The sequence below is a fragment of the Anas acuta genome, chromosome 1 (assembly GCF_963932015.1).
Source record: "Anas acuta chromosome 1, bAnaAcu1.1, whole genome shotgun sequence".
Classification (NCBI taxonomy): Eukaryota; Metazoa; Chordata; class Aves; order Anseriformes; family Anatidae; genus Anas; species Anas acuta.
In genome coordinates this window covers 138694250-138766338 of record NC_088979.1, presented here as the reverse complement: position 1 = coordinate 138766338, position 72089 = coordinate 138694250, and the positions used below count along the sequence as shown (strand labels likewise).

The 72089-nt window shown below is 37.3% G+C and overlaps 1 protein-coding gene and 1 non-coding gene across 4 annotated transcripts; both read right to left on the bottom strand.

The window, feature by feature from the left end:
- Nucleotides 1-22112: 22112 nt before the first annotated feature.
- Nucleotides 22113-56084, bottom strand: SLC15A5 (solute carrier family 15 member 5). Of its 3 annotated transcripts, none has more exons than XM_068659773.1 (11): nucleotides 55928-56084; nucleotides 55562-55611; nucleotides 53713-54218; nucleotides 51656-51881; nucleotides 47936-48105; nucleotides 44401-44621; nucleotides 41714-41900; nucleotides 37475-37663; nucleotides 33174-33305; nucleotides 24558-24666; nucleotides 22113-22589 (listed from the first exon to the last, which is right to left on the bottom strand). In XM_068659773.1, exons 3-11 carry the CDS (start codon nucleotides 54080-54082, stop codon nucleotides 22445-22447), a joined length of 1749 nt encoding a protein of 582 aa, XP_068515874.1. In that variant the 5' UTR covers nucleotides 54083-54218; nucleotides 55562-55611; nucleotides 55928-56084; the 3' UTR covers nucleotides 22113-22444. The 3 variants fall into 3 exon arrangements, with proteins under 3 accessions (XP_068515874.1, XP_068515881.1, XP_068515891.1); XM_068659780.1 differs by having other exon boundaries at nucleotides 53713-54149; XM_068659790.1 differs by lacking the exons at nucleotides 55562-55611; nucleotides 55928-56084 and adding an exon at nucleotides 55253-55274.
- A 10906-nt stretch (nucleotides 56085-66990) lies between these two features.
- TRNAH-GUG (transfer RNA histidin (anticodon GUG)) lies at nucleotides 66991-67062 on the bottom strand. The gene has a single exon. It is a non-coding gene; the product is annotated as a tRNA-His (tRNA).
- Between the last annotated feature and the right edge of the window lie 5027 nt (nucleotides 67063-72089).

Genomic DNA, 72089 nt, shown 5'->3' with positions numbered 1-72089 from the left:
GGGAAAGGTCAGACCACATGTCCTTCTTGCAAAGGATACTCTGGAAAAGTGACCCCTTCCTCGCTCCCTGCCACACAAAGGGGACTCAAAGCACAGAACCTGGAGGGGACAGCAAGACGGAGCCATGGGTAGCACCATGCCTTCAGCTGCAGTGCCTGGCAGAACCATAGGTTGGGCTGGGCTGGGCTACCCCATGGCTCCGCTCTGAAGGACCACACTGAGGTGGTTGATTGCTGCAGAGTAGAGCCATGAAGCTTGTGAAGGGACTAGAAAACAAGACATAAGGAGTGACTGAGGGAATGGGGGTTGTTTAGTCTGGAGAAAAGGAGGCTGAGGGGAGACCTTGTCACTCTCTACATTTACCTGAAAGGAGCCTGTAAAAAGGTGAATGTCTGTCTTTTTTCTCAAGTGACAAGTGATAGGAGGTGAGAAAATGGCCTCAAGTAGTGCCAGGGGAGGTTTAGATTGGACATCAGGAAGAATTTCACAGAGAGGGTGGTCAAACATTGCAACAGGCTGCCCATGGAAGTGGTGGAGTTCCCATCCCTATTTAAGAGATGTGGTGTTAGGGACATGGTTTAATGATGGGACTCGGTAGGTCAGGTTGATGATTGGACCTGATGATCTTGAAGGTCATTTCCAACCTAGATGAGTCTGTGGTGTCACTGCTGGAGGCAGAGGCAAGCAGCATGGTGCATAATGGTTGGCTCTACAGTGAAAAGATGGCCTTCTCCAGCAGCTAAGTGCATTGGAAGGACTCTCTTTTCAGCTCTTATGCAGATGTCATAAGAGGCTTAAGAAAAAAAAATAGAGGGGGGGGGGGGGAAGCTGCAGATTCTTAGCAAAAAGACAATTTTAAAAATTTGTGAGGGAAAAAAAAATGTGCATCGCAGCAAAAACTTGGAGCTTAGGATGTTCGCATGGGAAACAGGAGATCCCAGTTCATGTCCATGTAGTGCCCGAACCGAGCAGGTGAGCTCACCACTGAGCTACACAGACTCCAAGTTTTGTGGGTGGTCACTTCCACGGGTGAGACAGCTCCAACAGGAGACCTCGCACAGTAACGGAGGAAGGTCTATGCTCATTTCTCTACTAGAACGGAAATTCTCTCTTTAAATTCTGTTCCACACATAGGGAAGACTTTGTGCCAGGAGTTTCACCAAAGCATATGCTTCTGCAAAAGAGCTTTAATGAATCAATGTTTTCTGACAAAAAGTAGTTTTTGCCAGAAATCCTGTCCAGCTCCACCATTCAGTTATCTCTAAAGACCACAGTCCTCCATCTGCAAAACAAGGATAAGAAATTTACCTGCATTTTATGAAGCAAATTAGGATTGAGGGGAGAAGAGTTCACAGAAAAGGAGTTATCAAAACTGCTTCTTTTGCAAACTGATCTGACATCTACCACACTAATACTGCACAATAATATTCAACTGGGCCATAATTTTAGCATTAAAAGACTGGTGTTTTATTATTTTAAGAAATACATTCATTCCTATGGAACTGGAGCACAATGATGATGCTAAAAGCTTGGGGAAAAGCTGCAGGTGGGAGGAGGGTGTATTTCTTTCATACGTGCATTACTTTTTAATAGCTATTGGGCTATCTGTTAAACTGAACAGCAATATTTGGACCAGAAATGGTTATTGCAGTAACAACAGCATTATAAAACTGATCAGCCCCGTCCCTCAGAAACGGGCTGTGTCTCTGTTTGTTTTCTGTTGAGGAGGGAAGTGTCCCCAAGGGTCTCCCTTTGGGAACCCCTGTCTCAGCATGAAACAAGTAACATGATTTATGTAGACACTGCCAGCTTCTCTCCTTTCTCAGACAGAAAATGGCTTTATCTAGTCAGGTAATGTCACAATAAAGTAGTACAGTAGAAATTTCATCACTGAATGGTCTAAAAGAGACAGATCATCCAATCTATATTTTCAATGTTTTTAAATAATGTGCTGTGCTCAAATGGCAGCAAGCACTACAACGAGAGGAAAAAAAAAAAAAAAAAACAAAACAACAACAAAAAAAAACAAACAAAAAAACAACAACAACAAAAAAAAAAAAAAAAAAAAAAAACCAAAAAAAACAAAAAAAACCTGAGGGCTACACCACAGATTTTAAGCAAAATATTTTCATGAGGAATTGATGATAACATTATCAAAGTTGTATAAACAGGGAGCAGACGGTGCAATGCACTGATCAAATTTAGTGAACCTATTATATTTGCTTTTGGTGAGCTTTTTCAAAACAATTCTTGATTTACCCTCTCTGTATTACTGGGGGTGGAGGACAGGCTCTGACAAGGCTGACAACCCCCTGCTAACCATGCTCAGGATGATGCTCACGCCTCCACATCACACCTGCACCTGCACTACTTCTCCTCTTCCTCTCAAGTCAGACTGGGGCCGTGCCCCACTCTGTGTTCACACATGCACAGACAAGGATTGTCAGTGGGTAATTTTTAAAGAAAGGGGAAAATGCAGTGACCTGAAGGCACTTGCAACTTTTTTTTTTATTATTTTTTTTTTTCTGCTACATTATTTAGGCTTACCACTCTAGTCATGGCTGTCCCTAAAGAGATGCTGGTGGTGAGTACTAGCTCTGCCCCAAGTACAGCAGGGCAAGCGATGGTTGTGCTTCACTGTGGCTTACAAATGGGGTTAGCACACCTGGCATGAACACAGGCAAAAGCTGTGTTTCATGTACCCTCTTCACATTTCTGTTTTCATTTAAAAGAAAAAATGGTGTGTGGGTGTGTTAGGAAATGCCACAGGAAGTTTCTTAGGGAAATTTGGGATAAAAATTAGGTGGATTGGGAGGATGCTTTGAGTCTCTAACTCAGAACAATCAACAGTGTCATGCACCACTTGCATCTAACCTGACACAACTCTGCTGGCTGTGTGACTAAATACAAGACTACTATGTCATCTTGATGTTTCGGCTTTTAGATACTTGAATACAAAGCCTTAAAAAACAACCAACAACCACATAAGGTACATGATGCTACTGGCACATTTGTGTCCAGAAGCTCCAGTCATGGTTTCAGCAATAACAAGGTTTTTCAATCTACAAAAAGCCTCAGTACTGTGTTTTGCTTTTTTTTTTTTTTTTTTTTTTAGAAAAAAACACACTCAATTTCAAGAAAACGAACACCAAGTACTATGCAGTTAACTTGAGCCACTTTTGCTCTGTCAAGAAAGGACCAATTAGTGTCTCAGAAAAAAAGTTCCTTCAGAAAAAATAAAAAAAATCCCGTCTTTTCTTCCAGATCATATTGGTACCTCTATACCACATTGTCAGAGTCAAAGAGGGACGGGAACACAGGAATCAGTGATGGGATTTAGTAAGCTAAGAGAAAAAGGTGTGTCACCACCTGCAGAGATTTTTACTTATTTTCAAAAGAGTGAGTGTTTACAAGCTCCCTTCCCACAAAAGTAAAAGCACATCTAAAACAAAACTGTGTAAGTCACTACTGTCTCAACTGATTTAGGATGCTGTTGTTGCTGGTGGTATCTTTGCTTCTCGACATTCATGAATAAATTCCTTCATCTTAAACCTTATAAACATATAAGTTCATGAAAGAACCCACATGACTCCTTTTATTTTTAGGAGATTGAATAAAATATTTATGTCCCTCTGTGCCCCAAATATCAATTACTTCCTTCACTGAAAAAGTACATTTGCAATAGGATTAAAAATTTACCCTAATACAAAACATTATACAATTAACTCATACATTTCCAGCTGTCTTTGTTAGACATACACTTTATACATACATATCCATCCCTTTTGAACCATGCATACTGTCAATACCTCCTCTCAAATTTGACAGGCAAGTCAAAAATACAACTATTATCAGACAACTCATCCGCGTGATCTCATGACAGCTACAAGTACACACAGCAGTTACCGCTGGGAGAAGTCAGCATTTACTAGTGGGTGTCAGGTAGCAACTTAGTTTTCCTAGATTATAAAATTCCTAAATTAGGTTGGCCTCAGAATTAATTTTTAGAGAAATTTAGACAAATGCAGATTCTGATCATTTTGAAGATAACCTACAAATTTTACTTTTAATCTTTTAAATAGATTTATATACATTCATATTTGCAACTATTTCCGTCTTCCTCAGGCCAACTTCCACCTCCTCCAAAAATAGGAAAAAGAAACATAAAACATTATTGCAGTAATGCTTTCACATTTTTCTCTTCTTCTGTCATAGAGAACATGAAATCCAATAGCAACCTTTGTTTTCATCACTGTCTTCCACAGGGAGAATTTAAATTTTATTTAGAATTAAATAACAGTTTTCAAATACATAGAGAAATACATTCTTCTGATTAGTCTTTCACATAACCATGATAACCAGTGGCATTAACAAAATGCATGATAAATTGGCTACTAAAAACAAAACAAACACATTAACACCCCCCACCCCCAAAAAAATAAAAATAAATCCAACCAGGAAATCAATGCTCAAAACAGAAAGGGCAACATAAAGGTGTTTGGTTTTGGTTTTGTTGTTTTTAAACTCCACATTATTCTCAAGACTTGTTTATTTTTAGAAAAGCTCCAGAATCTCTAAAAATTAACTCTAGTGATATGTTAGCATTCAGGCCACAGGAGCAGAGAAAGACTGTGAAAACAATACGTGAGTTATGAAGCCAAATGCTATTTATTAATACTAGATCCTTTAGCAGATTACAAGTAACCAAAATTTGCCAGTACGGAAAGTTAAGGGGTGTTTTGCAACTATTTTTTTTTTAATGAAATAGCTATGATACAATAAACCATAAATTGGTCATTGTTAAATTGTCATAAACTATTTTAGATTTTCCTCCAATGTGGAAAAAAAATCTATACTGACAGAAGTTACCTTTATATCTATGAGAAAAGCTACCCTACTACATTAATAAGAGAGATACTGAAAGACCTACATATTTTGTATTCAAAAACATCTTCAAGTTAACAAAAGTAAAGGTTCTCAGGTACTTAGTGACATGACCAAGGAAAGTGGTGCCTTCAGGAAAGCATCCATATTTCTTCTGTTGGTTCTGCCACTTACTCAGATTTCATTTTTGCAATTAGTAAGCACTCAGATCAACCTAACAGGAAGCACATGGTTCTCACACAGAGGGAATCGGAAAGAATGAGGTGAAAGTTGGAAATGTACTTCAGAGAATGTAATTCTCCCCAGATCTGCCTACCTGCATTTCTGTAACCATGAATATAAACAATTTGTCTCATTTTGCAGTTGAGGACCTGAAGCGTCCCATTTCCAAGATGAGAAGGGAATTGCCCCACCTGTGGTAGACTGCTCTATAATGGAGAAAATTAGCTTAAAAACTTGTGTGAATCAGGAAGAAGGCTCACAGTATCATGACTATATTGATAGCTGAGCTCCTACTGAAGCCAGGAGGGAGTAAAATTCCTTCTGAAGTCTCTGTGTGAGGCTGATCATGTGCTTCATATTTTCACATTTGGGAGATCTTAGGCTTGTCCCCATTTTCCTATTTCTGGCTTCCTACAGCCTCTGCTAATACAAAATAGAAAGACTTCCCATCTGGATGGGTCTTCTGACAAGCAATAACAACATATGACTCAGTGATTTCCAGCAGGAGTCCAGAAGAATGCACAGTGGAAAAATGTATCTCAGAATTCATAATTTTTGAACTTTTTTCATTCTCATTCTATGAAAAATTCATTTATGCTATTAAAAACCATGGTGGCGGAAACCCAAAAATCCAAGCCAATTTCATAATCGAAGGCAATTAAGTTGATTGCTAAATGATAAATACCACATCTTTTCTTAATGGGGATACTGTTCTTGAGTAAGCAAACTGTTTCTCTGTTCATGAATTTAAAAGAATGCATCAAAAATCTCTCTCACAAAAGTTCAATGGAAAGCAAACATTTTACTACAGAGGAGTTCTTGAAAATCTCAACCATCTAAATAGCTTGTATACCAATAATGACAGCAGAAAAAGCAACCCGACTCTTCTTATGCAAAAACATTGATCATTATTATCTGCTAGGAATAGAAAAACTACCTTTATAATTCCTGATCTGTATTTTTGCTTTCAACCTGTCTATTAATTTCCAGGATTGAACACCTTCCTTGGGAATCTGGAGCTTGATTTGAGAATTGAATAAGAATCACTACAAAAAAAAAAAAAAAGACATTTATTGCTCTACATATAGCTAAATGACAAAGTTTATTTCTCAAGTAGGACAAGAAAAAAAATAAGGAACAGAAGCAGTTTGATTTATTCCCTTGGTCCAGGCTACATGCACTATATAGGTTAACACTGATCCTTTATTCAAAAAAAAAAACAGAACAAAAAAGTAACACAAGTGAAAATTCATTTCAACATTCATATGCAACAAAGAATTTTACTGCTAGACAAACTTTAAAAAGCCTTTAAGTAAGAGAAAAATACATGGTTAAACTCACAATAGAGATCAGCTTTGAAAATAAAGTCAGGTAAGAGTCTGAGGCTATAATTACAATTTCAAGCTTAAGAATATTTCTGCAGCAGTGAAGTCATGAGTGACAAAATGCTATCCTTAATATGGTATGATAATAAGAATCTAAATGTAATTATTATGTTCTGTAAACTATATATGTTAATGATAAAATTTAGGAAATGTAAAAAAATAAATAATAAGAAGAAGAACCCCCACCCTCCTACACCTCCCATGCACCCCTTTTAGGACTCCATGATTAAAAAAAGTCACACGGGTCACAGTACACTCATACAAACTGTACTGGACATGTCAGATCCCCTCTGCTAAATCAGGCAGCAAAATGAAACCAGGTATTAAAGCTGAAGCAGGAGTCCATCACAGTCATGATTCTCATGATACATGAGTAACTGATATCACTTAACAAGCAATACAAAACTGAAAGGACATGAAATGATGTTATCAAAAGATATTAACTGAATAAAAATATGAATTGCTTGGATTATGTGGTCTTTCTAGTTTCTCAGTATTCTTTTCTTTGTTTTAAAATGCACCAGCAATTTTCTTCTCTGGGGTTAGCAAACCTCCATGTGTGGTATTTGAATAACACACAGAAGTGAACCCTGAATGTAATCGGAATCTTTGCATACATTAAGGAAATTAACAACAATACTAAAATAATTAAAAAAAAAAAAAGAAAGTAAATTTCCACAGCAAGCTGCTCCTCCCTTCCACTCTCTTAAAACTGGCCAGGCTAATATTCGACTAAAGATAATACAGAATTAAAAGAAATAAAGTATGTTTACCATGGGAAAAGCTAATATTTTTGATGCTTTGTGGTGAAAGAGGCAGAAACAACTCGTCAAACTATGCCTTAGAAAGGTTAAATATTTTAGAAAGCTATAAATATGGAATGGATGTGTGTAAAATAGAGAACAGTGCAAACTACAGTAGTCACCATTAGAAAGGCTATAACGTGAGGCAATTTTGGTGATTAGGCACAACAGAATAGTAGGAATGTACTCCAGCTCAGGAAACCAGAGTCAATGTGATGTGATGCAACCATTTTTCTTACCAAGCAATCTTAAGATGTTCCGCAGAAAATGCTGGCTTGTTGTTTGCTAACAAATGGGAGCTGGGTGCTTGAGGTGATGCTTCATCCAAACTTGATTTTTATAGGGTGCTCATGACTCGTGTAGGTAGCACCTCTTAAAAAGTGTTCAAAATGTGCATTTTAAGTGGAAGGTATCACCAGAATTGTAGAAGTGACCCAAGGCCTGTCCTTCTCTTTGCTTCCTTAATCTTCTGCCTGCAAGGCAACAGAGGAAGATCAACACCTTCGGCACTTCTGCTCACAGCTCAGTCTCCGAGAACACCCATACCAGAAACAGGCTATGATTTTATTTACGATAACCAGCTACAATCCCTTCCAAACTGCAGTTCTCTCACAGGCTTCTGTTTGAGCATATACTAGGTTAAACTCTGGGAATCTCTTAAAGACATGTACACTGAAGGATAATAATAAAAAAAATTATTTAATGTGGCTGCCTGATATGATTCAGCAGTCAAATATTTTCATTCAGAGATATTTAGCATTAAAATTCAAATAGATGCAGGTGTCATTAGCTATTTATGAGGGAAAGATTCTCTATTAAGTATTCTTGATTTGTTAACAATTCAAGCTACAATGGAGCTTTTATTTCCTTTTAATTGTAAGCAAACAATATTATTAGTTCTCAAGGCAGACAAAACAGCAGTATTATCACTATTCATTTACCATTATTGCTAAAAAGTAGGAAAAAAAAAAAAAAGAAAGCAACAGAACCCCCCAACCTCAATCTCTTCCTCCACCTCTCAAGATATCCTTTCTAATCCTATAAAAGCATCTGTCTTTGATTTCAAGTGGAGTACCTGCTGTGCAGGATGCAATGCCAATCCAATTTATGTGCAACAAAACCAAATGGGTTGAAATGAACTCTGCATTTTGAAGATGTTTTTGTTTAATCATTACCGTCACTTCTCTTTAATGAATGCATTAATCAAGCAAAACTTCAAGCAAAAACGGAAAGGCTCATCTCAAGAAATGAAAAAACAAACAAAAACCCTTCCTATCTTCACAATATCTGCTACTGTCAAATGCTGTTACATTTTCCTTTGGCAGAACTTCAAATGCATATTACCGTAGGTTGTTTGGAGATGTTAAGTATAAGCAGCAGCTCCCTCCAGAAAGAAGCGGAGGAGGAAACATGTAAGCTGCCTCATAGTCTTAAACTCTGCTTCTGAACCGATTTATAGCCAAATACACAAGTTGGGTAGCCCTGAAATTTCCTGACTATCCCCTCAAATGTCCTACTATGCCATTTTATTTTAAAGAAATAGTGAGAATGGTCAACATTGCATTGTCAGTGACGTGTAAAAAAAAATACGTACATAAAATTTATTCTGCTCTTAGAAACAAATTCTTTCAAAGCCTGGTGTCAGTAGGAATAATATCCGCAAGATTTCCATCAGACAATAAAAGATGCAGGACTTTTCTTCATCTCAGAGGAGGAACTTGGTTTTAGGAATTCAGGTAGGTATACAAACGCATATTTCTAACAAATTCAGTCATGCCTATCATTTACTTTATGATGTTTGTCCAAATATTTGAAGCAGAGATTGAAGATGAATTTGCATGAGAGAATATGGGCAGAAATAGAACAGAAGATGAGAGAACAATACAACTTTTTCAGTCTGACGTTCCCACCATCTTCATTACGCAAGTAGAATTAAGATCTGTTGAAATTTGACCGTCATGATACACTGGCAGAAGCCAACTACCATTTCACAAATTAAGTGGACATAATTTAATGCAGCTTGCTCAGATGATATGCATTTCATATAAATGCTTTTTCCTTAAAAGAACTTTACTCATTATTTAAATGAGTAAATCAAAATCTTTTGTCAATATGTTTTAAATCCATTACCTTTCCCTTGCTTCATTTGTGCATTTTATTTTGGCAAATATTTAAGACATCTTTACTGGTCACTGCCACCTAGGTACCTTATGCAAATCTAGGAAGAAGTTGTTGAGAGTGGTACCAAAAGTTACAATGCTCCTTCACAAAGGTTTATTACAGAGCTAGATCCTTTCCAGGAGGAATTACCCAACAGTACTCCATTAAAGGACCATAAAAATTTTAAAAGACATTTTATGATTCAGCCAGTGGCCTCTACAATAATTTCTCCCATAGCTTCCACAAATTTTATCTTAACATAAAAACAAGAAACTGCAGAGGAGCAATCAGATTTTATTTAAATTAATTTTCAGTTTGAAAACAACAAAAAACAGTGCTTCCAGAATCAAGTGGGCTAAGAGGATTATAGTAATATTATGTAAAATTATCTTTTTTTCTAATGAAAAAAAATGAATGAAATTAGATTTTCTTGTGTTCTCTAAAATTGGGGTGGGGTGTGTTGGTGATATTCTTTTTTTCATATATCTGAACAAAACTAGATAGCATCAAATTTGGCTACACCGATGCACAGCAGATAGACATTTTCTTGTTCTGATGCTTCTTCTACTATCTAGAAGATTAGTAGCTCCAGAAATGGCACTAAGGGACTGAATATGATCACCACCACATTCAGAAGAGGGAATGAGACAGCTCCTCTGTCTCATTACAAACTAGAGGATGAACCAGTGTATGCATGAATTTTATATGAGGTAAATTGAAAAAGCTTCATAAAAAGTTTGAGTAATGATTACTTCTCGCCAAAACTTTTTTTTTTTTTTTTTTATGCCTATCCCCTCTAGCAATAACACATTTTCTCATTATTCCAGTGTTATGCATTCAGGACAGTAGCTAATATTTCACTTACTCTTTCTCCTAAATTCTCCATTTGAAACACAATTAAAAGATATTTCAATTTTCTTCTAAGAAAAGACACAATTTCCTGATTTCAGTTGTTGATAGATATGAAACATCATCACACGGGGCGGGGGGGGGGGGGAGAAAAAGACAAGAGAAGTAAGTCATCCCAACCTTCTGTCAGGCGGCAGTTTTCCGCATAATGAGCTATGATGAAAAACAAGTCAAACACAGAGAAAACAAGAAAGCTTGGAAATCTGATCTTGCTGACAGGATCTGGAGTAATTAATTTTAACCCATGTGACCACTGGATGTCCCCACTGTTCCTCAAATGCAGTAGAGGCATCATCTAGCTGGCAGATAGAAAAAAAAACAAACAGCAGATTTGACAAAGAGCGGGGAATGTGCAAGGACACAGATAGTGATGATTCCCACCGTAGCCCAATCCCCAATGTGCACAGACAAAAACACACACACCTGTGTGTACAGAAGAAAACTGGAGAGCAGGGGAACAGCAGACCACAGGTTCCAAAAGAGAAACACTCTTTGAATACAGTTTCTACCAAGTTCGCTTGGCATCTGCTGCGTGCTTAATAATGCAGTGAGGAGCAAGGCTGGGTGACAGATCCTCGGAGGGAGACAGGAAAGCAGAATTGCTTCTGATGAGATGTGCAGAATGGCTGGATTGGAGCAGGGCGTGCAACAGGGCAAATAGAAAAGACCCTTGTGCCATAACAGGTGAGAGGACAGGCAAGCAGGAACAGGGATGCCAGCACAAGACCTCTGAGCAGCTGCCAGTCAAAAGCATCCAAAGGAACCAAAATAACAAGAGAATATCTGTAATGCCATGGGATGCTCTTCATATCAAAGGTTTGAGGGCACTGGTGGGATGAAAGCTGAACAAGGCAAGGGAAGACAAAACAAGAAATACTCTAGGAAGTCTACTTCTACATGTCCTATTTTGAGGTCAGGTCATATGAGAGATTTAGGTTCACATGAAGTTGTAGGAAGCTGAGACGTTAGCATCAACTCATCTCTATTTATTCTGTCATATGACAAAAGGTCAGACCCAATTCTGCCATCGAAAAAGAAGTGCCTTGCTTACTACAACAAAAAGAATGAGATCAAGTTATATTTTCTTGGAAGGGATTCCCTACTAATAGATTTAAAAGCAAATTTCAGATCACTTTATTTATTTTTTTTCAGACTTTTAGAGCTCAAGCTCTGACAGCACATGACTTATTTAATGCTTTCAGTGAGAGGTTACACTAGGAGAAGCCCCAAGCCCCTCCTCTGTCCCCAACTCCTTTTGTTAGTTGATGTTAGGCATCGAAGTACGAAGCCATGGGAAGGGTTATCCATACAAAAATTGTCCATACGAAGTAGTATTTGCTGAGTAAATGTAAGTGATCTATGCACTTACTGCCTCTTCTTCACCCTTTTTGCACTTCTTACCACTTTTAAAAGCCTGGGCCATCACTGACTTCAAAACCAAGGCATAGAAACCTGCAAGAGCACAGGTAGCTAGCAGAGAGATACCGAAACCAAACTGCAAACAAGTATCTTAAATAACACATTTCACTAGAACACTGTAAACTGGCAATTTGTATGATGTTTAATTCATAATAGTATCAAGATTAGTTACATAAACTACTGGGATGACCAGAAACACAGAATTTAGGATGACTCTTTCAGCCTGAGTGCCTGGCAAGGCATAACAAGAAGGGTGTCAAGTTCTCCTCCATGTATTTCCCTCACACGCAGTTAGATCACAGGTCTGACACTGTGGCTATTCTTTTGTTCACGTTTCAGATGTTCACAAAACTGAAATGCACTGAAAAGGCTTTTTTTTTTTTTTTTTAAAAAAAAAAGGGGGAAAGCCCTGGGGAAGGGAAGTGCATGAATATATTTGAATAATAAATTAATTTGAGAATTTCATGGTTTGCAATTAAATTAATTAGGTACTCTGAATTACTGACCAGTGATTCAAAGCATACTTCTAGCTTGTTCTACTTGGTCTGAAGTGATATATATATCTAAATAAGCCAAAAAAACTTATATAGCTTTTGTTCTCTCCTTTGGATCTCATCTGTACTTTCAGATCAGCAACTGACCATAACATACATGCTTCGTATGAAAAACAAAATGGCTGAAGTTATTTGCTGAAAGTTAACAATAATAATAAAAAAAAAGATACCTGTTACGCTGACTTGTAGTCAATACTCTCTTCTGAAACATGTTGTCTGACAGAGAGAATTCATTGTGTATGTTTCAGCATTCCAAAAATAAGAGTTACTATCATGACTCTTCATCCAAAGATCTGAGATTATTTAAAAATGTCAGGGATGCTTTATGACAGCTGTTCATATTCTGAGCAGTTTCTTTATAGCTTTTGGCTCTAAAGGAGCATAAGTAACATATCTAATCCCCAAACCTGATTACTTTTCCAGTTTTAAAATGGAGACTGCACACTCATTTTCAGACTGTCTGCTGGAAAGGTAACTGGCACCTCCTCTACTCTCAAGGAGTTAGATTTCTATTTAAACCCAAGCTTAAGTCAAGTAAGCATGCTTTGCGCTCTCCAGCATTCAGCCTTTCTGTTCTTAATCAGGTGCTACAATTAGAAGGTAAACATTATTAAGGCCTATGCAAGTTTAGAAAAAGAAAAAAAAATAAGGAGTTGAAGACCAATGAGTCAAATACTTTGGGGCTCAAAAGTTCAAGACCCTCTGAAGAGCCCAGAGAAGGAAGAGTTTATATATTAGTCTTACGGCTGTGATATTAGTAACCTTCAGAACCTCCCTGATTCCTCAAATTCCTCAAATTTTAATTTTGAAACATTAATTTTAATTCTGAAAATTTTAATTCTGAAACGTTGTAAGGCACACTCTCGAGTAATTTACATAAAACCCTTAGTCATTAGGGATACAAATAATCTCAGAGAAATTATATTTATGACAACAAAACTAAGTAAGAACCAAGCCATTGCTAGGCTTCTTTGCAGTACCTCCACAAAAAATATATTGTACCATACAAGTTGGAAGACAAATGAATACAGTAGTATTAAAAGATGTCCACAAAAGAAGAAAAAAAGACTTAGGCCAAGTTTGCTCAAATGCTGTGGCATTTGTTCCTTACCTACTGTTAATTTAGCAGGGAAGAATTTGGCCCAGAGTTGCTAGAGCTAAACTCTGATTAAAGCAGTTTTAGCTAATCTTACATGGTAGAAAAAGTGTAAATGAAATCATGGTGTAGTGCAGCCAGCAGTACTTGTAATGCCCTGACAGAGCCCTGTAAGCATGATAAACTAGAACAAGACTACACAGCAAAACCCGTCTTGCACTAGTCTCACAAATTCAGATTTAATTTTTATAAACAGATTGCTTCTTGGGTTGTTATTATTAGTGTGAGCTGGACAGCTTGAATTAGAGAATAATTTATTCCCTGTGCATTTCTAATTACAGAAAAGAGGTTCGCTCACTGACACACTTGTCCGTCTTGTTCTTTCCTGTCTTTCAGGCATGGCTGATTGCAGTTAAATAGACAGACCAGCACAAACTGCATAAGAAACACAACTCTGTCAAAAAAGGACTGAAGTGTTACCATTAATTATTCTGGACCATGTGCTCATTTGCAACAGATCTAACATGAGAAATATTCTCAGAGGTGTCAAACAGCCTCAGTTTCATAGGTGCATGGGGGTAGCACTGACTAAACGTTTGAGTGACTGGTAGGATGTGACCTGCCAGAGATCCTTGAAGCTTGGGGATTTCATGTACAATTTGTGTTTGAGCATTCAATAGATAATTTAAATTGGACCACTCTGATCATTTTTGAAGGATCTACATGCCTGAGCTTGTTTCGGAACTGCACTAATGTCTCAAAAAAAATTGAGTATCTGCAGAAGTGATTATTTAAAACTCACTGCATCTTAAAAACGGCTTGATGAAAGTGAAAATTGTTTTCTAAAGAATGTTGAAAGGTAGGCGTAACAATCACTACTGCATGGGAAGACTGCTTGAACAAGCTAACTAGGAGAAGGAACCAAAACAGTCACTGTGATGTAGTTAACTATATTTAAAACAGGAACTGCTGTAAATACTGAGCAGAGAACAGTTCACCTAAGCTATTAATCAGATGAACAAACTTTGTTCATCAGTCACAGAATCACAGATTGGTTTGGGTTGGAAGGGATCTTAAAGATCAAGGGACCTAGTTCCAACCCCCCTGTCATGGGCATGGACACTTCCCACCAGACCAGGATGCTCAAAACCCCATCCAGCCTGGCCTTGAGCACCTCCAGGGATGGAGCATCCACTGCTTCTCTGGGCAGCCTGTGCCAGTGCCTCACCACCCTCTGAGTGAAGAATTTTCTCCTAACTGATAATTCACATTGGAACCATAGGAAAAATTTAAAATAAATAGATACAACTTTTTTTTATTTGTTTGTTTTTTAATTAAGGTATACCCTACAACTATTTCAGGCAACACTACAAAACTATCCTTCTTAAGTTCATGTAGAAGAAATATATATTTTGTGTTCCCTCACTGCCACTGTATTTACTCTTAAAAATAATAAAATCTGTATGTTGTAACCTTCATTCACTCTCACGTACTCTGATAAAAATGAATCTCTTATTCCAAACAGCACCGAAAGCTCTTCCATAATGAAGCAACATCATTTGTGAATCAGTAATAACCCTCTTCTTCTTGTTAGTACAGTATGCTGCTATTGCTGAAGGTATTTGCTTATTTTACAAAACCTGCATAATTTCTGTATTTGGATCTCTTCTGTAAAGTGTCTCCCTTAAAGTGATGAATGTTCCTTTACCTCTTTTTCACAGAATATACATGCAGAACTTCATGGTGTTTAAGGTTTTATACAGTAAACCCAACACTAAAGTTTAAAGATTTGAAGCTTAAGAAGAGTTTCCATTAAGTGACAACTCTTTATAAACAGTGACAAAGCTTGTTGAAGGGGTTATCATCTCTCAGCAAGTTATTAAATTATCTCAGGCTTCTACATTTAACTGATATACTGAACATTTTAAAAGGAACAATTTTAAGACAACAGGAAAATACCATGAGCCAATGTAAAGAAATTCAGAATTGCAGGTAATACTGGATTAGCTTTCAAGCAACACCCTCTGGCAACCTTTGCTGTTCTGTTCAAGATTTGCTTTGAATTTATGATTTCATTTGATATGAAAGGTTCCTTCTTTCTGCCAGCTAGCTAAATAGACAGTATCTTCATCTTGCATTCATTGACCATCTCAAAAGCAAAGCTGAGAGATCTTGCTGTGCTTTTTTACTTTATTTTTCTGCAGACTAAAGTGCACCTATAACTACCATCCCCAACCTTATCAGAGGTCTTGCTTCTGAAGTTCACATGACATGACAATGAAAGTATTCAGGATCTGTTTTCAAAAGATGCTTTTTCACAGACTATAAAAGCAGGTAGGACAAGTGTTGACTGCTTAGTGTTTTTCTTTCTTTGTTTCCTGGTCACTGCTTTTTTGTTTGTTTCAGATTTCAAAATATTTCTTCTGAGTTGAACAACGGAAAAATAATTTTATTTCTCATTAAATAAAAGAGTAGTCTCAGAACATATACACACCCACATTTGATCTTCATCCAACTGGTATAAGACTCAGTTTCCAACCACTGTTCTAATCTATACTGTACCAGATGTGGTAGAGCAAGAACTCTAACAGGAGTTTCAGGAGTAACAGGAAAGGATGCTAGTTCCCAAGCTGTAAACTTAATAACTGAAATACTTTGTAGAGATGTGTTCTTCCCTCAGAAGGGTATTAGATGGTTGAACTGAACATACATGTATATTGGCTCTACACAAAAATCCTGGTGTTTGGAAAGAGGGTAAACTACTCTCCAGTCAAACTGTAGGTATACTTTTTTGTTTGTTTGTTTTAACCTTGAAAAAATAGGAATATTGTAAGAATTTTTTTTTTTGCACCTAAGAACATTTAAGTCACTTTAAGAACATTTTTGCTTTTCTTTTTGAGTGCATGCACACTCCCAACAAAAGCATGGCTCGTATTTACAATTTGCTTCTCTTTGTGTGCATTCTCCAGAACTCTGCAGAGATGAAGCATCCCCAAAACACAGAAGAACCATTATCAGATAAATTAATGGCTCCCATTAATTCAGCTCCCACTGTTTACAAGTACTGATTAGCTAACTTTTTAAATCCAGCACCAGTACTGGCAGACTACAAAAAGTTCAGATGTCAACTTTCTCTGAATTAAGAAAATCTATACTTAGGAAAGTATAGGAAAGACCAAAGCTGGAATAATTTGAAGTACTAAAGCAATAAAATATTACTTCTGTAGTAAGACTTCACAGACACCAAGTAGGAATAAAGCAAGAGGTAATTTTTTACTCTGTTAAGAATAGAGATGTGGTGAGGAGATTTGAGGACCTATTTTTATTTTTAAAGATTAAATACAAGCAGTGTTTTAAAATACCCTCTGGAAATTATGTTTGTTCCCACCAAGGTACACTTAGTATATGTTGAAGCAAACAGACACCAAGCTGAAGCCTAAAAGACTTACTTCTGCTCTGCAGCTCTGCTTTGGCGACATGAGTAAGGCTGCATCTTTCAAACTCTGATTTCCCACAGATGCTGAACAAGACTGATATTCGTATCAGGTGGGTTGTATACCTCTCTTTGCTGAAATTGGCAAAAAGCGAGCAATTCTAGAGAAGTTACACAACCTTTCCAGAAGCAATATTAGCTCCATCTAAAAGAATGGAAAAGAAATCCAGCACAGACCCACAGAGCTCAATTTAATGCTGTAAAATTACTTGCAAGTTATTTTAATCAGACACAGGGGTCTTTACAAAAAAAGTTCCAAATGTTATTCTTCCTTTCACAAACAGGGAACCCAAATCAGATTAAATAATTTGCACAAGGATGCTTGTGAAGTCTATGTAATGTCTGATCTGGGTTCTATCTTCTGACTAATACTGCTGAGTCTTAACAGCTCCCTCTTCCCTCCGCAAAGCTGCAGGCTTCAGCAAACAAAGCATTCCTTATAGCTAATTGGTATTACATGGAAACTCAACTGCTCTTATTTACAAAACTACAGATTTATGTCAAGCAAAGCCAATTATGCTTAATGTTTAAACTATTGCAGGTGCTCAATGACATTGTTGCTAGGCAGTAGAAGTGAAATTGCTCTTTTAATGCATCTTGTTCCAACTGGGAGCATGTGTTTTATCATCAATGCAAACTTAACAGATGGAGATCTTAATTCTCACCAGAAAGCTTTCTTCACCCTCCCGTACTCAAAATTGTGTCCCATACATTTAGACTTAGCTGGGGTGCTCAGTGAACTGTCTGGGACTTTTTTTGTTTCTTATGTGCATACATGAATACAGAATAAAACACACATTTAGCTCTTAAAAAAAAAAAAAAACAAAAACAGCTATGCCAGTAATCAGCAATGCAAATGGCTATTCAATATTAGTAATGACCTCTGAGCACAGCACCTTGTTATATAACTATACGGAATATAACTACTCCAATAGTTATAACCAGAGATGGTAGACAGTACAGAGGCAGCTTCTTTCAAGGTCAAGACTACAGAGTCCTTTATACTAATTTGTGTGTTGAGGCAAGATTGGGAAAACTTAGGTAGTACTCAAACTACAAAACTGAACTGGGATGTTTCTGTTCACTCACAGCCTGTGAGTCTCCCTTCAGAGGTAACTTCTTCCACACTATTTCAAAACTACAGTCCTTGATAAGGATTAAAACACGTATCTGCCTTTACTTTGTACAATTCATCATGAACAGGTGATCTCAAGCACAGACAATGAAATCTGAATGTTTTTCTCTCGTAAAAATTTTCAAAACTGTCACAGATCAATAAGACTGAATAAAAGGCTATTTCAACATTTTGCAGCTGTTTATTACATTATTTCATACGCATATACACTACCTTATTTATTCTCTCCTCCTGTGTTTTTTTTTTTCCTCTAATGTATTAACCCAGATGTAAAAAGCAGCTTCTTTCAAAGTCAAGATTGAATCTACAGATTCCTTTACATTAATTTTTCTGTGTGCTGGGACAAAATTTATAAGATTTAGGCAATGCTCTGAAAGTACAAAGAATTCCATTAGGTTTGTATACAGTGCCAAATGCTCCAGTTCAACAAGCATCCCTGTCTGTTGGGGTATAACTGCTAAATTGCTCTGTCATAATAGTGAGCATGATTGATAGACTTTTTCATACTTCTTCCTCTGCACCACCAGCTGAAATTAGTCAATATCCAGCAATCAGTAGCCCTTTCCAACCACCCAAAAGGCCAAATACTTAACTAAGTCTGATAGAAAAAGTTTTCCTCCAGTCCATATGAAAAAGGCAGTTTTCAGTTGTCAAATATTCATCCCAAAGCCCATTCTAATCCATACAACTCTAATACATCTTTATGAAGGCTGCCCTTTCTGTTTTTTCTCCATTGCTGAAAGCTTTTTTACATGGCTGCATTCTAGGGAGGTCCTTCTTTACAGGGAGTTACTTTTTTTTTTTTTTTTTAAAAAAAAACTTTCAGAATGACAGATCTTCATCAGACAATTAAACTTTTTATGTTCTGTGCTGTGATCTGTATTCATATTTTGATTTCTGAGAAAAAGCAGTCTTAGGAAGTTCGAGGCCATTCAGCCTAAGCATGATCAGAAGAAATGCAGATATTCAGAATATGGAACTGAACACAGGATCGCCAGACCACAGGTTTCTACAAGTTGATCTTATCACCACAGGAGCTAAGTAAGTTTTGCCTCCACTGATTAGTTGGACAGAAAGCATTAAGCTAACACATTAAGAAGGCCATGCCCGCACCCCTAACATGCAGATTCTACGCTTAATCTTCAAGAACAGATGAGCGCAAAAACTGAATTTCACAGACCAGGTCCCAGAGACCTAAAAAGATTATCTTCTGTGTTGGAAAGCTCTCTCTCCTTGGAGAAACCTGATCAAAACAATGACAAAGTGGAGTAGCCCAACTAAGACTCCTAGCTTTATAATATAAAATGCTAAGTTAATTAATGAGATTGTGTGAAATTCACCAACTAGGAACCTGACTTGATGACCCAGGAAAGCCTTCTGCTGTTAGGTCTCAGAAGGAGATATGACCAAGTTTTAGAGTTTAATTCTGTATTGAGTTTCATTTCAAAAAAAACCAAAACAAACAAACAAACACAAACAAAACAAAAAAAAAAAACACCACCTTTTTCCTAAATCCATACTATGCAAATTCAGCATTCTCATCCTACGCCATTCAAAAATGTGAGTCAAATTCCATTTCACACAGTTGACCAGAGAAAAATATAAAACTCAGAAGAAAACTTATTCATCCTGTTTATCTTAGACCCAACAGTATTTGTGCCTTCAGCTTTCTTACCATCAAACGTTTTTCCTAGGAAGTTCAAAGACTGTAAAGAGGAGAAGTACTAACCAGTGATATGCCAGTCTCACACTCCAGGGACAAAGGGACATGCAGGTCATTTGAGAGCATACCCACATGTGCTCAGCACAGCTGTGTGGCATCTAAAAGCCTAAGAAAGAACCTTCTTTGCCAGAGGCAAGTACACCAAACAAGTCTCCAATAACAGTAATTTCAACTTCTGTCTTAAAAGCAAGTTAGTTTTCTTGTTCTTCTATTCTTGATGTAAAATGTTATTTTTGTAGTTTTAAAAAAATTAGTACCATTAGGTATTAAAAGCATCTCCAGGCCCATTTTACACACTGGCTCAGATCTTAGATTTTATCCATTTGTTACATAGTCCTCCTCCTGTTGTGTACAACCCTAAAATACATTGACAGGGACCACATACCTCTCTCCAGCAAACTACAGTCAACATTTCTGCAACTTTTCTCTGCCCAGTCAGAGATCAAGCCAAGGATTCAGGAGTTTCCTGCTTTATCTTTACAGCAAGAAGCTTGGAGTGTCTGTGGCTTAAAGGTGGGTTCATTGCAATGCAAATACTATTTAGCAAACTATATGCTACAAGCAAGTAACTACCAAGTAGGATGTACAGATTTACTTGTGTATGAAAATTAGCCTACTTCCCCAGTTTCTACTCTCCTTGGAGACTAGTTCTTTTAGCCTTACTATCCTTGTTGGCCAAATGCTCCCTAGGTTGTGCAAACTCCAAGGTCTCTTCTAGGACCCCTGGAGTCTCCTCCTCTTCTACGCTGAAAGCTTGGCTTCAACCAGAGCACCACTCCCCACCCACTGCCCACAGTTCATGTGCCAGCCCAACTTATGCAGACACTTTTGGGGATAGAGACTGTCTCTTGCTAGGCTAGCAGGACAGGAGTCAGGACAAGGGAAGCAGGCAGCCTTTCTCAGCTCTGTTATCAAGTTATCAAGTCAGAATCCCACATTGATCAGAATGCACATCTCAGACATGAACAATAATTTCAGACAAGCTTGTACGAAGATGCTTGCTTCTTTCATCTCCACCAGTGTATCTCAGGATTACATTCTTATTTACCACAAAGAGAGATATTTAACAAGTTCCACAAAAAATTTTCTTCCAGATGGGTGCCTCCCCTTTCCACAGTATCTGTTGCCACCTTCTGCTGACCCTCATCTCCACTGTCATAAGTTACTTCCCTTGAGACATATGTCAAAAGCATTGCTGAAATCAAGGCAGATCATATCTACTATTTTTTGTTTAGAAAATGAATTCTCACTACATGCAGACATTAAGGTAGCCTGGAAAATCTACCTTTGATACATCTGTGTTGCATTTTATTCAATTTTCCTTTTATCTCATGACTTTAAATATTTTCTTTTAAAATTTTACAAAACCTTAAATACTAGTGAGATCAAACTAACAGCTCTGAGGCTGTCCTAAATGCCTTCCTTCCTACTTCTTAGATGTAGTTACTACATTTTGCTTCCCCCCACTCCAACTCCCATCCTATAGTTGCAGCATGGTTAACAATAGAGAGTTGATTTCCTTCATCGTCATGATTTCATAATTTTCAGCTCAAACTACTCTTTGGATCACTTCAGCAAGTTGTATGCTTTCAGTGTAGTTTCTTCTGCGGTGGAGCATTCCTCATATCTGGCAGCAGTCTGACTTGACTTCTATTTTCAATACAATCATCTTTAGAGTTAAGAATACAATCATCTTTACAGTTAAGAATTCCTTTAGTGTTTGGGTTCAGTATGTTTCTTTATCAGAGAAGGGCCCTAATTCTTTCTTCATTCTCTTTAGTAATGACTTTTATAAAAAGCATTAGTAGCTTGATTAGCATCACTCACAATGCCCAAGTGAGACAATTTTGGGAATTTGTAACTTAGCAGTTTCTTAAGATGGAATGCTAACTATTTCTTCCCCCACTTCCAACTGTATCTACCCTTTCCTACTCTTCTCAATTCCTTTCATCCTCTTCACTTGTGCTACAATTAATAATTTTGATCTAAAAAAATTCTAGTCTCCATTTCTCCCACTAGCAAGTTTCCTGTATATCATCCTTTAGGAATGACAAATCTCATCATGCTTCTGCCAAATCAAAGGCTACCTCAGCACAAATGTTTCACAAATGTTTCACAAATTTCAGCATGTTTCTAGATCAAGGCAATTTCCCAAGAATGTTAGTATGCAGTGCCCATTTTCCTGTGGGGGGAAACTAAGGTGAAGAAGCAACTTGATGAGGGCTGGACATCAGATAGAGTCAGACATTGCACATGAGGCTCCCACTTCTCAGATATCAACCAGCGGACACTGCCTCCAAAATTGTTTTCAAATCATATTGTCACAAAGTAATTTGCTAAACAAATGTATACATGAGTTTATTAATTTTTTAACTAAGTACAAATGTGTGAATACCCATCTATTTCCCTGTACAGATTAAAAGCCTATCTCCATCAACCATGCCAAGCAGTGAGCTCTCATTGTCCTCGACATGTATTACGACAGTGCAGCATCCTACAAGGCCAAATCCAATGCCATTTATAAATTTATAAATAATACTATTAGTGTTAACATGATTAATAAATACATTAGATATTCCACTAAGGTACACTAGATAATTCATCATTAGAAAGCTGGTAGGTAACACAATCAAAATCAAGTCTAACAAGGGGGAAACTTGATCAAGTTGTCTCCACAGGAGACAAAATGGGAGAGCAATCCAGGACACTATCATAGTGCTTGATGTCTTTGTCATGCTTCAGAAGTCTTTCCGCAGGAAGAGCTCCTCTGAACTCACTGGTGTATTCCTGATTCAGATTGTTGTATCTGTGAGGGAGGATATGGAAGGAAAATGCTAAAACAATCTTCCTTTATGGTATCAATTTCACTCATTGCTTATCAGGTAATATTTTGCAAGTTAGAGTGCCATCTCTATCCTGGGTTTCTAAGCAGTACATATTGTTACCCTGTTTTTATTTATTTTACTTTCTTAGAATTGTTTAGAACATCATGATGAGAAGTGCCAAACTGGATGCACATATTAATAATAGTAATAATTCATAATTTAAATAGATTATAAAAAGAAACAACAATATCTGGAATAATACAAAAGATACTCAGTGTTTTGCAAGCATGCTTTTCTCAGAAATTTTAGTCTACTGTAATTCTGATTTTTAAAGGATAATTTCCTCGGTCTTTTTTTCCTCCCCTCTGTAAAACTGCGATCAGGTGAATTTTACTTGGTACAAAATGGATAAAAACATTTAACCTTAAAAGACATATTTCATCTTGGTTTTGGTTGCCTTACTGAAAAGTAAGTACTGAAGTGAAGTGCCAATTTGAAATTAATTTTTTTTAAAAAAATATATAATAAAATGTAAATAACTTGATATATATATTATATATTTTATATTGTTATTATATTTATATATATATTATATATCATATATATAATATATATTATACATATATATATATATATATAATAGGAAGACAAAGAAATTTGTTGACTTTCAAAAATATGTTAATTTGTGGCAAAATTATTTGTTGAGCTCAACCTAATTTTATGACTACCTTTTGACAGCCAAAACCCTTCGGTTTTCAATGGTAAATGATAAGTGAAAATTTAATTTTACAGAAGAGTAAGAACCCATTTTGTAAAAGGACAAGACAAAGTACACAGAAGAGAAACATTTCTAACCATGACTCAAGTCACAGTTAAAAAGCAGAACTGAGAACGAGCTAACTATATAAATGAACACTTGAGCCTCAGGTTACATTGAAGTGATTGAGAAGATGCTACAGTAATCTTTGCTGCTGCAAAGTTAGACTAATAAGTAACAGGAAAGTGTTTGTATGTTTTTCTTAAAAAAAAAAAAGAGTTCTAGAAGTACAACGCCCTTGAAAATTTTTTGTTATTGTCATTATCAAATCACTACTTTGTCAAGGTTTCTGAAATATTTTCATAGAACTGCAGCCCATTGTGTAGGAGAGAATGCCACTTGCACATGACCTGGGTTGCTTCCCTCTCTGATCTTAGCTACAAGTATTGTTTATAACACTGACAACAAAGTTAGCTATGATTAAATATTCCAGAATACAGGAGGCAGGCCAACTCAGAAGCCATTCTGGATGTAAAAGGGGAATACAAATGTGAATTCCTTGCATTTTACAGGCAAGATGTGGGCCTTAAAAATAGGCTCCACAGGTGACATAAAATTATTTTCTGTATGGGGGCTGAGCAATTCCACAGTCTGCAGCAGAAAGTTGCATTTATCTCATTATCCAGCAGAGCATCAGAAAATATTTCAGCATCACTCTGTTGATACCACTGCACAAAGCATTAACCAGAAGCATTCTGATGTTTTCTTGCAAGCCCCTCACCTAGTGTCCAATGTTAAAGATGCAAGCTCACAGGGGCAATAGCAATGTTTACCATATTTTTGTACAGTGCCAAGTGCTATAGTTTTAATCTCATGCCAACATATTTATGTCCTTTAAGAAAGGAAAGAATTCTCTTCTTTCTTGGAGGTATTTTTATTTTGGTATTAATACATGTAAGGCCTCTTAAATATTAAAAAAAAAAAAAAAAGTAATTGGCTTTAAAGTCTTATTGTGATTTTTACTGTGATATCTCTTTCTCTTCCATCAAGGCAGAAAACAACACTGAATCCTGAACATCACCGTATGATCTATCACTACCAATTCCTTATTACACACTAACTTAGAGGTTTCACAAGCATTTATACCCCTATCTACAAATAAAACATCAAGTGTTCATTTCTTCACACATACCTGTGTGCAATGGTCCAGAACCCCAGGGTGTTCACCATCATTAAGGAAGCCAAGAAGAAGAAGAATCTCTCCAATTTACCTTCGTGTAGCAAGTGGGGAAACCAGTTGCCTGGCAAAACAGACATTTGAAATAGAATTAGTTTACCTTGCAGGATATGACGTGGCTTGTGTGAAAGGCATGAAGATAAGTCTGTATAAGATAGTCACAGTTGTCTTGAACTACTCTGTACCTATTTATACACAAGTTTTAGAAGTGCTAGAATTAAGGTCTTTATTTACATCTCTCATGCTTTTAACAGGCCCCTTTTCAAAAAAGCATTTTTTAGTGCCTTGGGCGGTACTCCATTATCAAGACGCTACCTGACATTTTACTTTACCTTTTATTGCCTTTAACTGAGAACCTGCGCTTGTCTTCCACACATTTCTTTTGCACGAATCACAGACCTTTTGCTTACCATGGCTTTAGGCAACAGTGTCTGTGGCATTCTGGCAGCATAGACTCCTTTCAGCAGAGGATAGTGACATATACATATGCACATACCTATATATACATCCAGAACCTCTCATACCTAAATTCTTGTCAGCTTTCCATGTTGCTCCTTACAAATTCAAGCTCAGGTGATAAATGATTACAATGGAAATCAAGATGCTTAACAGGAAAGCAATCCCCAGTCTGTCTACATCTGAAGACGATCAGTACCTGAAGTACTCGGGACCCAGGGTGCCCCGAGCTGGAGGACCGGGACGGTGGGGATGACAAACTCCCAACCGACCCTGAACGTGTGCGGGATCTGCTACTCCACCTGGATCCCTACAAGTCCATGGGTCCGGATGGGATTCATCCCCGGGTGCTGAAGGAGCTGGCGGACGTCATCGCGGAACCTCTCTCAATTATTTTTCAACGATCCTGGGAGTCTGGAGAGGTCCCGGTAGACTGGAAGCTGGCAAATGTTGTGCCGATTTTCAAGAAGGGTCAGAAAGAAGACCCTAGCAATTACAGGCCTGTCAGTCTCACATCAGTGCCTGGTAAAATCATGGAGAAGATGGTTCTCGAACGTATTGAGGCGCACCTGGGGGACAAAGCAGTCATTGGTCCCAACCAGCATGGGTTTGTGAAGGGTAGGTCCTGCCTAACTAACCTGATTTCCTTTTATGATAAGATCACCCGTATGGTAGACCAAGGGAAACCAGCTGATGTGATTTTTTTGGACTTCAGCAAGGCTTTTGACACGGTTTCCCATAGGATCCTACTGGACAAAATGTCCAGCATACAGCTAAATAAAAACATCATACGATGGGTGAGCAATTGGCTAACGGGCAGGGCCCAAAGGGTTATGGTAAATGGGGCTGCATCAGGCTGGCGGGCGGTCACCAGTGGGGTCCCTCAAGGCTCCATTTTAGGGCCGGTACTTTTCAATATTTTTATAAACGATCTGGATGTAGGAATAGAAGGCATTTTGAGCAAGTTTGCTGATGACACCAAACTTGGAGGAGTTGTGGACTCTGTTGAGGGTGGAAAGGCCTTGCAGAGGGATCTGGATAGGTTGGAGAGCTGGGCGATCGCCAACCGCATGAAGTTCAATAAGAGCAAGTGCCGGGTCCTGCACCTGGGACGAGGAAACCCTGGCTGCACGTACAGACTGGGCAATGAGACGCTGGAGAGCAGCCTAGAAGAGAGGGATCTGGGGGTCGTGGTAGACAACAAGTTGAATATGAGCCGGCAGTGTGCCCTGGCAGCCAGGAGGGCCAACCGTGTCCTGGGGTGCATCAAGCACGGCATCGCTAGTAGGTCAAGGGAGGTGATTGTCCCGCTCTACTCTGCGCTGGTGCGGCCTCACCTCGAGTACTGTGTGCAGTTCTGGGCACCACAGTATAAAAAGGACATGAAACTGTTGGAGAGTGTCCAGAGGAGGGCTACGAAGATGGTGAAAGGCCTGGAGGGGAAGACGTACGAGGAACGGCTGAGGGCACTGGGCCTGTTCAGCCTGGAGAAGAGGAGGCTGAGGGGAGACCTCATCGCAGTCTACAACTTCCTCGTAAGGGGGTGTCGAGAGGCAGGAGACCTTTTCTCCATTAACACCAGCGACAGGACCCGCGGGAACGGGGCTAAGCTGAGGCAGAGGAAGTTTAGGCTTGACATCAGGAGGGGGTTCTTCACAGAGAGAGTGGTTGCACACTGGAACAGGCTCCCCAGGGAAGTGGTCACTGCACCGAGCCTGACTGAATTTAAGAAGAGATTGGACTGTGCACTTAGTCACATGGTCTGAACTTGGGTAGACCTGTGCGGTGTCAAGAGTTGGACTTGATGATCCTTAAGGGTCCCTTCCAACTCAGGATATTCTATGATTCTATGATTCTATGATACTCTAATCAACTACAGTAAAACAAAACCAAGGTGAAAAAGAAACTACAGTAGATACAGAACATCAGAGAAAGGTGTACACTGCCATAATAACTTCTTATGTTATTTGGTAGTACAAGTTGCCTTTGAAGAAGGAGAGACTATCTTCATTAGCAAGTAGTGAAATACAACAGGAGCAATCGGCTGGAGCTGAAAATCTGATGTCCACACTACACACAGCTTAGAAGGGTTGTATCAGGCTAATTCCTGTTAACAGCTGGAATGCATCCAGCACAGACATTTGGGGAGTTTAGTTTCATCCAGAAGATTTTTTTGTGGTTCAAGACCACAGTGATGCAAATCAATGCACAAACAAACACATGATAAGGAGATTCAAATCAAAAGAACACTCCTGATCTGAACTAACACACTAGCGCTAATGCACCCAAAGATCCCCTTTTTCGTTCCCTCAAATTCTGGTACCAAGTCCTTCCTATCTACTTAGGATAGCTATTCACCATTTTAACTAGCTTAAAAGGGAGAGGAAGAAAAATAGCCTTCAATGGCATAGCTGTCCCATACAAAGCAAATAGTCTTAACCAATCTTTGGACCACTAATACCATCTTTAGCTATCCAATGCCATTCTTATCTTGTCAATTTATTCTAATTAGATTTGGAGAGAAAAAGCAATCAAAGGATTACGCATACACACATGTACATTCTTCTCTTTTCCTCCACATCTTGGCATTGTAAACACATTTCTTTTCAAAGCAGTTACCTCTAGCTCTCCTGGGATTTACAGGGAACACCTGCCATCGGTGCAGCAGTTTTTTCCCCAACTCCTCCGTAGCTTGCTCTGTGCCATGTCACCTTTCTGCCTGTCACAGCGCAGCACCACCTCACCTGCGCATGCAGTGTCTTTTGTAGCATTATCTCAAAGCCAGTTTTAAAACGTATCATTTAACATTGTCGGTCGACTGAGCTCCTATGTGCTATAACTTCATTTTAGTAGCTTATAAACTTTTACTGTCATAATTCACAATCAGGCAGTTTTTCATTTCACATCCCCCAGTGGCCAATAGAGCTCACAGAGAGAGCACGTGTATCTGATGAAAGGGAAAGCATGCATGGGGTTCGGTGCTACAGCTTGTCAAAGCAGAGTTCACACTGTCTGCTAGGTTATTTACATTGGCTAGTCTAACTATATGAGCAGCAGGAGTTTCCTAATGGAATGGAGTTTACAATGGAATCTGAACAGCAAAATATGCAGTTAAAAATAGTTCTGAGTTATATATATTTATATATATTTAGCAGCTTCTAAGAGGACAGAGTGAAATGGACCTTGGAAACTGTTTTAGTACTAGGAAAGGTGCCGCACCAAAACATTGAAAGGGAGATTGGTTGCTTTTATCAGGGTGAAATGGCAGCCTGGGCATTAAGAGATCTGGGTTCTGCCCCCACTTTTTCACTGGCCCCTTCCAGGACTTGGGTCAAAGATGATTGATCAATAGGCACTTTCATCAGTGGGTACAGACAAGATAAATTTAATAATTTCCAGGTTTAAACCAAAAATATTTGGTTCTCAAATCTTTTTCTTTTTAAAGGCTGTTGGTTTTCCACAGAAGGGCTGACCTGGACTACATTTTCTTCTACTTATATACATTGTGCAGAGAATCCTCTGCTGGCACGAAGCCTTGGGAGAACAGCCATCCACACTGAAACTTCAACCAGGTGTTTCAGGCAGTGAAACTACATTTAAGCACCTTACTCCTTGCCCCACTAAAAGCTTCCACAAGCCATCTGCAGACCTTATAGGGCACTGGCTGGGGGTTTGATTCATATTTTCAGGATTTTACTCTAAGCCATTAGCATCGACAACTTATTGGGCCAGTTTGTTTGTTTTTGACAGAATAAGATGTTTTTGACACTATTGTGTTTGAAGAGTTCAGAACATTCACATCCTTCAATCAGCATGCAATATGCTAACAATTCACTTTTCCCCAAAAGACACTGCCTTTGGGTTCTGTCAATCCTTTACTTTTCTATGGAGATTGCCAACAGAAGTGCCAATTACAAGGTTGGTTTGTCACATAGATAATTGCTCACTGGGAATTAACTTTCTACAACAAGCTCCTGATTTCCATTTTTATTCCAACAATGGAAATACTCAGTAGCATGAATCACCACAGAATCAGAAGTTTCCTTTAGCCAAGTATTTTAAAGAGCCTTTTGCTGTTGGCTAGAGGTGAATTGGTTATGCATTTCATGGCAAATTTAGAATAAATTAGAAGACTAAGCCTGGGGAGAGCCTAAGTTCCTCAAGCCTGCTACCATACATTGTTAAAATAAAGTGCCTGGTAAACTTCCACCGACATTAAGCAGTCCTATCAATTTTATATCACAAATGCTCAGACAGTACAAGGAAGAATATTATACAACACTGAAAAAAAACCCACCTGATCCTACCAACACAGGCAGAGAAGTGGGTGAAGCAGCAACTGGGACACACACAAGAGCATTTTCCTATGCTGCTTGTGCTGAATGACAAATATTGACAGTCAGATACTTCTATAAGCCATGAAAAGTTCTGTGGAAATGACCATAGCCCAGTTTTTCCACATATACTAGTACACACAAGGGAACTGTTATGATGATGACACCCGTGAGGTTTTCAAGGGATTCATAATGAAGCCCAAAGTTACATAAAAAAGGGTTCGCTTTCTGAATATCATCATATTTTAGCATTGGGAAAATCAAGAAGAAAGCAAAAGAAACATAAGACAGAGGTTAGCCTGTTATGTACAATTCCCACATTTAACATAATCCCGCAACCTAGACTGTGACTATAGAAAAATGTAATTCAGGTCTTAGAAAATAATTGTATCTCCTTCCATCACTTCATCAAGTTAGCAGGCATATATTTTGTGTTTAATCATATCCAAATTAAAGTCTCAGACTGCCTCTAATCCTTAATAGCTAAATAGGTACCAGTGGACACCACCATCTGGACTGCAAGCAATATCATCACTGATATTTAGAATCACACAAGGCTCCAAACTGGAAATAGAAAAAAAAAACTTTATCTACATACAAATGTGTCTGGGGCAGTTTCCTTCCTCTGAGATTCTCCCCCCCCCCCCCCCCCCATATTTACATTAATATTTTTAGAGAAAAGTGTTTTGAAATGATTGGCATAGCAGGACAGGTTGTGTCTTGCATCTTCTGTTAAAATGTTAGGAGAGGTAAGAGATCCAAAAGAAAGCAGTTTCCCAGCTTGTACTGAAAATATCACTGTCACCCATCATCTGTTTGCACTCGTCAGATTATTTTTTTTTTTAAGTCTTATTTTATTGTATTCACACCATCCTCCATAGATGCGTTAAAAATGATTAATGCAGCTTTGACTGTGACTGATATTTGATCAACTTTGCCAATAAAAACCTAAATAAAATTCTAAACTAGTGACATGAAATAGGATATAAAAAGGTTTAAATAATTTTCTCAACATGCTGTTCTTCAAAATATACACAGGAGGGTATTCTTCACTGTATCCTGAATTGCTTCATAGCAATCATGGTTGCATTGCTTAGATATGGGAGAACCAGGAATAGCCTTGGCTCAGGTTCTAGTGAAACAAGAATCTTTGGATGAGGCAAAAGCACCCATAGCCCTAGAGTCACATGCTAAACCTTGTTAAGTTGTACAAAAAAAAAAAAAAAATTGCATAAACACTCATCTTCTTTCAGGATCATTTTGATCTTTCAGTATAATTAAAACAGTTTTACTTTTCAGAAAAAAATCAGAATGGTTTTCTTACATTCAGGTTTCATAAATTGTCCAGGTACTGAGTGTTTTAGAAGCTCTTAAAACAGAGCTGGAAAAATAAATGCAAAGAGTAAGAGCTTAATTTATGTCATTTGACCTTATCTGGCTTCAGAGAGCCATTTTATTCTCTGAAGTGGTGACTTTAAGAAGTTTTGTTAAGTAACCATTAGTCTTTATAAATTAAATAATTATTACCTTGCTGATGTTAAGATTTTCACCACAAGCATCAAAGAACACCCCATAAGAAGCACAATGGAAGAGTTTGAAGAAATACAGAACAAGTGAATTTCATAGGAAATGTTTTCGTTCAAACTAGAAGAAAAACAAAACCAAGTCTAAACGTCTCTGGTTTTGTTACACTCTACCCAGCTTCAGAAGGCTGATCCCAGGCCTACTTTGCTCTATGACTCAGCAAGACAAAAGTCTCTTGGTGTGAGATCTCTTCAGTCTGGAGGATTATAACAAAGTAAGATACAGGAATATTTCCACTATTATCAAGCTGTGAACTGTGGCAGCTTGGAACAGTTTATCTCACTCTAGCAGGTGAAAACCAGGAAAGAGATACCCAGTGAGGTTCTATGTATTTTTAGAAAAAGAAAGAAAAAAAGAGGCCAATAATGTTTGTTTGTTTACATACTAATAGAAGCCTTAGAGGTTACTTTTCCTAACTAGAGGAACAGAGCAAGCATGAAACATCTTTCATTATATTTTCCCTGTAACTTTTCATGTTTTGCAGTGGAGTTTCTCTGTTTAGGGGTTTATTCAGTCAACACCTTAATCTGAATATGAACTATTGCTGAATATCTTTGGAAACTCTAAGAGTGACTTTTGCTCAGGATGACAGTGTGGTTAGTCCACCTACAGCAGTGGATAGGAATATAGGAGTAGCAGGGCAGGTCTGCCAATATATGCCCAAAGGCATAAGTTAAATCTTTTATTTTTCCCCCTATAAGCTAAGTGGAGATCTTTGCCATACAACTTCTTAAAAGTGAGAAGTATTTTAGAAAAAAGAAAAAATAAAACTTCCCCAGTTTGCTTGAGAATCTTGAGCAAAAAGGGTTAGAACATGGAATTGCATTCTGACAAGTTTATTTGGCCTCACTCAGGATAAAAATTTGAGAGCTCTGGATGTTTCTTCTGGAAAGAAACATTTTCTTTTTGAATAATTAAATATTTTCATATAGACTTGCAGAAAAAAAATCAATGATACGGAGTTAGACAAAATCTACCAAATTGTAAACCAAATACAAATGCCAAGTTTCCTCTGGTGCTCTATATAGTACTTTTATATTCTATAAAAAAATAAATGACATACGTTGCACCACATAGTCAAAATGTTTTGATGCAGACGTGTTTTTTTTTAAATAACTTTTTAATTCTATCAAAAATAAAATGAAGTGAAATACCAACTTTGGAAAAAAAAGTTTCAATTTTATCAAAGTTAATAGCTTCCTTACTTTTTGGGGAGAGGAAAATAGAGGGGAAAAAAGTTAACACAATCTTTCTCGAAGTGCTAATTTTGTTGAACCCTCATTATTCAGTGAAAAATTTATTCTACTATGGAAATTCAAGCGACTCTGCTCTCTGCCATGATGTCTTAGTACTTAATGGTTCTTTGCCTGATTCATTTGGGTAAGCATTCCTGCTTTTTAACCATCTCCAGGTGATGCTTTTGTGCCTGGTATTTAAAGTATTTAATTGAAGTGTGAATTTAAAAACGGGCCCTATTTCAGATATGTAAACAAAGGTATCCTTGTCCTTCAGCTCAAGGACTCAAGTGCATTATTTTTTTTAATTTACTTCTGAAACAAGTCGTCTATGTATTGAAAGAAGACTTATCAGCAAAGGGAAAAAAAGCTTAAACCCTTTGCCTTTCTTCAAAGTCAGCAACCCAGAGAAGTTTCTAGTTCAGGGCTTGCACTAAATACTCTTTAACAGGATGAATCTGAAATAACTCATCTTGAAACATCAATTTATCTGAGAATGGCATTATTTGTCTGGAGAAGGGTGAAAACAGTGAAACTATCTTGTCACAGAATCTTGTTCTTCCAGTAGCTGGGGAAAAGAGTCCATTTGCTAAAGCAGTAATCATGCTCTTGTGGCCAGAAACTTCCACGTGAGCCTGGCTAATATGATCATACTTGGCCATGAACATAAAAAGATGGATACAAGAACATTTATTTTCTTGTGTTCCAGAGAAGTATAGAGGTTAGAGGTGAGGGCTTCCTGCATGGTGCCACTCATTAATTACTCCACCTACCAAAACTAAGATAACTCATTAAAATTGGATGAATACAGCTGCAAGGCTATTTCCTATCTTAATTCCATCTTAATTGTGAAAGCAAATCAACTTTGGCATCTCCTTTAATTCTGATGTCTAATTCTCCAAATCAATAATCAATGGGATTAGCAAACTGCTCAGAAACACCAGTCATGGGCATGTTCTTACCTTGAGTGCCTGTGTGGGCTGTCTGAACAAAGAAAGCTCCCAAAAAGCAGCCAGCTCCATTGAAGAGAGTTAAAAAATGCATGGAAATACCTCGAATTCTTTCTGGCACAAGCCAGAATGATAGCAATGAACCTTTAAAAAGGAAGCAAATACAGTTACAGGTTGTTTTTACTGTTTTTGTTTTAAGTAATAGTAGAAGATCAATGAGAGGAAAAAAAAAATCCAAAGTGGGGACTTCTGACATTTTACCAATAGAACCTACCTGAAGCAGAAGGGCAGTCATGCATAGGTATGTACACTATTAAAATGGATTATCTAAACTGTTCAAATAAATCTCCGTAATAAGCCATCCTATATACCACTAATGATATTCACAAGCACATAATTTTTTCACCCAGTCACTTTCACCTTTTAAAAACCCGAAGCATAAGAAGATGAAGAAAACCACCATCACAGTCATGAGGGGTAAAGAAAGCAGATAGGATATTTAACTACAGGACCTTACATGCAAGAGCCAATGCAGCAAGGCCACTGGTGAATGCTTCTGAAGTTCAGAGCATGCCTTAACTTGGGTAGTTAATTTGCCTTAGTTAAAGCTGGATAAAAATCCTCATACAGAAACCCCACAGGTCACTAGCTACTTTAAGAGCTGTTGTCTTTCTTGTCAGAAGACTAAACCTGAAAAAGCACCAACTTGGGGGGGGGGGGGGGGGGGGAAGGGGGTAGCTGTAGTATGCAATAGTAGTATAGATTACTATAGTCCAACCAGTTGTAGTTCAGCTAAACTAGGTTAGAGTAACAGTAAGCATTTCTAACAGCTGTTCTCTTTGAGCAGCTTTCCCTGGTCAAAGCCTCTCACTTCCTAATTTCACAACTTGAGCTCTCAGCCACACTAGCTCTCCAAGCCCCAAGCCCCAATGTCTCCCAATCTGCTTTATTACTCAACTTTGAATGACCTCCAGCCTGAGAAACTTGTTAGCAGAGAAGCCTATTTAGATGCTGAGTTGCCTGAAGCATTACTGAATACAAATGAAACTTGAAAATTACCATCTCCCACCCTTTTTAATTTGGATGTCCAAATGAGAGCATTGGAAACATTAAAAATTTTTTCAGAAGTACCATGGGCAGTGCATTTTCCTCATTCATAATAGGAACCAAAAGCCTGAGGACAAGAAAAAACAGGTGAGCCTAGGACACCATCTGTAGGAACAACAGTATGGTCTGAAACATTGGACAGTCAGTGTCCTAGCTACTTTTAAAGTCTCTAAGAGCCTAGAAGGTGCTGGGCTGTGTTTTTTGTTTTTTTGTTCCCCTCATTCTCCCTCAAACCAGGGGTGCAAAGCATGCATCTTGACCAAGTTCTGCTTGGTAATTATATCCTACTTACGTAAATTATCCCTGCTGTTTCAATTGCATACTCTATTCCTCACTTCTCCCACAGTGCTGCTGTGAACTATTAACCAGCTGCTGCATCTCACCCTGGAGATTATTGCACTTTGTTGGTGGGTGAAGTGATCCCCAATATATCCTTTAACTAACAGAGCACTCTGTTATAAGGCTTCCCATTTCTAACTGCTTTGAGGAATGATGACAGGCAGAAATGTTCTCTCTGGAGAAACCTTCTAACCCTTTGTAGGGCAAGCAGCTACAGTGCACCTGATTGCTTGGATACTGGCAGTGCACCACAGCTGCTGTGGCCAGCAGAACAGCTCCACATCACCAACCTCATGCACTGTGGTAGCAAATGCCTGCTGCAGTGTTCCACCAGACAGACAACACTCCCTCAACCCCCTCTTTAATCACTAGGCTTCAGGAAAGTAATTTCCTTGTTCAAAGCAAGCTATGATTGCAAATTCAAGCTGTGTTATCTTAAATTCTAACACTGTGAAGGAGAGCAGTTCTTTTATCATTTTACTTATTTATTTAAAACAGAACTTCAGCATTAGCAAAACATTAAAATAGTGGTATTATGTATTCTTAAAGATGCACATGCTACTCAAGGCAGGTGATTATGCAAACCTCCTATCAACAAGATAATGAAATAAATCATATAAACACAATTGTAAGTATCAGAGCTCAAATGCAGATAAAGAGTTCAATATGTCAAATCTAGCTCCTCTAACTAAGCACTTCAAAACCAAGATACTTCCTCACTTCCTTCTAATTACAGGTGTGAACATTTCTGTCTTCAACTTGGATCATGTACTTCCAGGCCAAGTAAATTATTATGATAATTGAATTTGACCTTCTGCATAATACAGCAGTAAAATGTCAGGAAAGGTGAAACAACTATTTCAGTGTCTAGGCTGTCATTAACATTGATGCAGATTCAGTGAATGGTTCCTCAACAGCAATTCAGTTCAAACTGAAGTAGAAAACCAGAGCTCAGTTTAGTTGCAGGAATACAGATGCCCACTGCTACCCAAAATGCTCAAGTGTGCCTCAGCAATCTGCATGGGGCTGCCCCATAAGATGCAGAACATATTGCAGAACTGTGCTCTACTCCAGCAGCAGCTGGAGGCCAAGCTGGTAACATCAGGAACCTGCTTGCCCCATGTGCACATCTTTGATGCTCCATCATAAAAGGTGCCAGACATCTACCTGTGGGCAAATTAATGTAGGCCTGCATCTCCACTGACCACAGTACTACTACAGAAGTAGCAAATTTCAGGTCCCTACCTTTATTTTTTTTCCATGCAAATCTCAAACTCAGACTTAGCCACAGTGTTCCTGAATCACACCTATAACTGCAGCATTTCGTAAGATGCTTAGTCTTTATTTTAATAGGGAATGCACTACTTTGCTTCCTACCACACTCTAATGATAATCTTTAAAAAACAAACAAACAACAACAACAAAAACACAGTATCAAGCCTCTTCTAAAGGCTAACGTCATCTTCCAGTCATTGAACTTTTGTTCTGTCCCATTGTACTAGATAAGAGCCTTATTCTAACAAATTTTATTTTCATGCAGAAGCATGAGAAGACTGTAAGCAAGCTACCTCCTACCTTTTGTTGATGTTAAGCTACACAGTGGTCACTTTTTTTTTAAACTCAGCCTGTAACCTAGAAACCACATAACTTGTCAAGAAACCTGTCTCTGTAAAGTACTTCAGAGCTACCTGATGAAGAGGCATTATTGAAAAGTGTTGAGTATTTAAAACTAGGGAAATTACCCTTTTAGTGGCAGACCATGACCTGCTCTAAGTAGTCTTACAGTATAATAATGAAGCTAAGATTTTTTTTAAGAGCAGAAAATAGATTTGAATATTTCTGTGGTTGTACTGGAACAACAGACACTCAACCTGTAAAATTAAATGCTTATGGAAATCAGCTAGTTCATAACTTTACCTGTGCCTATTTAAATGAATGTTGATTAGATTAAAAAAAAAGATCAGTATTACAAAAGTAACCTCTGGATGGTAGAACACTAGTAAAGACTGTGTGCTCCTTAGGAAACAAATGTCCGGAATGCCAGTGCAGTTTTGGAAAGATAAGTTATAGAAGGAAAAGAAGGTTCATATTTGTAATCAGGAGTATGTCTACATAGTTTATGGGTGGTAGGTGAGAGATAAGCTGTGCCTGTGCTCTGCGAAACAGGAATGTTTATGTCTAGCTCCATTACGTAAACTAAGACATCACGCTCTGTGTAGGCATCTTTACATGACTCCTGACTGTAGCACAAACACAAGTCCTGCATCTACCTACAATATTCCTCAAGTTCATGTCAATTGAATTGTGGTACCCACCTGCATATGCTCTATGTTAATAAAAAACAGTAATTTTATTAGCTGGGTTCTCAAATGAAAAGGGTTAAGCTAAATTATTTCACCTTGCTTTGCCTGTGGCCTGAAAGGGCTCAAAGACTATAACAACAGCTCAATTGTCACGCATGTGTTTGTTCAGTCTCAGGAAAATCAGTTACAAAATAGTTGAGAACAGAAGAGATGAAGAGACCTCAGGAGCTCATTTGAATCATCCCACTGCCTGACCAGCTTCCACTTCAAGTTCTAGATCCCACCACTCTCATCATCTCCTTCTGCCCCTCCAGTGGTGGATTACATCTGGCTGGGCTGCTACAGAACCTTCCAGTTAATTTGGAACAACATTGCTCACTCTGCATTACATCCAGCAAGACAAACCATGCTACTTCAAGCAGGTAGAGCATAAATCTGCTCATTAAGCCTGTGGAATAGAGTCAGGGATAAAAATATTACATGATAGTCTAATTACTTTTAAGAATTTATATCATTCTTTGAGAACCAGGACACACTGGCTATAACCTATTAATTTTTACTTACAGGAAGGTGTTACCAAGGCTTCTGCCACTCCGAGTAAGACATACTGAGGAGTTAGGTGAAAGCAAGGCATGGAGGAGACCAGGAGAATCTCCTCGGAAAGGGTCTGTTCCACCTGAGGGAAATGCTTTCGGTGTATTTCAGAGAAACCAGCAACCATCACAGAAAGTGCAGCAGATAACTGACCTACAACTGGGTAAAGAGCACAGAGAGTATTCATTAAGGTTACAGTTACAGGATTACCACATATTTACAGTGAGTCAGAGACCCAGTGCATGCATAAGTAGTGTAAGATTTTTTTTTATGTTGTTGGTTTTGTTTTAATTCTCTGCACAAAGAAACAGATTAGAAAGTATGTCCTACACCTGCAAGCTTAATTCTAAATCTATGTTAAAAGGACAGCAGCTCAGCACACAAAGAATGTAGTGATGCAGAACAAACATGAGAGGAAAAACCTCTCTGAAGAACAAACTCAAAAAGAAGATTTCATAACTATAATTTTTAGAGACTATGTGAGTTAAGAAGAGAAGAGAGCAAGAAGGGAAGGCAGTTTTTCCAGACATCACAAAGGATTGGGTACCAAGAGCAGAGGGAAATTCTCCAGTTCAAGCAGCTGTAAAATTCTGAAATATACATATACACTGTATGCTTTATCCCTTTGTTTTCTGTACAAAAAATAGTAGTCCAGTCACTTAAGCTACTAAAGTTGCAGGCCATCGTAGGTGGGAGAGAAAAAGTTAATCACTGCAGACCACATATCAGGAGATCAAGTGTTCCTACATTTTTCCCTTTCCCGCCACTACAGAGTTCTCCTGACCTGTGTTTGAAAGTGTTAATGCATTTGATGGGCTGTTTAACATCTTAGGATCAGCTGCATTACTAGAAGAGAGAATCTTCTGCTTTTTAAGTGCTTGCACCTAAGACATTAGTTGCCTCTTTTCTTCAGTTGTGCTGAAGTATCAGCGCATGATCCAAAATACCTTGTTCAATATATTGCTGTACATGCAAGTCATGGAGTGATACCAGCTGCCTTAGTGGTAAGGCATAAGTACCACACAAGCACAGGAACAAAGGACGGGGAAAAAAGCTGCATGTGTAGCCTCAGTGCAAGACAAAATTTCCAATAAGCTACCAAAAGGGTCTAGAATTGCTTTAACCTGAAACATTTAACTTTCTAATGTTTTGATCTCCCACTGATTTTGAATAACTTTGCAATTCCTCAGCCCTTAAAAGCTATGATATAAGTACAGACATGAGGATTTGTTTTCTTTTGACAACTTTGGCTCAAATACCCAGACCACATATTGTTTCCCTCTTGTCTTAAGAGGACTCATCTCACTTAATGACTGGTAACAGTTACACTTATTAGCTCTGACATTTACAATCAAAAGTTTTGTTTCATTTTACATTTATAATATGTACTGAAGTCTCACTCTTCGGGCATTAGGACAGAAGGGGCAGAAAATTCAAGGCTAAGGCTCCTTAGCTATATGCCACCTTTGTGTGGGTACCATCAGCCTGGAAAATATATCAGCTACATTTGTGTTATCAGAAAGCCTGCTGGAATTGGAAGTTTGTACGTTTCCCTCCTTTTGTCATTTCTAGACAATGGAGCCCACAGTTCCCATGTCAGAAGTTATGTGCTTCTCACTTGGTACTAATAAATCTCTCCATGCTCCCACAATTTTTGTTGTTTTTGTTGGTTGTTTTTGTTTTTAAAATGTCTAGCTACAGTTTCAGTAAGAATGATCTACTCCCTTAACTCTCCATGTCATCACAAAAGCATCAACATTGGCTGTAGGGAAGCAATGAAAGGCCTGGCTATAGGAAGAGCAAAGCTGCAGCAGTCCTGTGGTCTTGAGCTACCAAACATGTCCTCCTTAGTGAACCAATTGACTGTAACTGATGGACAGCTATTCAGCAAAGACATGATCCATTCTCTGCTGAATCTTCTGTACTGCTGGTTAAATCAAGCAGCATAACAATCTAAAAAGTGGAAAAGCCCTAAATTTTCCAAAAACTCATTTTTCATGTCCAAATACTCAATATATTTACAACACAATCTAAATTCACTTTAAGATTTTTCATATTTGTTATATCAAATTTACAAATAAACCAGCAATTTCAGAGAAAGTAACATAGATTGCAGTTTTCACATGGATCTTATTACAGAGCAATCAGATAGTTCAACATTGTCGCATGGCTCATCCTTGAATAATTTCCTGAAACTTTCAGTATGTTAAGAATATAAGTCTTCAAACTTCCTTCTATTTCAAAGCTTGCATTAAAGTGTAGTTGTAAACTGGCTTAACACCAACATCCTATTTATACTTTCATTTTTTTTTTCCTGAAAATAATTGTGAACCTAATTAACTGTTGGCAAAAATACTGGCACTTAGAGGTCTACCATATTTGCAGTTGCAGTCATATGCTTGGATATCTGAAGTCATTGCCTGTACTCATGGGTATATTTTATGCCTCAGGTAATTTATCACCCCTAACAGGAGGGTATTTTAATAAATGAAGCTATTAAGGATAAACCACTGCATATATTCTACTTCTGTTTAACATAACAGGATACAACATTAATAGTAACTTGAAGTTTCCTTGGTTTTAAGAAAAAACTATAATCTGAATGTGCTTTTTGTGGTTTAATGCAGATGTTATTTTAAAAACTAGGGTAATTGCAACCTGCTGAGTTATATGCATCTGGTTTATATAAAACTTAATAACACTCTTAATTAGGCTAATTTAGTCAGATTAATACCTGTGTGTGTCAGTACTCACTGTGTTGCTTGCCATGGGGCACTGAATTAATAGTAGCACACTGAGAAAATAGTCGTTTATAAATATTTTTGTCTGAGTTTTATAATGCAGGCCAGATGATAAAACATGTAGGAAGTTTAATGAGTATCTCCAAAAAAGAATAGTTTTAAGCAAATGTAGAATGGAAGCTGCTTTTCTAGTAGAATTAGATGTAGCTGATATCATTAGGTAAATGTGTAGGATCCCTCCAGATCCCAGAACATCAGAGGTCTGGGGTCAGGGACAAGGCAATAGAAGGACAGTAATGTCAAAGGAAAGAAGCCTGACTTTGTAAGGCACCACCCATATTAAAGCCATCATTGCTTCTAGGCTATGAATTTCTGTGAGATGAGCTCCAATCCACAAGTCTGAGCTTACATGATTACTGATGAAAATGTTGGAACTAATAAAAGAGAAGACTTCACACTATTTCTGTGAGAGAAAAATAACACTTCAGCTCTGGAGATCCCCCTCTGCTTCACGTTATAGAAGTGAAGCATGCAAGATGTGTTTAAGTTAAGTTTCAGTTTAATAATTTTATTAAAATCCTGGACACCTAGACAAGTACTCCATATTGGATATTCAAATTAAAATTATAGTGCTAGAGAAGAAGCCTGCTCCTCTCCAAGACATCTTCCATTTCAGATGTTGAGCCTGCTCACTGAGAACAGCAGCCCAGTGATACACATTGGTTTGTTTTAGACAACTGTCTGTATGTTTACTATTGCTTGCCAGTTCTAAAAACACATATTGCAGACAGAACTAGACAAAAGTTTCCCCTCCCTCCCCCCCCCCCCATTTTGGATTCAAGTAAAGAGTCTAGAATGAACTATAGTGATGACAACAGTTTCTTTCTTAAAAGCTGCACTCCTAACGTAAAGTCATAGCATAAAATATGCAAAGATAGCCTCTTTGTGTAGCTTAATTAATCAAATTCACCATTTTAAGGAACAGTACCTTTCTTAAGATATCAGAGAGCTACTAACTGAAAGAACCCCTTCCCCATCAAAAATAAAAAACACACCACCTTCCAAAGAAAATAAGCTTTCCAAAATTAAAGGCTATGTAAACACGTAGAAGATAACCAAGTTGAAGTCCCAAGTTAAAATGGTTAGTACTGTTTTTCTCAGCAGCTCCTCAAGGTGACTTCTAACTATTTTCAAGTGTTTGTTTCAATACCTTGTATTGGTCAGAAGAGTATTTATCACCTTCCTAAACAGGAGTTATTTTTTCCTTAATACCTTTTTTTTTTTTAATAGGACTGTTTACTACATTATTTTTTTTTTTAACATTCAACCCAAAGCCATCCCAAAACAAGTCTAGTTTAATATCTATAATTTGAAATAATTGTATAAGATCATTATCACCTAACAAAGTTTCTCTTCCAAGAAATAATGCATATAAAAACTGTGTAAACACATGGATTTTCTAACATACCAATATAAATTGTAGGAGAACGTCCACTTTCCTTGGAACTGAAGAGACATGAGTTAATGCATTCCAAAATAGGAACAAGAATCAGTAGTGGCACGATGCTTATTACATTCATTGCTGCAATTGGCAAGACAAATCCACTGAAGTTCAAGTTGGAATTCATGGTTTGAAGATAATATCCTGACGGAATCTGTATTGTGGAATACAAACCAACTTCATTAGTATACCAGTTACCTTTCATGGATAGTATTGTTATGTTTTGAAACTTCTCTAACCCTTTTCCTTCTGAAAAAGTCAGAAAACCAACTACCTGTTGACCAAATGGAACAACCATGCATGATAAAAAGACTTTCAAATGGTAATATTCTCATTCTCTGCTAGGATTTAACATTTTTAACTTATTTCATTTACTCCTCACTTAAAAAATAAATAAATAAATCTAAGCATCAGCCTGTCAGTTCATATTAGCTCTAACTAGGAATGATCAAATACGCTATCAGTTAACACACTAAATAATTCTGCTCAGTGCTTTAAACACTCTGTGAAGAAGTCACTAACAGAACAGAATTCCCTTTTCATTTGAGAATAGCAAGATACAAAGATGTTTTGAATTTCTAATTGTGTGCTCTAGGTCAGAGAAATTTTTAGACACTCTTGCCAGCACATGGCTTTAAAACCTACACGGATTTGACCACAGTCTTAGAAGCAGCTTAGTGTGACTGACAGCCATAGCAGGTATACAAAGGGCTTTATTTTACCTCTGGAACTTAAAACCAGAAACCAATCATCAGAAGATGAGCAACCCACCAATGGCAGTCATCTATGAAGTTATGTAGACTTGTGAGACCATCTCTCACTTTAAGAGCAAATAGCTCTTCCTGCTTGTGTGAGCCTACAGATCTGTTGAGTTTATTTATACATGTATAAAAGCCCACATTTGGTTCTACCAACCAATTTTTCTGCTTGTGTTTGAGGAAGTTTGAAATTTCAATGCTTAATTCACCATGTGAAACACACAGTTACAACCCACTCCGTTTCACAGACCAATGGGAAAAAGAGGTAACTTGAGCAATTCAGTCTTGACAGAGCTGGATGTAGAACTGATTTCTGTATTCTCATTTCTGCTTTCAGTACACTATAGATTTCTGCAGTATCCTGCATGGCATTTCAGCATGACTGGCAATGACAAATACAGTTAGAATATTATTTATAGCTGTCTGAAAATTCAAGTATAGTTTATAACGCAGTTCATCAAGGGTTACCCATCAACAGCTATATTCAACCCCAGTCACTGGAAGTCTGTTCAGTGACAAAGAATTACTCAAGTGCTAGCTCTTAATAAAAATATTTTCACTTATATTTCACCTCTAGAAAGAAATATAAATTGTAAAAAGGATGAATAAATGGCAACAGAACTGTGAAAAATCAGAACCACATCAAATTTTGCTGGTTCCTCATTTCCATTTCCTATTGCAAATCAGAATTGACTTGACTTATTAATAGGAATTAAATTATCATCAATGTGAATCACAGGCAATGAAATCTGTTAACTTAATAATATGTAGAAAATATTAATCTTTATGAAAAAAACATTGATCAATTGCCTAGTTTAAGAAAGAGCCTTAGACGTAACAGAAATTCTGCTGAAAGTACTCTTTCAGTAGAGCAAATAGTCTTCTCTTTCTGAAATATATTCCTGGATATTACAGCTCTGATTTACTGATACCTGGTTTTGTTTTTTTATCTAGTCATTAATGCATCACTTCAGCCTCGGGGGGGAAGAGGGAGGGGATATATATATTTTTTTTCCCTCCTTCCCTTTCCTCTCTTTTAAATTCCTGGCATGGATGGGGGAAAAGAAGAAAGAATGAGGCAGATGGATAGGAATGTAGAACGATGTCAAGAAAGTGTCAATAAAACAGTATGTGTTACATATTTGTAAAAATTTCCTTAAGCAGCCTATGCACACATTTTAAAACGAATAAGTAAAAATGAATTACTAAACCAGCTCAAATTTGTTATGCCAGTTGCCAAAAGGTAAGCTGCTTCAAACTCCTGCTTAGCCAGGATCATCCAGTCAGAAATTAATCTGAAGGAATCATGTCAGCTTAAGTAACTTCCTGACACATTTACATTACATACACTCAAAAGTGGAAAGAGTCACATAACCTGGAAGAGAGGCTTTGAAAGGACTGTTTCTTTCCACAAATGGAAAACCATGCATATACAGCATAGGTACACCAGCTGCATAATCCCACCAAAACAGTAGATGAAATACGCAACTAAAACAGCAAAGAAAGATTTATGTCTTGCCCCAAAGTGAGTAAACATTTGAAAAACATAATTTCCCAGTTTCTTAGAAGAATGCTGAACCCGAGTCTCCAATAACATAACAAAGCAGTATGAGGAGCACAAGACTCCCTAGCACTAGGCGTTTCAACCAATAAGGATGCATATAAATGAGCAGCAAGAAGCCAAACAAGCTCCTTCACAAGTCTTGATGAAGGTGATTTTGCTTATTTAATGAGGTTAGAGGAAATATAGTATCATCTCAGACAATTAATACTACTCTGGAAAGTGGTTCAGCTGGCAAAGAAACAGTTAAAAAACATGCCTGGAAACACTGTACTAAACACATTAATCTTTACCAATTTGATTTTATTTATTTTTTTTTTAATCTGTTTACTCACCTGCATAATACACGTTCTGTATAAAATTTGGAAGGCAAACAGTGGGAAAAGCCTGGCAAGTGACTTTGTGCTTTCCACCTGAATCTCGCTGTAATGACCACCATAGTTTTCCTTGGCGTGATCTAGCCAGTTTGTTACACCTCCACCAAAGTAGCGATACCGCACACAGCAAGTTTTCAGTGCACTAGCAATTACCCCAAAAGTCGTCAGAAGGGAACTGTCTGAAAACAGAGATATTAGCCATTAGTTTATTTTTATTTGCTGTCAAAATAAACAAGACAAACAAATCACTTTGGAATAGAAAATATAATCCAACATATTTGCCCTTATGTCTTTTGGGAAAGGGGGAAGAAAATAAGTCTGGATCTGTTCAAAAGCATTCTGTTTTGAAATCATTTGATTCACTACTTAAGAGGAAAAAAAAAGTAATCTAGCTGAGCATCCACAGAAACAGAAGAAAGTGTCTTTTACTAGCAGTTACTTAAGGCACCATGGCAATTTGTTGTTGTGGTTGAGAAGGTAAAGTATTACCCTCCTTTGCTTTTGCTTTCTATCGATTGAATGATGTTCATTTTCAATTCAAGACAACAATGAAATATGGCATATCTGCTGGAGTACAGCAAGGAGACAGCAGTAACAAAATGAGAAGGAAAGGGAGTCCTAAACAGAGCTGATGGGATAGAAAATCTTGAGGGATGCATTTTAAAGCCGGAAATGTTATCTCAGGACTTCCAAGTAGCACGCAGTGGGAGAGGAAAAGTTTCCAATGTATTTTATTTTATTTTATTTTTTCATATTAAGATTTGCCCACAGGTTACTGGGCTTGGGAATTGCTTACTTAGTCCTGAGACAGTAGAAACAGAAATAAAACATGGTAGCTTTGGGCTCAAAGATGCAGTCTCATTTACTTTTGGTAAGTTGCCCATCCATGAGAGTTGGGGTTGTAGCATGTCTCTCTGCCTTTCTGAAGTGTTTAAACACTAAAGTATTTTATTTTTTTTTTTAAATACATGCTGTCTAAACGTTAAGGTGAACCAAAAAGATGGTAGAAGAAAAAAAAAGTGTCTACACTATTTCTGGTGGAGAATATATTTTCTAGAAATGTCCACCTAACACCTATTGTAAGTTCTTCAAATACTGAGAGTACTAAGGTAAGGAAATTAAATATAAATGTAATTAAACTAACTGTTTGGCATTAACCTGTGGACTGTTGATGTTGTTGAATGAAATCTGCAATAGAGAGCATTATCAAAACAAAAAGTGGATACAGATTTTACTCTGTGACTGTACTAGGCAAGTATTCTTACTGTTCACTGTAAACGTTGCTAGAGTTTAGGATTTAGAATATTTCAAAAATGAACCTTTCAAGAATCAACCTGAAGACAAAGTTGTCTTTAGTCTTCCAGGGTGAATTGACTAAGAAGATAATCAGAAAATAAGTGGGCTTAGGGATCTTAAAGTCAATTTGTTTTCAGAAGTAAAAAAAAAAAAAAAAAATAAAAAATGGTAGCAGAAAAAAAATCTGTATCAACTCAAATTATTGGCATAGCTAGTAATTACATGGTTTTGGTCAAACGAGTGATAGTCTCTTGCTTCATCCTCTGTGACAGGCTGAACATTCATGAAGAAAGAATTAAATGCAGTTATGCAGTGCTATTACCACTCTATGAATATTTGGACCCAGTCAGAGTTGAAATTAGGATATGCTCAGAGTCCAAGCAGATGCAGTGGATTTCTCAGACAAAGCAATGCAACAGCTCTGTCCTAGTCTCAAATACAGTTATGACCATCTCTTTTCCTTTGGATTGGAATATGTAGGACAGGTTCTTCCTTACTTATTCTCATTGAAAGAAAGGCTAAAATACAAATAAAATCCTGACATATCAGTGCCTTTCCTAATGGATTAGCTGGGGCCCTCTTGAATGTAATTTCAGTCAAATACCTAGGAAACATCACTTTTATGAGTTATAACTGGAAAATACATTATTTAGCTGCATTTCTTAGCATGGAGTTCTAAACAGATTATAACCTCTAGTAAACGAGGAAGATAAAACTGCTTGATATTAGACTTCAGATAGCAACTTGAGTGATGCATAGACCTAATCTATATCAAGAGGTTTTTGCCAATTATACAGTTAGAAGAAGTTCTAACTGTTCACCTGTTCTTTAAAAGCAAATAAGTAAATCCCACAGAACTCCACAGTAGTGAATTACTCTGATTACTCAAGAACACACTGAGTAGTTAAACATGCACTCTATACTTATATTGCAAATGTTTTCTTAAAAATATCCATCTCTACAGATATAAAAACTTTCAGAAAGCAACTTTCCTTCTCCATTATACTTCAGACCTTGGTTCTAATGTTCTGCTACTTCGACCTTGATGTAATATGAATATCTATGCTACTTTATTACAATAAAAATAAAGAATCCTATATTGCACCCTAGATGGTAGATGCACATTTCTTCCTCATCTCTGGTCATCTGCCAATCCTAAAAATTATAGCAGTGGGAAGAAATGCAAATGAAGTCCATGCTTGACAGCTAAACATAATTGGATGCATGATCCATATTTGAAGAGCTACCTTAAAATAAAAAAAGGTAGCATATATAAGAATTCTGTAAGGTCACCTATGGATTTTAATAGCAGTTATGATGAATTTCATATTTAACCATTTTATTGGAAGTTACAAAGTATATTATCTTTTATTTTGACTATGGAGATAAAAACTTTGCAAATGTTAGTCTAGAAATATGCATTCTACAGAAATGTGGAAAATATATGAAAAATTGAACAATGTTCATAGGGAAAATTAATTGGGGAAAAAAATCTCTTGACAAAAAATATTCTGTTTGATTTATGGATGATTAGTGTCATCCAGATTAAGGATGATTTATCTTCAGAATTGTTACTTCACTTAGTAAAATTGAACTAGTTAGATGATAAACTACTACAGATTTAGTCCATATGAAAGTTTAGCCTGGGGATAGATACTAAATATTTTTAGCTTCTCAGGTCGTAAAACCTTTAGTGAGTCCCAGTGAGCCAGACAACCACCATTCTCTACAAAAAGCTACCTAATTTGATGCTAGCCTTTAAAGTAGAGACCTGAGTCAGATATTATCATGATTTTTTTTTTCATATGTGTGCATGCACACAGAACGAATGCATTTCTTTGGGTCTGTTTGTTTTGACTAAATTTTTCTAGTTTATCACTCTGATATTCCCAGGTACTTGGTTTATGCATCCATTCCCTTGCATGCATATAGTACCTGCTCCTGTACAGACAACTGGTCTGAATCTGTCTTGACATTGCAGAAGGTGTACATAAGTTTACTAGACACCATACTCAATTTTTTCAGCCTATACTGAATCTGCATGTCTGTCATTACAGAGGATGTTGTCAGTTACATAGAGACCCAAGTAACTACAGCCAAACAGGGTATTGTGAAAGGGCTTATTTATATGTGCAAGTTGATCTCTTCTATGAAAATAATCTCCAAAGATACTTCCTAAGAGACAGTTGTTTCTTACCTGTTTTGGGTTTGTAAATCATTTCACCACGCACCATGTGAATTGTGATCATGGCCATAAGTATGGACACAAAAGGGATAAGGAAACCAAGGTTCCTGGCCACAGACTGCTGAATATAAGAGATACTAACAAAGACAACCGCTGAATTTAAGTTAATCAACCAATAAAACCTAGTACACACAAAAAGAGAGAAGAGACAAAATTGGAGAAGCTGAATAATTTAGACTTTACAGAATATAAAATTTAAAACAATAAGTTAAATGCACAGTAAATATAGCAATTGTAGACAGCATCACACATTGACACAGAAGTTGCACCAAATTTCACTTCAATGTTTCAGGTCCATGAGGTAAACAAACTAACTGTACTAGGGCAGTGGAGCTGAACAAATTATCAGTCTGATACCAAAAATATCCTTGTGGATAGGAAGAATTAAATAAATCAGCATTTACCATTTACACTTTTAATATCTGATAATGTAAGATGTATGTATGCAAAATAATGAAACCACATTTTAAGCTTAACAGAGAAATAACAGTGTATATAGCAACCCTTCAATTATTTCCTCTGGTGTGAAATAAAATATTTCCTCCTACTTGGGGGAGGTGGACTTCATATATTTAGAATAGCCAGTGATCTAATGTTCAGGTAACTTGCTTGGGGTATGAATTGTTTTGTAGCTCTGATCTATTGGCCTGGATTATGTAGACTGGAACAGTGAGTTGTGTACTATGAATGTGAATATGTTTAAATCACTTGGTAGTAGACTTTCACCTTCGGCCTTAGTCCAAAAAAAAAAAAAGCCTTAGTCCATGGAGGACTTTGATTAAAATATTAATTTATTGTGAAAAGCTTCTGCTTTGAGGATACCCCTTTTCAGATATTGCACCATACTTTTGGAAAATCCTTGGTGTAATATCTTATTTGCAAGACAAAAGGAGTGGATTTGTAGAGCCAATTACCTTGCATCAGGGACCCAGTGTCCACATTATATATATTGAGAATTTTACTTCACTGTTGTTGTAATCCTATCCTACAGACTCAAAGCCTGCTAGTGGCTTGAGGGTACTAAATATATCATCATTGTTGTGGTTAGGTGTTCTAAAAGGTACCCAGATTCTGCACTGAGGTCTCCTCAAAAATGCAGTTCTGATACAAGTGTTATTGTGAAATGCCCAGAAGAAAATAATTTTATTAGAATGTCTTATGGGAATGTATTCATTATGGTAACTTCAGTAGTATTATCCAGGTAACTTTTAAGAGTATTGTTAATGTTTATAGAGTATGGACTTTTTTTTTGTTTTTTACTTAACAAAACAATGAAGATGAACTTGATGAATGAAAACAGATCTATATTTTAAAAAGCCTTGAAAAGGTTCTAAAATTGAATTTTCAACACTTTTTGGATTCATTATGAATACTGAAAAAGTATATATTTTGAGTACTGAATAAGTATTCCTGCCACTTGAAATACTATTTGCTTTTATTTTTTAAGCACATCGAGCTCTAACAATTTAAGTTTTGATTTATCTAGACTCAGACCTAGAATGAGAATGGGCGAGTATCCAAGCTACATATTTTTCTGTACTAGAACTTTTTAGGAGGTGGTAAAATTTTTTCAGAAGCACTATGGAATTCTCTGAAAAGACAAGGTGAACAAAACAAACAGAATGGGTAGAATGAAAGAGAAGAGAAGAGAAACACTACTGGTCCCATATTGTCTGATTTTTTTGTTTGTTTGTTTTTCAGCAAATCAGTAAGACAAGACAACACTGACAACTTATCCTTAGTTCAGACTGTATCCTTTGCACTTATTCTCTACTCCTGTAGATACAATTTGTTCAGGTGGCTACAGCCATAGATCATACTAGAGGTTAGACCCAGGCCCTGATGTGCAAAGCAGTTGTCTAATTCCATTCACAAAGACAATAGGTAATTACAAGTTTGTACTTCACTATTTCTTTTATCATTAACACCGTAAATCTGATTAAAAAAATAGAACTTGTTAAGAACATAGGCTCATCAAGAGTATGCAACCACTCTCTTTTCATCTATTATTTTCAAATTCAATCCTGTGAAAAACACCTACCAATAGAAAACGGGGTAACAATGGATAATGATTATATTCTGAGAGATTATATCAAGATTAAGATCACTAGGAACATAACCCTATTTAAAAAAAATCTTGAGATTACAATCAAGGAGCCCTTCCGTGGATGTCATCACAAAAATTATTTTATTTCTTTAAAATCACACACATGCCTTTCTTAATATTTCCAAAGCCCCCAAAATTGACCCATCTGGATTCCCCCAAGGAACTTTTTATTCATATTATGTCTCCTTTGTAATCAACACTGAGAAATGTCACTTTGATTAAACACAATTCTGAATGGCTAAGACCACAGTACACTAAATTCTCTAGAGCTATCTTTCAGAACAACTGATTGCTCTCCAGTCTTAATCCCCCAGAGTCTTATTTAATCAAAATGATGTTGCTAATTAAGGATTAAAACTTAGAATAGAGTAAAAAAGAAGGATTTTTTTTCCCATCTCTCCTATGGGCAGGTCAAGGAGGCAGAGTCTGCTCTAAGGAACTAAATAGTCTCATCCACCTTTGGTAAAGCTGCTTTATTCACTCAAGTTTGAATTTAATTCGAAACTCTGATATTAACATAATTGGAGGAAAAAAGAATAGCCAGGAGAGGCATCCCCAAAGTAAGAGAGAACTGATTCATGATCTTCATTGATTCCTCAGCATTATATTGTCAATATGCAAATGTGCTCAGTTTTGATTTTAAAAGTGTGCATGCATAGGGAAGGGAAAGAAAACGGGGCAGTTTAGAGCTTGTTTCACCCAGCCTTAAAGCAGGAATCCAGAATTTCCCACTGATACTTCTTTGATCCTCATTCCACAGTTTAATCAGAAGTAAAGGTGAATGTTTAGTGCTATTAAAGTGGTAAATAAATACAAATATATGACCAAAATTGACCCCTCTGACACACAGAGAGGAACAGTTAATTTGAAACAAACAAACAAAAAAACGATTTTTTAGGAAGCATTCTACCTCCCAGAAACTTTTCTCAAAGTTTTTCTGAAAAAAATATGAAATACTCCAAATGAAACACCAATGTCAAATAGTTTATCTCATGCTAAATCTTCACAGTGGCTGAGCTGAAATAATACAGCAAATCCTTACCACTGATTTTAGTGGTTACAGGCTACTAACAATACTTAGTTCCAATAAACCAGTGAACTATTGCTGTCTGTCACTTCTAAAAATTTATTCTTATGCAAATTTTAATGTATTATTGAATTTTGCCATTGTCAGTGAGTAACAGCAAAATATCCTCACGATACAGACATGTTAAAGGTAGAACATTGTATTCCGTTTGGTTTTCCTAACAGCAGCTAGCTTATTGAGTCTGAATATTTCTGAATATTTGGGCAAATCAATTCATCCTAATTCCAACTGAAGATTTCTAATAGAGGCCAAAATAGATTATCATCTTTAGCAAAATAAGAATTATAGCAAAAGGTTTTTTTTTTTTTTTTTTACATAAACTCTTGGAAATAATTACAAAAATCTAAAGTTTCTGCAGTTTAAACAGAAATCACAAAACAAAATCCACCATCTTAGAATCTGTCTTGTAAGTCTGCAAATAAATTTCAAGGCAATGTATCATTCTCTACAGACATTTAGCTAACATTTAGTTACTAACCAGTTGAAAAAAGAAAGAAGTTCCTTTGGTCCACAGTCCTCAAGGTTGTATGCACTTAACGGACAAACTATAGCTCTTATGCCTCCTATTCCCAGGCTAGCTGTGAGTAGTGCAAAGTAGAATACTATTTTCTGCTCTTTTTTTGTTAGTGTATGAAGAAGAATGTGTCGTCTGTCAATGTAAATGTCTTCAAATGGGAAAGCCACAACAGGTAGCAGGGCTGTGCCTGGAATGGGAAGGAAATTATTTGAAATAGATTAAAATCAGACTGAAAAATTAGAATTTATAAGCAATTATGTTGAAAAGACATGGAAAAAAAATCAAAGACAAGAGATGAGTGCAAAGAGAAAGGGTCTTACTCCCATACAGATCTAGAACCTTTCTGGGTATCACTAAATATAGAAAGACAAGATGACTAAGGGCCTCTGAGAACACACTTTTCTGCCCCAATTGCTTGTAAGGATTCAGGTCCTTCAATCAGCTGAAGAGCTCACTCTGGAAATGCAGCTCTTCACATTGTGCCTTCTCCATTGCCTGCGCGTAGAGGGCAGTAGCTCTCCACTTGGCAGAATGGACCAGGTGAGGCATGTAATTCCCCTGACAAAAAAAAATGAACAGCCAAAAGCCCCTCATTGTGGAACAAAAATCTGTTTTGTGTCTTCTTTAACCCAGACTTTTAACTAGAACTATAATTTAAACAAATTCTCAAATATGTTTTTGTTTTGTTTGCTTGTTTTTGTGGAAGAGAATTTTCTCGTTTTCTGTTGCAGCTTCAGGGGATTTCCTCCGCCCCCTGCAAGAACTTTAGCTATAGAAGCACTGCAATGAATTGCTTTTACCAGCTCTAGACTGCAAAGCAAGTCTTTCAGATTCAGTCAGCTACAGATTCTCTGAGTTTTAATTGGAGGCTAAATTCAAAATATAGCAATGTGCAAACACCATCAATGTTAGTGAGACTAAGACTATAACTGTGCATCAAACAGATCAGAAATATATAATGGTCTATCAAAAAAAGAAGTTTTCATCAAAAGTACAGTTTAAAACAACACCCGAAACCATCAAATTCTGTCAGTGTCACTGGTCTCCTACTTCAAGATGTGTGTTGAAAGGACAAATTGCAGAAGATTCCAACCCAGAAGCCCATAGGGAAAACAAACAAAGGAACATAATAGCAGTCATTTTTACAGGCTGCTTACACAATGGTTTTGCAGTCAACTCAAGGGCACTTGGGAAACTAGAGAAGATGATTTCAGGAATGACTTTTTTCTTCCCCTTTAGTTTGTTGCATGTCTAAACATGGCTGGCTATTGCAAAAGTCACACCTGCTAATCCTCAACAATTGGTGCAAGTAAGACAAATTTCTATCTGCTCAGTTTAACCCAACAGAACAACCACCAGCTGTGAAATGCACTAATTGCTACAGAAGAGTCATACTTAGTTTAAGCAGTGCTCTTATACAAAAGATCTTCAAAAAAACAGGTGGGGAAGATTCAGAATATGTTATCAGAAACCAGACTCTCAATATAGGTATGAGGATATAACCTCTTTACTTACAGCAATGTTTGTTTATACCGATGTGTACTTAAATGCATCTTTCCCACTGGTCCAACTACAATAGTCATATACCTTTACATACAATAAAAATCTTGGTATCAACAGCTGGGAAACCATTTCCAATCTCTCTCTCAAACTGACTTATATCTCACGTTTGCCCCCAAACACTAGTAACAATGTATGCTTGTTATCATGACCAATTTTAAGAAAGAGCTGAGCATCTCTGCTCTGAATAGCTAAGCCAATTCAGAGCAGTAAAGTTCATGCGCCAGCTATCCACAAGCCATACATGCAAATGTTTCTTAGTCTTTTTCAAAATACTGCCTCACAAAATGACATACACAAAAAGCCACAAGACACTTTGTAGAGGACAAAAAGTAATTAGCTATTAGCGAAGCTGCCCATGAGGCTGGAGAAAATTATTACATTTCAAACAGTGTTCAGCAATGTTTTTCTGTAATACAATTATTAAAACATTAAATAATCACCGGGCTGTCACCTACCTAGGAAGTGTAGAAACATGCAGATGTACACAAGCTTGGTCCTTCCCACAAGGCATTCGGCAAGCCAGCCAACCAGCACTGGCGTCAACATGGAGGTGCCTACAAAGCACATATTGACAATAGCTGCCTGGTAGTTGCGATAGCCAAGTCTGACAGTGCAAAAGAGGATCATGTTGCAGACAATGCCAAAGAAAGTGAATCTCTCACACAGCTCCACCAGCAGCACACAAATGGCCTCTTGGAGTTTCTTCTCAGGCTGAGACACATTTCTAGCATGGTTGCGTCTACTGGGTGTCAGTCTTTGTTCCTTGTCAGCAGCAGCATCCCAAAGCTGCTTCTCTTGAACCTCTCCACTGTCTGCACCAGGCATGCTTGACTTTTTCAGGGTGGACTGAGTAGGGCAGCTAAAGTTGCAGGTATACTTCTGTTCTCCTCCACTGCAATTAGCAAACTGTTAAGGCTCTTGCTTTGAATTCCACACTTCACCACTACAATTTCCTAGGCACCTGTCACATTTGTGACATTACATATAGGATCAAAGAGCATTAAATAAGTAAATGATCTGTATCAACATTTCAATTTCTACATTTAGCAATATTAAGGTATTCAATTAATTTATTTAATTAATCCATGTGGGGATGAAAAAGATTTTTCCCCCAAATTATATTACCCTTTAAATTACGTGAATCCAATACGATATGTGCAACTCTATACATATGTTAAAGATAAAGGTCTAAATACATGGGAAAGCTAACATTTCAGTGGAATTCAAATAATAGATCAAGAAAATAATTTGGATAAAATAAGATGGTGTTTTAATTAGACAACAAATGAAAAAGCAAGCACTTTTTTTTTTTTTTTTAAGGTTAACAGCATCTAATCTATTACATTTGTTATATTTGGTTGAAATTCAGATAAGAAAGTTAATTGTAAAAATAAGTAATGCTACCACATTTAAATTAGAGAAGCAAGTTTAAAAGACAATAAGTTAAATACATTACCAAAGAGAAAAAGCAATCTGAAAGTAACCTAAACCAAAACTATTTCTCTAACCAGATATTGTGCTACAATGCATTATACAGGACAGAAGCACAAACAACACACTCAACAAAAAGCAATCACCAGCTTGAATGGAAATTAGAAAGAGCCAAAGAAATAATGCTTTTTAATGCTTCTGTGGATAATATTTTATCCACAGAAAAGTTTGCAGATTTCCCAGATCACTTTTTCCTTTTTATGGAGTTCATTGAGATCACTAACACTTGTTCAAAACAGTCCTAAATATGAATGAGAAGTATTTTGCATCCATTTTGCACAAATATAAGTGCATACAAGGCAGCGGTAAATCAGGCCTGCTTCTCTGAACAGAGCTCTCAAAACCACAGATGGCATTTTTTAAACATCATCTCTGCTGTTTTTTCCCATCCATCTATATAACTACTCAAGTTTTACATCCCCAGATCTATTAGGATTTCTACATCCCAAAATAGATGCACAATAGCATATATTCAGTATGGATAAAGACAGATTCCAAAATTACCTCCAAACAATCTCAGAATGTTGCTGTCAAGTTCTGCTTTACTTCCCTATCTTGTTTCTAAAGCATCCATGACTCAAATGCAAAAAGTGGAAGTTCTGAAACCTAGGCTAAAGTAGCAAAAGATGATTCCCTAAAATAATTACAAAAAAATAATATATATATATATTTAATCCAATAAAACCTAAAGCTAGAACTCAGACACCAAATAATTTCCTTTTTCTTTTCTTCCCCCCCCTCCCAGTATGTCCGGTTGAGGATGAAAATGGCTGTAGCTTGTAGCACAACCAAGAACTGTTTCTGTCTTCTCACCTGTAGATGATGTGATCATCATTTGGACCAACAAAGCAGAGAAATCCAACCTAAAAATCATTTGTAACTCAGTTTAGTTTCTCCATCAAAGCATAGTGAAGCAAACTCTAAATCTAAATACAAGTGACAACAACATTTTGACTAAGAGGCAGGTAGATTTTTTTTTTTTTGCATGAAGCTACTCTTATCTAACTGTTCATGAAGAAAAACCTTTATTTTTTTTTAAAAAAAAAAGGTAAGGTATTATTATATTTTAGAATCAGATAGAAAAAAATGGGATAACTATACTCTTACTCCTATAGATATTTTAATATTAAATAGTCTGTTTTCCTACAAAATAGTTTTCTTTAGAAGTGTAAAGTTTACCTGTTCTCATGGGTGTTAGCAATTCAAACTGAATCATATCATAGGAACCCCTAGAGACAGCAGAGTTACTAGCTAGGATGACTGTATTTTAATTCTCATGTGGTTTCATTTACTCTAATTTTGGGTAGCAAACAAAGGCAAAGGAACAATTGGTTGATCCTTATAAATGCCATAGTAAGGAGGAGCTGGGTGATTTTCATTGTTGTTTAGTTTGAATTACCTTTGCATGTGGCTGTTATAGGTGTGGTGGTTCAGTCACAGATCACAATCAATAAATTAGTTAACATCCTAAGTGCTAAGACCATGTACTACTTCTTAGAACGTGATCTTTCTTGATTTATTTATTTAATCACTTTTACAGCAGTTATAGGTTATCTAGTTCCTTGATGTGGTTTTAATTGAGCTTTAGTTTAATCACCTGGCAATCACTTGTCCTTAATAAAAGAGGCAGTAGGACTACATAAAGTAAAAATTCAAAAAAATAGATTCAACCTCCAATGTGAAATCTAAAAAAATAAAAAAAATTTGGTGTCACTTTGGTCAAAATCCTGTTTATTATATCCTTTTTCACAAGGTGATAATGAAACTTCTTCTACTTAAAATCTTACCTTGGACAACCACTTTAGAAATTTTTGCTCTGGTTTACACTGCAGTCTCGGAGGACTACTGTGCAGATAGCCATAAGTCAGTACTGGGATGAGCAGGAACCAATTCCAGAATATGATAGTGTTTGGGAGTTCACAACATCTGAAATCTGATGCTTCTGAAGAACTTTGTGAGCATCGGAAACAATGTGGGCTAATATTTGCCTGAATATTTGCTTGACTACATACTAGAAGAACAAATGCACACAAAACCCAAGTGCTCTGTCAACAATGTAAAAGGTCAATTAAGAAACTGAAATGCAGTCATAAGGAGGTTTAGAAAGTTCATTTGTGAAATCGGTTAGATTAACAAATCTACTCTTATAAAACTGTTTTGTATTTCATGAAGATGTATTACATGTTGTAAAAGTATGCCTTGAAGGCTGAAAAATAGCTTTAATGAAGGAACCAGTTATTACAATTTTTGATCATTTGAGGAATTCTCCGGGGAGTTCTGGAGCTACGGTATCACATCACACTTGGATAACTTTATTCTCCCTTTAGTAATTATTCTTGCAAAACTTTCCACACTTTAATCAGATGCAGCGTGGAACACAAGCCCAGTTCTGCCTTGCTGCAGGAGAGATGTAACTCCTACTGTCTTGTTCCATGGCAACTTTTGTCTGTGAAAGTGCAAGACCAGCATGAGAATTTTATTTATGGAAAGGCTATGTTTTAAGAAGTATATTTGTTTATTTTTCCTTTTGTAGTCATAATTAAATAGGATGTAGGAAAGATGTTTTTTCTTTGTTCTGCCAGAAGGTAACACCCCAAGAAAGTGAATTGAACCTTTCTCTCAGGAATGTGTAGGAGTGCAGAAAGCTTTCTCGTCGTTGCAAAAAGCTTACTGGTCTCTGCTTGTTCTATGAAAGAGTGATGCAGCCATTTCTCCCTGAGTCCTACATATTCCCTAGTCTATTTTTTTACTTTCTTCTTCCCCTGTTCAAGCATGGAGTGTGACTAAAGGATAGAATTGACAGCCAGCAAAACCTCCATAGCTTTTTTCCACAGATTTGCCTCTCTGATTGTGCACAAGCCATGTTAGTTTGCTGGGATCTTGCTCTCTCCATCTTGACAACAGAAATTGCTTTGAATTACTTCACAGAGGTGCTAAGGGTTGAATTCACTAAAACTTACAGTGGCCTTCTAATTCTTAGATAGAGAGCATTACAGAAAGACAAAATATTTTTATGAATAAACAATGCTAAGCCTAAGCTGCAAAGGCAGTCAAAGAGCAGACAAGATGTATCATTAAGTACTTAAGCAAGTGCAAATGCAAGAAAGTACAAGATGTGGACATACTGGAGTGAGTCCAGTGAAGAGTCATGAAGATGATGGATGAAGAGAGCAAAGCATATCTCTTTGAAAGAGGCTATTCAGCTTGGAGAAAGTTCAGGGGGATCTGATCAGGGTGGATAAATGTGTGTTGTGGGGGATGTAAAGAAGATGGGGCCATGTTTTCTGTAGAGGTGTCTAGTGATGGGACAAGAGGTAAAGGACACAAACTAAATTACAGGAAACTCATTTTAAACATAAATAAAAATTTCTGGGGTCATCAAACACTAGAAGAGGTTGCTCAGAAAGTCTGCGGAGTCCTCATCCATGGTGATATTCAAAACCTAACTTGACACAGTGCTGAACAACCTATTGCAGGTGATTTCGATTTGGGTGGGGGTGATGGACTGGAGGATTGCCAGAGGTGCTCCCAGCCTTATGCATTCTGTGATTCAAAGCAGCAACACTGAATACTTTGCCAAAGTAGAATCTGAGGAAGAGGGTAATGGAGGCAAGAAAATAGGTTCTTGTCCCATTGCTGGGTATGGCCTAAGTGAATGGAGAGAAAGGTTTCCTAATTTATTATTATTATTATTATTTATTTTTTTCCCCCAGGGAGATGGTTTTAAAATTGCTGATTCTTGAACCATTGCTATAAATGAGAATTATTTGGCATGATTACCCTGTTCCTTCAAACTGCACATCTTTTATTTTGGGGATTTGGTTCAAACATATATAATTATCTATGCTAAGCAGTTTTTCATATGTTCTAAGGCTCTTGTCTTATTACACCTATTTGACGGTTTTATAATTCAGGAGTAATTGAATTGCAATTATTTTTCATGATGCATGGTACAGTTTTATATCATGTTGTTGGCAGATATTCTTTATGATGTCGTTTGGTCTAATGGGAAAATTAGAAGTAGCTCTATCATATAGAAAGATGGCTTTTTTGTGTCATGTTATAGTTTGAAGATGGCACTCAGGATATTTTCTTTTGACATATAGATTTTTAGGTACAGACTGAAATGAGATTCTAAAGCAGTGTGCACAGTTGAGACAATATTATCAGTACATCCAAGATTATTTCAACTATTCTCCCATAGTGACAGTTCATTTATATTCAAGTCCATTTAGTAGACTGTGGTTAGTGTTCTAAAATACCTGTATAAGTAGTACATATTGGGAGAGTTTCTGCACTAAATTCATCCCTGATCCAATCTAACTGGTTTCAGAGAAGCCATTAAAAGGTGTTAGCATCTTTTTTAGGAGCAAATATTCATCAGAATAGGGGATTGGCAGTAGCTCTCCCACCTCATTGAAGAGCTTTCCAAACACCACACTGCCCAGACAGTCTCTTAACCTCTCCTGATGGAGCCGTTACAGAAAGAGTAAAGCTTTATGAGTGGTAGGGAAGATGACTTGTAACCTAAAGATTAGGGTTGTCCTCCTGTAATGTGGGGAGAAGCAAATTCAAGGCCCTGTGTCAATGAATAGTTAATTATGTCAACAAAATTAATAGTCCTCAACAGCCAGGAGCAAGAAAGCACCATCCAAGAAAAACACAGTTTGGCACATTGGAGAATGGTAGAAAATAAGAGCTGAATGCTAAGAGCCAGCAGAGCATCCTTTTACAAAGGGAAAAGGAATACTTGGAAGTTTTCAGTTTTGTTTGTGAAATAATATTTGGAATCTCACAGATTTTCATGGGATGGGACAGTGGTCATATGAAACCCAGATCATCTGTCCATAAGAAAATCTCATGAACAGATGATCACATAGAAGTTGATAACAGAATGTTTCAGATAGATAGCCATCTTGAAACCTATTTTGTTTCCCTCATCTGTTCATACACATTTCAGCCTTGTAAACTGATACAGGAAAGAACGTCACATAACTTATTTATTCAGCTGCAATGCTACATGTCCAAAAAGCTGAAAACTGTGTGAATTACTACAGACCCTGTCTGTAGCACCTTGTGCGGTCTGGAAGAAACTGGCAGAGCTGATAATGCTTGTTCTTATGAGGGCCAATATTTTCTTCTTATTGTTTTTTTTTTTTTTTTTTTTTTTTTTTTAATGTAAAAACAGAGTTTTTAGTTTTTATGAAAGGTGCCAGCATTGCCAGCAGGCCAAGGGAGGTGGTCCTTCCACTCTGGTAAGGACACATGTGCCATACTATGTACAAGATCCTCCACTGTCAGAAATTTGCCTAAAATTAATGACATTGAAGTTATACTCCAAATCAGGGGATATATACACTATTAGTGTTTTAAAAATAGCTTTTATTCTTGCTTCTGCATTTTTTACAGATTAAATAAAGGCAGGCAGATTGAAATTTTGTACCAAGCATGATCCAAACACAGATTTTATTTTTTTTTCGTTAATGGTTTCAAGATCAATCTTCTAGATGTAGGTCTGAACTGAAACCTTGAGTCTGAACAGGTCTGGGCAGGTTTGGATCCTGATGTAGTCTTTCAAGTGCAGGCACTTCTTTAAGCTTTCTCTTATATTTCGTATTTAATGTAGAAACTACATGCTTCTGAAGTGAGAAGGCACATTTCTTAAGTTTCTCTGGCACACGGTTATGTCACCTGCATTTAACTATTGTCATGACCTTTGGCTGAAGTCCCAGCACACCCAATTAGCAAGCTACAAATAGTACGAAATACTACTGCTAGGATCTAATCCAGTGTAAGGAAGGGTAAATATGTAGCTACAGCTATACTTTTACTTATGGAAATAAGAAATGAAAAGCTCTGTTAGGATACTATTGACAATACAATTCAGGTTGAGTTTTTCCTGTTTTTAATCCAGTGTTTCTGAAACCCTCGTGAAGAAAAATAAACTCAAATAAAACTTCTATATCTAAAACTCCTCAGAGACTGGGAATGAGGCTTATTCCTCATTTGCAACAGGTAGTTGGGAGTTTCTCCTCTTGCTGAGGAGGTTTGTTTCATGTTACTCCCATATGGTTAGATGTAGATATACATGCATTCTAACAAGAAGCCTTCTTCCTGCTCATCTTCTCCCCAGATGGCACAGTGAGATAGGGGCTGTGCAGAGGCCTAGATCTCTCCATATTGGCCTCTAGAATTTTTACAGCCTCAAAAATTAGTCCAATTGTACACAAGAACCTCAGCAAAAGGCAATGTCCTTGGTCCAAGCATGACCCTCAACATGGAACTGGCTTGCCTTGTCAGAGTTACTCAAGCACTTCTAGTTTTCACATAAAACCCAAACAATGGTTGCTTGGTGCCCACAGAAAGGTACAGGATGCCCTTAGACACCAATCTTTTGTCACCTAAACCTCCAGATTTCAACACAAACCAAGTCATCTGCTGATTGTTTATGAATTTCACAAATGATATATTGAAATGCTGTCACTGAATCCATCTAACACTTTCTTCCTCCAATTCTCCAAAAAGATTTCAGTGGGGAGGCTGAGTACACTGTACCTAGGTGAAAGGAGAAGAAAAACTTGGATTCACTCTGCTCTCTAGCTTTCATTAGTCAGCTGGAGTAAAACTAAGCTTATAAAAAAGCACCCTGAGTTGTCTTTAAGGCAGCATGTGTGCTACTGATCTCTGACATAATAGTTTCTGTAACATGCTAAAAATGATTTGGCTATCATTTCAACCAAAGCATGCTTTTTCATTAAAATAAGGTCATTTGCTTTGTTTTGAAATCATCAATACATAGAAAAAGAAGAGTGGTGCCAGATAGCAAGCTAGTAGAGAGGGAAAATAGTATGTTGCTATCAAAAGTATATAAATAATAAAAATAAAAATAAATAAGTACAAGTCTAAGCAGTCTTATTGCAGATGCATGATTTTAAAGGCACCCTCGCATACTCAGTAAGGTGTGCTCAACTCCAGCAGGAATGTGCTCTTGAAAATCAGTGGACATTATGACAGTATGTTCAGTGGTTTGCACTGATGATACATGAGACTGAGAAAATTTTGTTAACTTGTAAGTATGGGCAGTATCTAGATTTAATACCTCTGGATGTATTGCCACTGAACATGGCAGGTAGAAAAAAATAACCTGACAATAAATTTTAACCTAAACATAGTGGAATAACTTTTCCAGCTTCAGTTACTGCATAACCTGGCTGATGTTGACTGAAACAGAATAAAGAAGGCTGACATAATCCTTTCCACTGGTGGAACGGATGGGTGCTGGGATGTCTGTCCCAGGTAGTGAGGTCTTCAGCTGCAAAGGTTTATGAAAGGAACATCTGTCCATGCCTAAAATGGTGAAACCAATACATCGTGTAACTTCATAACAGGCTGTACTTCTGGCCTCTGCTATTTGATGACTTGAATGCACGCTTTCCTGACTACTTACAGCAGTTGAAAGATATCACTGCATTTCCAACGTATAATTACTTCAATTTAAATTCCACTCTGTGAGATCTGAATTTGTATTTGGATTTTTTTTTTTCATCTCCTGCTTAAATATAAACTATAACAATCAATGACTGTTACACCTGCTATTGAGTGCTCAGGCAGAATGCTTGTCATGGTTGATACAAGAACTGCCTGCAATATCTGTCTGTTCAGTCTTCAAAGCATGGAAGCAATTTGGGAGAATGAAACACGGAATAATTATTATTAACCTTTTTATGTTTGATACAGCCTTAAGATTAAGTGTTGTTGTTTTTTAAACACTGGACTTTAACTTTCACTCTTAATTGATTCTGTGTTTCAGGATAGAAATACAATTGTTTACATGGATTACACAATATTTAAAAATAATACCCTGAGGTACGCAGTATTTTGAGCCCCCCCCTCCTCCCTCCCCCCCCCTTTTTTTTTTTTTTTCCAGAGAGGTGTGCTTGAATGTGTGATTCCAAAACAGTATAATCAGACCAAATAGCTTTATCAAAGATAGCAATTCAAAGCTTTTAGTGCAAATGCTTACACTTAGAAATTCTCTTTGTAAGATTGTGTTTACAGACTCTGCCACAATAGGTAAAGGAACAAAAATACCTTTGATGATTTAGCAGAGAAAAGGGTAGTACTGAAAAAGAGATGAGAAAGAGTGGGATGCAAGACACTATTGAAAAATAATTGATACTGTTACAGGGGAAAAAAATGAAAAAGAAGGACAAAGAGAAATAAATTTGGCATTGGGTGCTCACATTTTACAATTAGATACACAAGCGTTTGTGCCTCAGTAAAGTTTTGTCATGTTCATATTACATATTGACCTAAAACCACATCTCTCTTTCTTAGATTTCCTCCCTCTTGCTTTCTCCTTGACAGACTTTTTGAAGATTTTAGATATGAAATCTCTTGCTGAGACGTACATCAAGTAATTATATTTGTGGCTGAACAAATGAAGGTGGAGGAATGCAAACCAGGTTTTGGTTATTACACCAGGATGTAACAAGGAAAGAAGAGCAAAAGGATCCTCTAATTTCCTTATCCAGTTCCTCTGGCCAAATTGGAAAAGTCAAATAGAAACTTAGGTGCAATGCAATGCACAAAGGAATCACATAGGCTACAGTGTTCAGTAATGATAGTCATATCTCCAAAATGATTGCTTTTCTACATGTGTAAGAGTGCACATGAATTTTGGAGGTAAGACCTCAGGCTGTAAGAAAAATATGTCAGGAAGGGACCCAAGAAATCAGTCTGTACATGTATAAAAGGAACCAGTACCATAGCATCTTGCAAACAGAGTTTTAGTAAAGACTATGTTTCATTTTACCACCACAGTATCTCTCTATCTTCAGTCCCCTTCAGTCCCCTTTGCCCAAACAAAGCACTACAAACATACATAAGAAACCAGTGTGACGTTAAGTCAAGTACTTTAGAAGCAGCAAGTGCTAAACTTTGGATGACCTGTGCAGAATATGTTCAGGTTCTTTTTGGTGTAAATTGTGAATAGTTTTTAATTAAAGAATAAAAGTTCTTAATAATCTCAAAGCACAAGATGGGTTTATTCTGAGGATAACTGGCATGAAATTAGAGTTTCTATAAAACTCAACTTTATTTTATGCAGGGTGTGGGAAGGTTTACCCCTAAGGACTGACTCTGTGACTAAGGAGATCCACTTGACTTCCATCTTTCCCTTCCACTCTCCACCTTTTTCCATCATTATTCCTCTTCAGTCTATTCCCAGACTCCTTCTTCCTCCTTTCACTACCTTTTACTTAATTCTCCCATTCTACATCCAGAATTTCTCCTTTTTCTTTGATGGGGATGGAGAGGTAAAGAAAGAGGTTAAAAAAAAAAAAAAAGAGAGAGAGAGAGAGAGAAGCTGCTGAGAATTTAATTTTCTTAAATATAACTATATTTTAAAAGTTGAATGATTACAATATTTGTCCATGTAGTATAAAATCTGACAGAATTATGCTTGTCAGGCAAGACTCCATGCAAAACTTGCCTGCTTTCATGTCTACCGCTCCTGTGGCAGCCTGGTGATGGACTGCCTTCTATCCATCAAGAATTACAGATATTCCAGAGCCTACATCGCTCTAACCATCTACCAGGGTTCAGGCCAACCGCTGGAGTTTGGAACAGCTGGAGCACACCAGGATGGGAACATTGCTTCCATCAGTGAGAACTTAAAATTTTGGGGTCGTCTTTCAAAGATGCCACAAACACAACTTCAAAAATACCGATTAACTCTGTCTCTACTTTTTTTTTTTAATCCTTTCCACACTGCAGGCTGCATGGGTGCTATCTAGGACGGTTGGGAAATGGAGTTTTCCTCCTTGGTGTTCCAGTGCCCAGAGCCCCATCACCTTCTGATGGTCAGAAGTAGTAAAACCAGCAAAAACACATGCAGCTGCTGTATGTGGTCTGGTACAGGTTTAGGATCAGGGAGGGGATGGGGTGTATTCTTTGAAAATAAAAACTTCTGAAGATGCAGGTGAAGATCCAGAAATCCTTCCTAGGCATATAAAACTGTGATTTCAGAGGAATATACAATTACTAAATACAGCCACATATTTAGCATATTTGGCAAGTGTTTCAAGGGATGAGGAAAGCTCTGCTGGTGCCAGCAACTTTCCATAATTTCAGCTTCAGGTTCCATGGAATATATGCAACTTATGTCTTCCAAATTACCATACCTCACTACAGCAAAATAAACACTGAACTCAGATTTTTTTAAACATCTATTTATCACTGATAGCACATATAACTTGGTCTGGCTTCTTCCAAGAGAAAAGAATTATGCTTCTTGCTGAAAAAATGGCGAGGAGATGTTTAATGTGATTGCAACTAACTGTTAATATTCAGGCAGCTGATGGAGGAAAAAATAGCAATGTTATATGCAGAGATGCAGAGATGTTACATTTGTAAGATAATCTCCAACACAGCACTTGCAGTTCATGTTTGTTCACATACTTTAGAGGAATGTTTTCTAATCATCCAAAGAAGTTTACAGTGCTGTGTTGAGCTGACACCAGTTGAAATCAGGTCACCAAGCAAGAGATCCATAATGAAAAATGCTGTATAGCACATATGTGTGCTGTACAAGAGGCTACTGCTTCCAGTTTAGTAATGAAATCATGATGATTTTTTTTTTTTTTTTTTCCCAGTGAAAGATTTTGGCAGTCACACAAGCATGCTTTCATGGAGTTGTAGAGTCCTGAGAAGATCTAAGACTGAATCTTAAGTTTTACAGCTTTTTTCAGCTCATAGTCACAGTGCGTTTTACCTCTGGATTTTGGAGGTTGGCCTCAGCAGGTATGACAGAGTTTACCCTTCCCTGCAAAAGATGGAGAAAATGGAATACAATGACTAAGACCAGGTAGGATTTTAAGTCCTTGGCACTGAATAAGGAGAAGAATAAGAGTTAGGTTTTGGAACACGTGTATGAAAGTAGCCATTAATATATTTGCTATGATTTATAATAGTTTTTTAAATGCATCTTATCAGAGCACCAACTGCTTTTCAAAAATTTACTTGTGATTTTATTAATGTGTATGTATATCCAGAGGTTCAACCTGATAGTCTTCAAGAGCCTCAATTTTCACAGGATATTTCTAACTAGTCACTTTTCAAAACATTGTTGCTAATTAAGTCTGGCACATTTCTGTCAGATAGGCAAGGAATGTCATTTCCCATGTTATAGATGGGTCAACTATGATCCAGAGAATTTGTGGTCCCCTTGTAAACCAACAGCAGGGACACATATATAAATGAAGAATCTTAAACAAGAACAGAGGAGAAACTACAATCCTAAATAATGATTCACCAATGTTTTTCAAAATCTCTACAAACTGTGATACTGAGCTTTTTTATTGCCTAATCCAGAGCTGTGCTGACCATATCTCAGGAGTCATTGTAAAAAGATATACGAAGCTATATCGTTTCTACTCACTGTGCATTTTTTGCCACTGAGGGACAGGATGCTTGTCCCCTAGCTATTTTTCCCTGAATGTCAGTCAGGTAGATCCCATAATGCAACCAGGTTCCCAGAGTAAATAACAACCTCTTAATTCTGAGGCAGTGTCTGTCATTTGGAGTATGATAGGATCTCTTCAAGTTTCTTTTTCTCAAAAATCAAAAAGGACATGTGGGTTTCCTGGAGATGTGCAGGACCCAGCACTTAGCCATGTTGAACCTCATCCCATTGGCCTCTGCCCATCAACCGATCCTCTCCAGGTCCCTCTGCAGGGCCTTCCTACTCTCTGGCAGATTGACACTTCCCCCCAACTTGATGTTGTCTGCAAACTTACTGAGGGTGGACTCAATTCCTTCACCCAAATCATTAGTAAAGATATTAAAGAGGATAGGCACCCAACACTGACCCCTGGGGAACACCATTGGTCAGTGGTCGCCAGCTAGATTTCACTCCGTTCACCATCATTCTCTGGGCCCAGCCTCCCATCCAGTTTTTAACCCAGCAGAGAGCGTAACTGTCCAAGGCATGGGCTGCCAGATGCTCCAGAAGAATACTAGGGGAGACCATGTCAAAGGCCTTGCTGAAGCCTAGGTAGACTATGTCAACAGCCTCTCCCTCATCCACCAGTTGGGTCACTTGGTTGTAGAAGGAGAAGTTGGTCAGACAGGACATGTGCCTTTCATGAACCCATGCTGGCTGGGCCTGATACCCAAGCTGTCCCACATAGGCTGCGTGATTGCATTCAACATGACCTGTTCCTTACAACCCAAAAAATTTCTGCCGTGACTCGGATTCGAACCGAGGTTGCTGCGGCCACAACGCAGAGTACTGACCACTATACGATCACGGCCACCCTGTGCCTGGCACCACCACTGAGCGCAAACTTTTCTACTCCAGCTGGCAGTAAGGATCTAGTGCAACTCTAGCCTTGAGCTGGAAAGATGCCAATCAGACAGTGAAAAGCTATCAGCCTCTGCAAACCTGCAGATACTATGGTTCACCAGCTACCTAAATTGTATTCATACAGCTCTTGTCATAAGAAATATATTGGGTAAGTTCGGGGGCAGGTTAACTTGCTATAGACTCATAAACTTTATATATATATATATTTGTATATATATATATATATGTGTGTGTGTGTGTGTATGTGTTTATTGCCTGAAACAGTTTCTATAAAAGTCTGCTTTCATCTTTTAAAGCAGTTCTGAAGTAAGCTAGATATTAATGATGGACACCCAATAATGGGATTCTTTCTCTTCCTTTGTTGTTGTTTTTCAGTAGAATGGGAGGAAATAAGTTCTCCAAAAAATCCCCATCTGGTGTTTCTAAATGCTGGTGAGGACAAGCCCTCTACAGGAGTTTAAATTCCACAAGTTTAAAGTCCATTCAGTCCTCTGCCTGCTGGCTGAAGCTACCAACAAAGGCTTATTTAATGAGTGCCAATCGTGACAGCACATTTTGCAATGCTGAGGGACCAAAGGGTGCAAAACTTGCTCTGAGAAAAATGCCTGGTCTCCATAAGGGAAAGTGTGAAGAAAAAAAAAAAAGAGGCAGTATTGAGGAACTTCTGCTGGATAAAGGCTGAAAAATATTTTAAACCTCATTAGAAATATAAAGTTTGCCTATTTCTCCTGTTTCATACACTGTTCAGGCAATGAACACATATGCTGTCACATTCGTATTTTACGGGCTCTTTTTTTTCCCCAAACCTTCATACCTCAGACTTGAACTTTAAACTTGTGACAGTGTTATGTTCATTAGAATAAGAATCACTTGCTATTTCCATTGCAAAGCTCCCCCCAAGAGGTTATCTTAGCTGTTTTATAAATCATATCAGGAGGAGAGCTGGCATAAAGGTTGACAGCTCACTCTAGATAATCATTTCTCCTTCTCTTAAGTGACTTTAAGGAGAAAGGAGTGTGTAGCTTGCCAGTTCAGTTTTTAGTGGTCAAGCATCCACATCTAACCACCAGCAACATCCTGACTAAATTAGCTTTTAAGCATTTTACTGCAATACAGAAAAATCACAGTCCTGCTCATAAGAAGAAAGACTCAAACATTCATCAGCCATCAAGCTGTATTTCCTTTGTCCTCCCAGTGCAGAGCTCATTACACACCTTAATAAAATTAAATCCTGGACAGAGAGAGTGAAGAAAAAAAAAAAAGGAAAAAAAAAAAAAGAAAGAAGAAAAAAAAGAAACCTGTCCCTTTAAAACTGCTCTACACCACCATGAACTGATTCCAGGCTTTTGAAATCAATAGGAATCTTTCCACATTTCTATTGGACTTTGGAGCCAGTGTTGTCAGAGGAGAAGGGCTCACTATAGCAAGGGTAAAGTGGTGGGTCACTGACAGTAGATGTAAGACTTTCTTGGAAGTTGGCAGTGACAGTAGCAAATATTAAGGAGGAAAATGAATCTGGTGATGTTGCTTAAAATGTATGCATGGCTCATCTCCTAATCGTTGCATCTATCCCTGAAATTGTTGTGTCTTATTTGAATAAGGATAATAAGGCTGTGCTTTATAAAATGGATAATCCTGAATATGTGTATCAGTAACTAAGATATAGAGAGCTTATTTTCTCACTGTCTTGTAATACAGAATCAGAAGACCAATTCAATGCCATTGGGAAGAATAAAATCCAACCCTGATAAAAACAATACCTTTTTACATGGCATATAATTAGACTTTGAAATTAATTTATTTTGGATGCCAAGAACTTGACAAGATACAAAAAGAGAGTGGACATTTATGCAGACTATGAAACTATGTGCTGTTGTTAATTACATGGAACAAACATTTTAAAAGACATAAAACCTTATATTTCAGATATTTAACAACTGTAAACTCACCAGCCCAGACTGATAAAGACAACAAGTAGTTTAACTTGGTTAGCTACCAATAAATAGTTAATTTTACTGGTGTAGAAATAAAGGAACTTCTGAAAGTAGAGCAGAATCTGAATCTTATGCAATAACTTGAATGGAATACAGCCAATTAAAGAGATACTGCATAAAGCAATACTGCTTGCAGATATTACTAATTTTCAGTATTCTCGTCACTTTATTAAGCTGCTCTTTGCTAGTACAATACCCCCAGGAAGCAGATGAAACTTATATCTAGTACATGCTGGTAGTTTCAGAGCTTGGCAGTCTGTTCGCATTGATAGAAGAGATTATTATTATCACTGAGTTACTTACACATGTAGCTCTTTAAAAGACAAAGGACTACACAAGACGCCACCCAGTAAAGTGGGTCATAGTTGAAGGCATGTTTGCAGATAGGCATGAGGACCCTAAACAGCTTCTACAATCAACTCCTTGCTACACGATACTGGTGCTTATTTTCCAGGGCTGTCGCGCTCCCTCCCTTAAGTCTGCATGAAGATGTTTTAAAACACAGATTCCTTGTCTGGTACAAACCACTGAATAACCAGATTTTGTTTGTTTGATTGTTTGTTTCATTATCAATAACACGAGGAGTTTTCACTACCAGTTGCAGAGCTGTGTGACTTGCTGTTAAGCAGGTTTGATTCCTAGCTCTCACCTGCCACCGGGTGAAATGCTGAGAAACAGAACTAGGAGGCAAATACAAAATCAGTATTGTGTTTACTCTAAAGGAAACAAGGAAGCAAGCTGCTGGAAGCAAGCTGAACCAAAGCTGCTGCATTTTTTTCTTGGGCTTAACCGGTTTTCAGTGTTGTAACATGTATTGCACTAACTGGTAAACTGTACATAAAGGTCACTTCATGCTCCTTGAATGCAAATTCATGGAAATGAAACTTGTTAGCTATTAAAAAGGAGACCGTGATTTGGGACATGAAGGACCATATCTAATTTCTACAGAAACTACCTTAAGAAGGTAAGGAGTTACAACTGGCTTTATTTTTCATGGATTTCACAGACAGAAAAATACTGACTTCTACAATGAGAATCTAGTGGAACAACCAAGCAGCTATTCCTGAACTTGGCCAGTGTTTTTATTGAAGTTAAGACCAAAGTGTGTTTTTAACATGCAGGTCATAAAGAAAGAAAGTTGTTGCATCAGCAGGAGCTCCTGTCAGTGCTGTCTGAAACTCCTGGAGAGGAGTTTGCCTTGTGACTGGTATAGTCACAGAAAACAATGCACTGTGGCTGGGTGCTGGCATCACTGATGAGCTTAGGACACAAAACAATAATCACTTGGGCCCTTTGTTCCCAGAAGCACAAGTGATGTAAAGTATCTTTTAAGAAGACAGAGGAATTCTCATGTCGGGATTTTTTTTTTTTATTATTTTTTCCTTGGCTTTGGACAAAGGCCGGGGTAGTATGCTCTTGGTATGCTTTTCATCCTTTGCACTTCCCTGGCAGCTTCTGAGGACATGGCTTCATTTCACCACGTATGCTCTCGGAGAGAAAGAAAGATCATTCAAGTGTGTTAATAATAGTTTTGGACAAACAGTGCCAGGGAAACAGCTCTATGTGTGGAGGTCTGTTTCAATGAGAGTTAAATATCATTGTGTCTAGAAGGCCATTTACATTTTGCGTTTGATTTGGACACTGGAGATGATCTTATTCTTATAAAGATCTAGTTTACACAGAATTCGTTACAACATCTGATAAGCCAGCTACATCTCAGCACTTTGAAAGCATCGGGGTATGGGATGAAAATTTTGCCTTGTTTACTCCAGACTTACCTTAAAACTCTTACACATTTTGCACAGCCCTTTTGCATTTTTCTGTTATAGATTGCAAGCCATTAGTATACCTTCCCACTTGTAATAACCTAAAATTAATAAATGAAATATTTATTATTATGACCAGACTTCATTGTTTCTTGAATGTGGACAGTTCAATACAATTTCTAACCTGCACATGCTTGCCGCCTGGGGGCTATGAGTCATGTTTGTTTTAAAAGAGGTAGCACTCACAGACTGTCAGTCACCTGGGTTATTAGAAACAGAGCACTTTAAGAATTACTCTGCCACCTCCTCGCCTCTAAATATAGCTGGTGTGCGTGGGTCTAAGTGATTTAGCTAGTCTGAGAAAAGGTCTCATTCCAAATAATCAATTAAAAATCCATCATTTTAAGAACTATGTGGGCCTCAGGCCAAATGCATCTTGGATGTAATACCTTTGACTGTTTAATGCTGATATTAATTATTTGTATTACAACTCCAGGTCCTAACTCAGAATGGGATTTCTTTTTACTAGCAAGTAACAAGGCCTGTTCCAAAGAATGAGCTATTTAAGTAGGCACGATGGACAAAGAGCAGCAGAAGAAAATCATCATTATTCCCTGCTTCTCAGATGGGAAACAGAAAGACAGACTCAATGACCTGCCAAGGGTCACACAGGAAAAAGTAATTCATAAATCCTAGCACAAGGTCTTAAGCCATGAGATTTCTTCTTATTCTTTAATCAATAATAAAACACCACAGATGTCTAAGTATCTAATATCTACAAAATTGCTCTAAGGTCTGTAGGCTTGATAAAATTAATTTCCATTAAGAGCAATGGAATGTGAGGACACTCTGTACTGACCAGAAAAGTAGGTCTTGCATAATTTGCAGTCTTTTAATATTCTTTTAATAGAGAATGTAAAAATCAGGGATAGTCAAATTAAAAATAGGGGAAACAGTTGCCAAACCTAAGCTAAAACCAAAATAACTGATTCAAGAAGAAAACCAAATTAAAACAAAACAAAAAACTGGTCTAAAAAAGCAGACTCTATGAGTGAAAACATTTCTAATGATTTTTCCTTTTTAAAATTAGATAGTTGTTTGTCAGTGTTATGTGTTCTGTTGGCTTGAGCTTTAGGGATGCTCTTGGTCACATTTTTTGACTCCCTCATAGCACAAAGGACTACCAACAGAAATTCTCACAGAATCACCTACCT

Excerpts from the sequence above, each read along its gene's own strand:
- SLC15A5 (XM_068659773.1), bottom strand. The coding sequence starts at position 54,082 with ATGCCTGGTGCAGACAGTGGAGAGGTTCAAGAGAAGCAGCTTTGGGAT. Across the intron at positions 48,106-51,655 it reads CTTCTTTCTTTTTTCAACTG|GTTTTATTGGTTGATTAACT; the intron begins GTTAGTAACTAA and ends TGTGTGTACTAG. Across the intron at positions 22,590-24,557 it reads TTCTGGACCATTGCACACAG|ATACAACAATCTGAATCAGG; the intron begins GTATGTGTGAAG and ends CCTCCCTCACAG.